This window comes from Muscardinus avellanarius (genome assembly GCF_963383645.1).
Source record: "Muscardinus avellanarius genome assembly, chromosome: 4".
NCBI lineage: Eukaryota > Metazoa > Chordata > Mammalia > Rodentia > Gliridae > Muscardinus > Muscardinus avellanarius.
This window is the reverse complement of record NC_137789.1, coordinates 56,743,054-56,804,946: the sequence shown is the minus strand read 5'-3', so window position 1 is coordinate 56,804,946 and position 61,893 is coordinate 56,743,054. Positions and strand designations below refer to the sequence as shown.

The following is a 61,893-nucleotide window of genomic DNA, read 5'->3' as shown; positions in this document are numbered from 1 at the left end:
AAGAGAAGATCCAGACTGAACAGACTTAAGATGGTAGTCACTCCCAGATGAGGAAGGCATGAAGAGCCTAGCAAGAAAGGGTGCATAAGAAACACCAGAACCACACTATAATTAGATGCACGTATCTAGACTTGAACTAATGTAAGTAAAATAGGTATATTTTGTCTACAATATGGCTTCAATCCTTCTCCTTTTAGCAATTTAATGCCCATGTAAACTCTCAAGATAAAGGAGAATATTTGAATTGTACATTGAAAAGAACATCCAGTGGTCCAAAGAAAATAGATAAGGAAAGCTTGTTATATATAATATGTCATGGAAATGGTATTTTTGTACTGTTTTCAAGCCACTTCCAATTGTATATTTGGGAAAGAGATGTGAAAATCAATTGTCAGATAACAAATGAACAAAAAATTCATGATCTTTCACTTGGATGTTAAAGATTCAACTCAATTTCTTTTATTCATTCAATTGAAAAAATATTTACCTACTAAGTACCTAGTACTGTTTAAAGTATTAGTTATAGATCATCGAACAAAACTTTCTACCCTCATGGAATTTACGCTTTACTTGTGATTTGATAAAGGCTTGAACCCAGAAATTTTAATTCTAGTGAAATTTGAGATTATTTGCAAAATAGAAATATTGTGATAATAATTGATGACATAAAAGGCATCCCATATGGTATTAGGAGGAACAACCATTTTCAAGCAATTGAGAAGAAAATAAAAATAGAATTAAAACTTTTACCTCCAGCAATGACCGATAAAACCATTAAACTAAGTTCCCAACTCTGACATCTAGAAAAGAGGGGAAACTTAAAAGGAAATATTCTTAAGCCATCAGAGAGACAAAAATTCAGAAAAATAAAGGATCTAGGATTTGAGAGACAAAGGAGACCTGTAAGAGATGAGCCTTGAGTATTTGGGGGCTACTGCTTCTCTAAGGATCTATCAATTCTGCGAGAGGCAGGAGAATCAGAGCCTCTGAGGAACATTTGTGACCACGTTGCAGCAAGCAAGCGTCCTACTTAACCATCACACATGGGCTTGGGACTTTGAAAGGCTGGAACATAGGTATAAGGATAGCTGGAAATAAACCTGTGCTGGTTCTCAGTGCAACCTTAAAAGATACATTATTATGAACTGGGTTAGGCAGAGAACTTAGCTACTAACTAGAAACAAACATAAAGCCTATAGAAAGAAAATTTTCCCAAGATCAACTGACTCTATATCATCTATCTATCTATCTATCTATCTATCTATCTATCTATCTATCTATCTTTCTATCTATCATCTATCATCTATTTTTTTCGGTACTAGGGATTAAACCCAGGGGCATTCTACCTCTGAGCTACTCCCCCAGCCCTATTTTATTCTTTATTTTTAGGGTCTCACTAAGTTGCTGAGGGCCTCACTAGTTGCTGAGGCTCGCTGAAAACTGGTGATCCTTCTGTCTCAGCCTCCCAAGTACAAGTACTGGGATTACAAGTATGTGCCACTATGCCCAGCTCTACCTACCTATCTATCATCTATCTATCTATCTATCTATCTATCTATCTATCTATCTATCTATCATCTATCTATCATCTATACACACACACACACACACACACACACACACACACACACACACACACACTTATACATCATATGCTGGGAATTGAACCCAGGGGCATTCTACCTCAGTAGCAACACTTCCAACCAGTTTTTATTTTTATTTTTTGGTCTTGAAACAGATTCTTATTAGGTTGCTGCGTCTGATCTTAAACCTGCTATCCTCCTCTCTCAGTCTTCCAAGATTACAGATGTGTGTCACCATGCCCAGTTTTATATATATTTAGTGGTACTGGTGATTGAACCCAGAGGCATTCAACCAGCCCTATTTTATTTTTTTCTATGAAACAGGGTTTCACAAGTTAAGGAAAGCCTAAATTATTGAAGCTGATCAGAAACCTGGAATCCTCCTGTCTCAGCCTTCCAAGTACTGGAATTACAGGCATATGCCACCACACCCAGCTTATTTACCTAATTTTAATAAAAATAAAATTTCTCAAAAAGGAGAAATATATGCCCATTGGCCACTTCTTTAATCAGGAATAAAAGTGATTTTTTTCTATGTCCAGGATGATATGATCTAATTATGACACTAGGAAAGTCATGTAAGATGATTCTAAAGTTTGGTGTGCATGATTTCACCTGCATGTAGACCACTGTTGAACATATATATTTTGAACTGCTATACTACTGGGATAATACGGTGAATGAAATAGCAACAATGCCTGTCCTCATGAGCCTTATTCTCTAATCAGGAAGACAGACATTACACAAACATTAAGAGACACATGATATCTAATTATTATTTTTGTATTGCTTACGAATGGAGGCAGACAGAATGCCATTAAGAGCCAGTTGACCACGACTACCTGGGACGAGATTATTCAATTCTTAGACACCCTCATAAGCCGATGATTGGATGTAACATCAGAACTCAGCCACCAGGGTATCTGGAACCCTTCCCAGACAGCACTTGGGTCCTGATATCCATATCTCTCTCTTTCATGTTTCAAATAAGTGTTTTTTCTTTAAACTTAATGATGCCAAGATTAAAATTGCTTTCTTTTTCTTTAGGATTTTATTGGTGCAATATGATTATATACTGTAGAGTGATTCAATGATTTGAATTGCTTTCTTAATGCACACCATTCCTGTGACTTCCTTAGCTACCAGTGGGTAGTTAGTCTCTTGGTTACTATGGTGATGATTGCATTTATGCTGCCCCAAAGGCAGTTAATAGCTCTTCTTTTGTTGAATGGCAATAAAAAGAGGGAAGAAGTAGTTTGTGATTCCTTGAAATGATGCAATTAACTTTGTTTTTTGCTAGCATCTAACATGCTTGGCCTCTTTCTCAAAGACTAGTCTATGATTTCACATCATTATTTCTAATAGAACACCTGAGAATTGAAGCTATTCACCGAGGAGGGAGTAAAGGACAGGATTTCTGCATTCCAGCCTCTCTGATCATTATAACATGTGCTGAGCTCCCCACACTTTTTATACTTCATTTACATTTGCTGTTGGAGATAAAGGGATATTGCTGTTGGAAGAAAAGCACCCCTTAAAAATAATCCACTTACCCAACGCAACACACCAAATGATGTATACATGTGTTCAAATAACATTTACCAGTAAAAAAAAAACGTGTCTGGGTAGCACGCCAGACCCCTGGAGAAACCAGGCCCAGCAAGACCCTGGGTTCTGGGCAGGGGTCACGCGGGGCATGCCAGCCGGGACCTGGGTCGCAGGACTCTGGGTCCCAGGCCAGACTGTGCATAGCATGCCAGACCCTTGGAGAAACTGGGCCCAGTAAGACCCTGGGTCCCAGGCAGGGGTCGTGTGGGGCACGCCAGTCAGGGCTCGGGTCACGGGACTCTGGGCCCCGGGCGGAGTAGTGTGGAGCACGCTGGACCCATGGGGAAACTGGGCCAGGTCACAGTGCTACTGAGTGCCTGATCCCACTACCTCCTCAAACCACACATACTGACTTCTATTATTAAAAAAAAAAGGAAAAGAAAAAGAAAAATATTGGAGAGGGGTTAAGAAGGCCGTGGAGGATGCCAGGATACTGGAGATGCAGACAAAACTTATCCAAATGCACTTGAACTTATGGAAAAATTCCCTGTGAAGGAGGACTGCTGTTTCTCTATATTGTTAAGAATCTTGGACATCACCTGTAAGGAGAAAGGTGGTGTTGAAAGCGGTCTCCACAATGGCGGTGGAGACTTGTATTCAGGAGAAGCAGAAATCAGATCCTACCAAACTTATTTGTTTGGAGAAATTACACCAAATGTCGAATGCTACCGTTGTGCATGCTTAGGAACACTGGACAACATTCAGAGTGGAAAAAGAGCTTGGGAAAGATTTGAAATGGTGGAGGCAGTGGCAATGGCAGTGGCCAGTACTCAGGGGAGGCAGAGAACTAATTCATTAGACCTGGAACCTTTGAAATAATATCCCCAGAGGCAGAATGCTCCCACCACGCACCCTCAAGAATGTGGGACAATTGGTTGGGCAAAGAGGGTGCTCGGATTGGAGCCGGCCGAGGGGTGAGGCCGGCGATGGCCACAGCAAAGCTGGGATTGGAGCCTGCCTTGAGGCAAGGCCGGTGCTGGAGCCTCCGAGGCCAGGATCGGAGCCTGCTGAGGGGTTAGGCCGGTGCCTGGGCCAGTGAAGCTGGGATTGGAGCCTGCCGTGAGGCAAGGCCAGTGCTGGGGCCTTTGAGGCAGCGACCGGAGCCTGCCGAGAGGTTAGGCTGGTGCTGGGGCCAATGGCCAACACTGGAGCCTGCCGTGAGGCAAGGCCACTACTGGGGCCTCCGAGGCTGAGATCGGAGCCTGCCGAGGGGTTAGGCCAATGCTGGGGCCAGTGAGGCCGGGATTGGAGCCTACCATGAGACAAGGCTGGTGCTGGGGCCTCCAAAGCCGGGATCGAAGCCTGCCGAGGAGTTAGGCTGGTGCCGGGGCCAGCAAGGCTGGGATTGGAGCTCACCATGAGGCAAGGTCGGTGCTGGGGCCTCCGAGGCCGGGATCGAAGCCTGCCGAGGGGTTAGGCCGGTGCTGGGTCCAGCAGCCAACATTGGAGCCTTCTGTGAGGCAAGGCTGGTGCTGGGGCCTCCAAGGCTGGGATAAGAGCCTGCTGAGGGGTTAGGCCGGTGCCGGGGCCAATGGCTGGCATCGGAGCCTGCCTTGAGGCAAGGCCAGTGCTGGGGCCTCTGAGGCTGGAATCGGAGCCTCCCGAGGGGTTAGGCCGGTGCCAGGGCCAGCAGTCGGCATCGGAGCCTTCCGTGAGGCAAGGCTGCTACTGAGGCCTCCATGGCCAGGATCAGAGCCTGCCGAGGGGTTAGACTGGTGCTGGGGCCAGCGAGGCCAGCATCAGAGCCTGCCATGAGGTAAGGCTGGTGCTGGGGCCTCTGTAGCCAAGATTGGAGCCTGCTGAGTGGTTAGGCCAGTGCCAGGGCCAGCAGCCAGCATCGGAGCCTTCCGTGAGGCAAGGCTGCTACTGAGACCTCCGAGGCCGGGATTGGAGCCTGCCAAGGGATTAGGATGGTGCTTGAGCCAGCGAGGCAGGCATTGGAACCTGCTGTGAGGCAAGGCTGGTGCTGGGGCCTCCGAGGCCAGGATAAGAGCCTGCTGAGGGGTTAGGCCAGTGTCGGGGCCAATGGCTGGCATCGGAGCCTTCCGTGAGGCAAGGCCGCTACTGGGGCTTTTGAGGCTGGGATCAGAGATTGCCAAGGGGTTAGGCTGATGCTGGGCCAGTGGCCAGCATCGGAGCCTGCCATGAGGCAAGGCCAGTGCATGGGCCTCCGAGGCCGGGATAAGAGCCTCCCGAGGGGTTAGGCTGGTGCAGGGGCCAATGGCTGGCATCGGAGCCTGCCGTGAGGCAAGGCCGGTGCTGGGGCCTCTGAGACCGAGATCGGAGCCTGCCGAGGGGTTAGGCTGGTGCCGGGGCCAATGGCTGGGATCGGAGCCTGCCATGAGGCAAGGCCAGTGCTGGGCCTCAGAGGCTGGGATCAGAGCCTGCCATGGGGTTAGGCTGGTGCCAGGGCCAATGACCAGCATCAGAGCCTTCCGTGAGGCAAGGCCGCTACTGAGGCCTCCGAGGCCGGATCGGAGCCTGCCGAGGTGTTAGGATGGTGCTGGGGCCAGTGAGGCCGGGATCGGAGTGCCATGAGGCTGGCCGGTGTTGGGGCCTCTGAGGCCGGGATTGGAGCCTTCCGAGGGGTTAGGCCGGTGCCGGGGCCAATGGCTGGCATCGGAGCCTGCTGTGAGGCAAGGCTGCTACTGGGGCTTCCGAGGCTGGGCTCAGAGCCAGCTGAGGGGTTAGGCTTGTGTTGGGGCCAGCGAGACCAGAATCGGGGCCTCCCATGAGGAAAGGCCGCTGCTTAAACCAGCGAGGTCTGGATCAGTCTACCGGGTAGCCAGGCCACTACTGGGGCCGTCAAGAGTGAGATCGGTACTTGCAACGCGGCATGCACAGAGAAATATTGCAGAAACTAAAAATCAGATGCTTCCCCTAATCAGCAAAAACTAAGAGGAAAGGGGCAACAGGAAGATTCGAGCTATAGAAAGGGCCCTATAATGAAGCAACTATGGTGATCAATCAGAGGGTATGGAATAGGGGAGGATGGAGCCTCTTTAAAACGCAGGAGGTACATAAACAAATGTGTCAAAGTTAATCACCAAACAAGCATGGGATCGAGGGAGGGGGAGGAAATGGGATGGGGGCTGGATGAGGGCTAATTAGATGATGTGTGCTTGTATATCCTCTCAAGTCTTATATTCCAATGTGATATATGATTACAATGCACCAATTAAAAAAAAAGTGTCTGTGTGTGTGTGTCCTTATATCCTACATGGACTCAGAGTAACACTAGCTTTTGCAATTAAATCCAAGATACCAAGCCGGGCATGGTGGTGCACACTTGGAATCCCAGCATTCGGGAGGCTGAGACCAGAGGATCGCAATTCAGTGAGACCCTGTTTCAAAATAAAGAATAAAAAATTGAGCAGGAGATGTAGTTCGGAGGTCAAATGCCCCTGGGTTCCATCCCCAGACCTGCCTAAATAAATAAATAAATAAATAAATAAATAAATAAGTAAATAAATAAGCAAATAATAAATAAATAAATAAATCCAAGATACCAGTGGCTTAATCCAGAAGTTTAACTGTTGTTTGATGTCCAGTTCCATGGAGAGGGCTCTGGTCTGCAGGGAGTTTTTTCCACAAAGTCATTGGGAGGCTTTAGATTTATTCGCCTTGTATTTATACTGTGCCCCAGGCTTTCAGAGTCTGCCTCCAAGCAGGAAGGCATGGATTTGCCTCTTAATTACGTTGACCCCAAAGCAGCACATATTAATTCCACTCAGATTCTAGTTCAAAAAGTAGTGGTAAGGTCCTATCAAGATAGGGTGGTGGTGTGGCTGGGCAGTACCCTGCTTGCAGACTCTTCCCTGTAGCAATGCCACACTATGCCAGCAATGCCCTACATTTTCATCTGTCTCTGTCACAGTGACATTCAAATCATGATACACAGAATAATAACATTCTTTCCTTTTTCTTTTTTTGTGGTGCTGGAGATTGAACTCAAGGCTTTGAGAGTATTAGATAAGCTCTCTACCACCCAGCTACCTCTCCATCCCCCTGACTTTATTTTTTAATGTAAAGAGATGAAATGCTATAGTGAATTTGGAGTAAGATCTCATCTAGCATTATGACTTTTCTAGACAGAATGCATTTAGGATGCAGTTTTATTATCTGTAAAATAGTGATTGATTTGAGGATCCAGGAAGACTTTTATAAAATTGTTTTGTAACTTACATCTTAAAGGGCTTTATTTTTAGCCAGGTGTGGTGGCACATGCTTGTAATCTCAGTACTTGAGAGGCTGAGACAGGAGGATCCGTGTTCACGGCCAGCCTCACCTACTTAGTGAGGCCCTCAGCAATTTAGCGAGACCCTGTTTCAAAATAAAGAGTAAAATATAGAGCTGAGGGTGTAGCTCAGAGGTAAAATGCCTCTGGGTTCAATCCTCAGCACCACATACACAAATAAAAAAGACTTTATTTTTAACAAGCACTCACTGAAATCTGAACTCTGTTTATAAACTAAGCCAGAATACATTTTCCCAGCTCGTTTTTTTCTCAAGGCTAATCGCTAATTAGTTGCTTCAAGGCCTCCCTGTAAGCTGCCTTCTGCTGAGGCTCCCTCCTTGCTCTCACTTTTTCTGCTCACTCTTTGGCACACATCCCCACCAATGGCGTTGTCTCTACTCTTCCCATTTTAATTGCTGAGAGGAGGGCTGGGGAAACTGAGATGACCTGAGGGATTTCTGTGCTAATCTTTCAGAAGATCTCCTTTGCTCTCACCATGACCCTGGGAAGTAAAGAAGTCTCTCTTTTGCAAATGAGAAAGCCACGGGAGCAAAAGCAGCTCTCCTGCAGCCCCGGGTGGCAGAAACAAGAGAAAGGGCCTTCCCTGATGTCCTTTGATGCCACTCCACCTCACTGCAGGCCCCTGGGGTAGCAGATAAGTCCCGTTCTATGGGAGGGCTTGGGGATCTATCCCACCTTCCTGGAAAAATGGACACAGGGCCTGGGCACCAAATTTCTAAAAAGATAAACCAGCTAGGTGTGGCGGCGCACGGTTGTAATCCCAGTATTTGGGAGGCTAAGAGAGGAGGATCACAGTTCGCGGACAGCCTCAGCTACATAATGAGGCCCTCTGCAACTCAGTGAGACCCTGTTTCAAAAATAAAGAATAAATAATAGGGCTGGTGTTGTAGCTTGAAGGTAGAATGCCCCTGGGTTCCATCCCCAGTATTGCAATAAATAAATAAATAAATAGGTAGACCATATTTTTCCCCTAAATATTCAAGATAAAAGTTGTAAGAGCGTATAACTTAGGGGCTAGGTTATGTTTTGATACTTTCTCCTAAGATTCCTTCTATTTTTGGTTACTACCACTGGGATAGTCAGTAGACTTTTTATGACCAGTGAAGAAAAACCATGTCTTTTTATGTCTTTTGCATTTTTGGTGTGAAAAGTGAACAAATAAATACTACTAAGTATGTTCAAAGCATATTACTTTTGTCAATGATTTACTAAATAGTATTGGATAGCAAAAAGAAATCTGGTAAATTATTCTTGGATAATAATATTAATAATGGAGTACGACTGATTTTTGGATAATTAATAATTTCCTACAAATGTCAGTGTAGATCTGGAGTATAAGGATTTACTACTAAGTTATTCGGGATAAAATATTTCTAAATAAAATATATTATTCTATATGGCTTATACAAGCTACACTCACTTTATATTTCAAGCTCTCTTAGGAAAATGAATAAATAATGTTTCTTTTTTATCAGTTTACCATAATGAAAGTTTTATTATCCTTCTATAAACTCAATGTAAAATAACAAACAAGTTATCATTTACTTAGCTCTAAGTAAATGAAGGCACATAAGATATGCCAAGAGGATCATCATATTGTTTTTACTAAAATCTATGATTCTCAATTTTAATATTTTTACAAAATTTTAACATGATTTGATTGAGAATAAAAATAAAATATTAGGGTTTCAGGATGCTTCTGCTTCATGATATATCCAAAGACAGTTGTGAACTCTGTCTAAATACCTAAAATCAGTGCTGTTTTCTAATACTTAAGACAGTGTCAGACATACAGTGTCACCAAATAAGAACTTGGATAAATGGGTGAATGAGTCCCAAAAAGCAGGAGATTGATGCTGCCTATAAAATGCTAAATATCAGAGTTTTTCATCTCACTCAGGTTCTATGTCCTTTAAGCTTTGATATTTATGGACAGATAAATGTCTTTAAAATTGAAAACTTTATTATTCTTTTCTTAATCAGGACTTTAGAAAGCTAAAAATATAAATGAGTAAGTGCCTAGTGACTTATAAAGTAATTCCTTTTTCCTAATGGCTATAGAAGAGGCTCTGACCCACCTTGGTGGTGTCATGAAGCATCTGTTACCTCCAGCTCCTTTGCAGAAACTGATTAAGGAGGTGATGCCCATATGACGCAGCTACACCACTCCTTGGTACTTTTCCAAAAGAATTAAAGTCATACATACATACCCATGTTTATAGCAGCATAATTCATAATAGCCAAGTTATGGACCAACCCAGGGGCCCATCAACAGATGAATAAAAAATTATATATATATATATATATATATATATATACACACACACACACACACACACACACACACACCACACCACACACACTAGGGAGTTTTACTCAGCCATAAAGAGGAAAGAAATTATGTCATGTGTAGAAAAATAGATGAAATTGGAGAACATCATTCTAAGTGAGATCAGCTAGACTCAGAAAATCAAAGGCTGCATGTTTTCTTTTATATGTAGAAGGCAGAGAGAAAATAGGAAAGAAAAAAGGACTTCATCACAGAGCATGAGGCACATGGGCCGCCCATACCTGTAATACCAGTCCTTAAGAGGTGGAGACAGGAGAATTGTGAGTTCAAGGTCAGACTTAGCAAGTTAGCGCCGAGACCCTCAGCAACTTAGCAAGACCCTGTTTCAAAATAATGAATAAAAAGGGCAGGGAGTGTAGCTTGGAGATAGAATGCCCTTGGGTTCAATCCCCAGTATCAAGAAAGAGAGAAGAAAAAGAACAGAAGAAAGAAGAAAGAGAAAGAGAGAAACAGGGAAAGAAAGAAAGAAAACAGGCGTAAAGAAAGAGAACAAGGAGGAGAGTAAGGAAGAAAAATGAGAGGAAAAGAAAAAGAACCTCATGAAAATAAGAGAAAGACCAATGGAGTAGTGAAAGGGAATGAAAGAGGGGGAAAGGAAAAGGGAGGCCGGGGGAGAAAACAGACCAAACAAAAGTGTGTGCTTATGTGAATACATCATTGTGAATCTCATGATAATATACAGCTTAATGCACCAATGAGAACTTTTGAAAAGGTATGATGCCTTGCTGCCTCCTGTTCAGGACACCGGCAGGGTTTGAAGGCCTCTTTGACCTCTGAAAAACACACATGTTGACATTTTGTACCAACTCGAGCTCCTTAAAGAGGACAGTTGTGTGGGGTAAACTTTCTGCTCAACGCCGGTGGTTCCACGGGCACCAGCCCAGCGGCCTTGCGGCTCTGGGGTACAACCCAGTGTGTAGAGGTCTTGGGCCTCAATCTTATCCTTCAGTCTTTTTGTTCACTTCTCTTCAATTTCCTCTTTCCAAGCTGACCACACCCCTTCATTTGCATAAGAGAGTTCCCATTTGTGCCTCCGGTCTATGTCTATGTGTAATTTTTAAAAGTAACACTTTTCACATTTAACTTCTCACCCAGTTTGCATGACAGATTTCACAGATATGCTACTCTAGTGCATATCAAATATGACTCTTAGGGCTCACATTTAACCAACTGCTACCCGTTTTTTAATTTAAGGCACACCATGATCACTTGCATAGTTTCTCCATTTTCTTCTTTTTCTTCTCCCACTGCCACAGAAGGCCGATGTTTTCCAGACATGACCCTTTCATTTTCCCTCCACTGTTTGGTTTTGCCCGGGGCTCTGAAGTTACTCATAGCTAACAATGGCATTTGGTGAAACTACTAAGGGACTTTGTATAGTTCCAATTATATTCTTGCCAGACATACAGAAATTTATGACTGGCAACTAATATGATACCATTTTGCACACGTTGAGTCATAAATGACAGTGATGGATAGATGACCTGAATTCTTATAAATGCAATTGTGGAGAAAGCAGACAACGGCTATTTCAAATACTTTTCTATCACAACTCAAACATGGGATATGAAGTATATTTTGTATTTGATCTATCAAGTGTTATCATCTAATCTATCATGTGTGTGTGTGTTCATGTATGTGTATGTGTGACTCTGTTGTGCTGTTGGGGGTTGGCTATCTTCCTCAAACAAAGCCAGACTTCCATAAATATTAAAAATCATCAATATTGCGTTTGTGCATCTACATTTCCTGAAGTAGGCTCTAGTGATGAACTAAAATCTTTCTTTTTGTCACCTCTGGACTTCCACATGGCTTTGATAGAATCTCTTATTCTAAATGAAATGACTTCATTAATTAGAGCGCGAGGACTTTGAAGTCAAGAGGGACAGAGGGACTTCAAGTGCTGTTACAGTCATGCCATAGGCAAGTAGCTTCTTGTCCCTCCAATTCATCAGACTATCTCTAACTCACAGCATCAAACAGCTTCAAAAGTACACTTATTGTAATGCTTTTATTGAGTAAATTTATATTGGTGATTTTTTTATTCACCGCCCCTGAGGCATACTTTCTTCAAGTACAGTTAGCAAGCAGTGCTCATTGATGTCCACCCCTTCTTCACACCTTTTCATAGATTCTAGTGCTGACAATATTATTCATGGTATACTCCTAAAAGCAAAGAGGGATCTATTAGAGTCCATAGTTGACAGGTTGAACTTGTGCTGCTCCTATCTTCCCAGACAGAATCAAGTCAAGATACAAAAACAATTGAGTAGCTTGACAGGCAGGCATGTATCAAATAAAGGACATGAAAATTTAAGTCTAGAGAAAACTCACCGCTATCATTTCTCCATCTACAATTTTTCTTTTGATTGTTGTCTCTTTGCCAAGCCATTTTTGGACCTGAATCATTGATCCTCTGTCTAATGTTACGATGCTCTGCAGATGCATAAAGAAATCAAAAGTAGCAAGTTACAACATTCTAATCTATGTAGAAATGGACAACTGCCTTTTGTTTTCTTTAAAATCCTCACATTGGTTCTTGTTATAACTTAATACTATCCAACTAGAAGTTCCAAGGGATTACTTAATGTTCTGTCCTAGGCAAACAATCCCTAAACTGCTTGTGTTCAATTGTTCTCTTCTCAATGATCTTTTATACAATAATAAAGTGATATCAGAAGTAAATAAGAATAATTTAAAACTTTTAGTTCCACTAAGTTATCAGAACAATTAGCAAAAAGGTTGGCTTTAGAGAGGTGCAGATTATCAATGAAACAATTCCAAATTAATTTGGTAATATATCGAATTCCATACCATAAACCATACCTCGTTACTTTCTAGTTTTTTTTTTTTTTTTTTCCCAATAGTTGAACAACAGAAAGAGTTAGTTCTGACTGACCTTTACTTTCCGGTTGTCTGCAGTGGTTTCATCGAATTCTTGCCCCAGCTTGAAGGCAATCTCAGTGTTCTTGAGAGAACTTTCTGTTTTGATGCTCACTGTTTCCCCATTGACACTAATAGTGACAGTTGGCTTCACTAACCCTGCCACATTCCGGGTTGCCAAATTCACTCCTATCAGGCAGAGAATGCAACACTCCTTATTCAGAGATTTAGGCAGATGTATTAACCATCCTTTGGAAAGCAACTTTCGAAGAACATATACTTTTACCATGAAAGTTTTGGATAATGTGTATGATCTTTTATGTTCTCTGTGATGATCGAATTGAGCCAAGTTCTCCCAGCTAGTAACTCTAGCTCACAATTTGAAGTCTCTGAGATTATATTCGCATGGTGCCTCTCAGGTGATCAAAAGCTGGCACTTGATCCGACAGAATGTTCCAACAGTGCGGGAGGTGTTTGGCTTAGTGCCTGGCCCTGCTGTTCAGGTTGGGGACTTTCCATTGTCAAACTTGACTCCTACCGTACGTGGACAGAAGCGCTGACTCTTTTCTCTGAATCAGTAACAGGCTCGATTTCCCATTCCAATTATGAACCCGGTGTCATGAAATCCACTAGAGAGCAGCAGTGTTGGACCGTCATGGATCACAAGGATGAGTGAGGTTATTAAAACCTGGGTTCCAACCTTGCCACCTGCTAGCTTGGGCATGTTATTACCGTCTTGACCCCAGAGCTTTCTTAGTAGTAAATGTGGATCATTAGTTATAACCTCACAGGTGTGTTGGAGATTAGATCAAATGACTTCGCTTGTCCCTGGCACAGAGGGGTGCTCAGCTGCTCTTCTTCCTTGCGCCACGTCTAACCAACCCCAGCTCCCAGTCAAAACCAAGGCTATTCTGGCCACAAGCCTCAAGTTTACTATACACCTCCCAATTTCAGTTCAGTGCAAATGAATCTATAAATCCATGAAGAGATAGGGGAACCCAGTAACTACTCCTTGAGCGAGTTAATACTGACTATGAAAGAGGAGGAACATATATTACATTTATAAACACACTGGCTTCTAATTATGTGAAATAAAGCTTTGCTGTTTCATTGCCTAGAATGAACAAACATATTTACAGTTGTTGGCATCCATTGATCATTTCAGGCAGGTTAAAAAAGTGAAGAAAGTTCTGGCTTTGTATATAATGTATTATTATAAAAAGTTTCTCTTAATTAAATATGAAAAATAAATGCTCTTCTAGCACTAGTAAAAACCAGGTTAGCTGTATAGACCCCAAGTCACTATAATGGATGTTTGGCCATTTAACTTGAATTAGAGATAAAGGGCAGTTAGGGTGTATACATCAGAGAAACATCCAACGGTGAGATAATCAATGAGTAAAAATGTTCTATTTCTCACTCTAGAATTATAAAGTTCTCAAAATAATGCTTTAAGATATCTCCCACATGAATGAGAACTCTACAAATTAACTAAAAATTTTGTATGTTGCTACTGCTCTTTTTTTTTTTTATGGTACTTGGGTGGAACCCAGGGGCTTTTCTACCTCCAGGCTATACTTCCAGACTTATTTTATATTTTATTTTGGAAACAGGGTCTCACTAAGTTGCTGAGAGCCTCACTAAATAGCTGAGGCTGGCTTCTAACCTGGGCGATCCTCCTGTCTCAGTCTCCCAAGCGCTGGGATTACGAGCGTGCGCCAGCACACCCGGCTGCTACTGCTCTTTTAATGGCATAATTTAAAGCAAACCCCGAAATGGGCAAATCCTGAAAAATTTACCTGTAGGTAATGATCACTGTCTATCAATTTAAATTTGGAAAAGGCTACTCAATGAAACAACCAAGATAAAGAGAGGCTCTCTCGAGGTCAGCATGGAGTATTTTCAAATAGGATAAATGGGCTTAAATATACAGAATGAAACTACAAAGAAGAAGCTGTGAAAGAGAAAATTATTGCTAATAATACAAAGGTAAAAGTAGAATCAATAATAAGAAATATGATTACAAACTATATTAGTCTTATAAACATGCCCCAGAATCACAGGAGAAATAGAATTATAGGAAAAATCTTTGTACATTACAAACACAACTAAACCACAAAATGCTTCACCAGTTTCCAAATCTTGTAATGGCATTTCTCACCCAGTTCTTTCATGTAATCCTCAAAGTTTTCACTGGAGACCAGTTTCCAGGTTCCTAAGAAGGGCTCAACCATCGTGGAAAGCTGGCAGAGAAAAGCTGCACACCTGAAAATCAAGAACGCACAGGTATCACAGTGCTGGAGGAGCTTGATTTAAAGGATGTCCTCATCATGTGATGCTTCTGAAGGGGCCAATAGGCAGCAGCAAGACTGAGGTTCTAGGCATTTGACTCACTTTATTTACCTCCAAATTAAGAGGCAGAAAATTAATATGTAAAGTTTAATTCAGGTCAATGATTATAACTTCTAACAAAAAGATTTACACCAAGAGTTACCTGATAAATACTACTTATGGAATGGAGACAGTTTTTCAACAGAGATCAGCCTTTTGGACAATAAACACTGAGTAAGCCTGAAGGAATATCCCAATGATGTCTGATGAACAACTGACTGGGATGTTTTTCAATCCAAGACAAGGACATCCTTGTTTGTTCTAGCTCAGCTTTTTTGTGTTTGGGCAAGGCACAGTGCTGGGACATCCTCTTCATTAAAATGATATATTCCCTTCCCTTCCTTGCAGGGTTGATGTATTGATACTAGTTAATGTAACTGAAATGCCTACAGTTGCTTGGAGTGATGGGTAGGGCATTATTAATATTATCATTGTTATTAATCAAGGGTAATTGAGGACAGAGAAGAAAGGCGTCAATTATCATTGAGTCGTAAATCATGATTTAAGCTTTAAAAAGGTGGTAGGACCAATGCCTGGAAAATTCACATTTTAGGTTTACAAAGTAATCTCTATTTTAAAAGAAAATATTTTAAATCATGATGGTAAATTTGGGAAAGTGTTTGGGAGAAAAAAATAATGTTTGATATCTACATTTGAAAATAAAGTGAGCAGTCCATGGTGGTACATGCTTGTGATCTCAGTACTTGGGAGGCTAAGACAGAAGGATAATAGGTTCAAGGCCAGCTTCAGCAATTTAGCAAGACTCTCAGCAACTTAGTGAGACCCTGTTTCAAAACAAACAAACAAAAATAAATAAATAAAAATGCAAAGGGCTTGGGGTATTGTTTGGAGGTAGAACATCCGTTGGTTCAGTTCCCATTATCAAAAGCAAAACAAAACAAAACAAATAAACAAACAAGAAAAACAAAGGAAGAAAATCAATTCAATCTCTGTGCAATTACTTCTAAAGTAATCTTTGAGAATCCAAGTGTAGAAATGGACTTTGTAGGTACTGAATTTACAAAGAAGAATTAGATTCAAGGACTGTGGATTTATATGCTACAATTTTGAACTCCTGCTGTTTTGAAAAAAACCAGAAATTTAGAAATCAGAAACCAGAGAAGAATATTCATCTGCTTTATGCCAAATATTTCTTTAACTCAGAGAAATACCTACTTAAGCCAATAATTTAGGGACAAAGCACCACAAAGTAACAACTTAAGTAGAAGAAAGAATTTATATCGAGCCAGGCATGGTGGCACATGCCTGTAATCCTAGTCCTTGGGAGGCTGAGATAAAAGGCCAACCTAGCAAGTTAGTGAGTCGCATAGCAACTTAGTGAGCCCCTGTTAATAAAATAAAAAATAAAATGGACTAACAATACCGGATTCAGTTCTCAGTACCAAAAAATTTTTATTTGGGGGAAAACATATAAAAAAGGAAATTTATCATATTATGCTTTTATGGGTGGAACAGTTACTAAGATATCTGAAGAGAAACATGGGGTAAACAAAAACCCTAGAGTCAATTTCAGGAAAGAGACCCACACTCAAAATAGGTTCCTCAGCACTTGAAGGTGTAGTGTATTCAAAGGTGATATTCAAGTAGTGAACAAGTTACTAGAGCTTGCTTCCCTGGTTCTAGGTGTGTATCCACTCTCGGAAAGGCAAGAAACACCCATGATTTGCACCTAGGCCAGAAGAATGGTGTGACAAAGGTCTCCTGTGTGTGTAACCATTCCTGTGGTTCTGATTTTGCTGCCATTAACTAATTCAGAAATCCACATGATGGGTGGTCCATTTGAAAACTCAGTTGAGCCAGGCGTGGCGGTGCACGCTTGTAATCCCCACACTTAGGAGGCTGAGACAGGAGGATTGCACAGGTTCGAAGCCAGCCTCAGCTACTTAGTGAGGCTCTCAGCAACTTAGTGAGACCCTGTTTCCAAATAAAATATAAAATAGGTCTGGGAATATAGTCCCGAGGTAGAAAGGCCCGGGTTTCACCCCCAGTACCCCCCCCACACACACACACAAAGAAAACTCAGCTGGCCCATGTAACAGAAGGAAAGTCAGATTTCCAGCTTCTGTAAAATTCCTCTTTCATCTTCCTTGCATCTTTCACTCTCGAATTTGATATTTATACTGCTCTATCCATTATGATACTACCTGGAAGATGGAGCCAGAAACAAGGAGAGTAGAGAAGAAAAGTGGAAGAAACTGAGGGTTGCCTTAATTCTAAAAGTTTTGTTATGTGAGTTCATGAATTCCATTATTATTTAACAACTCTGTGTCTGAGTTTTTGTTACTTGCAGATTAAGCCTCATAATTTATAGGCCTTTGTTGATAGCTCCACCAAATGGTTCATCTGGACGTCACGGCAACCGATTAAATGCATCATGCGCTGCTGGTTTTGTTCACAGCACCTCTCAGTCTTCTCAGATCCAACTTTAACATCTCCTTTGAGAAACCGGTCCAGAGCTGGCCTATCCCTATTATATACTACAATTATACCTTTAGCAAATGTGTATTAGGGAATATATCTTAGAGTCACAACTGGTCATCCCTCTGCTCTCTCAAAAGCTATTCTCTGAGTACATCAAGAAAGAACACTATTTCTTATTCACCTGTGTATCCCTGAGATAGTTCCTGGAATATCTAATTGCTCGATAAATGTTTTATCATGAAAGAAATAAAGCAGTGTTTATTTCTTTTTAACTAGCAGTTCTCCTGATGAGTGTTTTTTATTTCTCTAGCAGTGACTAAAGACAGGGTTTACTGCATTATCCTCTCTTGACCTGTTTCTCTGACAAGTCCTTTATTTTGGTCATTGATGGCAGAGAGATTCTCTGACTCTCTTCATCTTTTTTGGTGTCTCATCATTACCATATGTGTCTTCCCTTCTCAACTAGAGAGTTTTCTGCTTATCCATTGATACCTCTTCAATATCACATTTTTACTGTTTTCATTATTCAATTCCAATTTTCTGTTTTTATAAAGGTAGTGGTTAATATTCACAATAATTTTTCAAAATGTATCTCGAGATATAAAAGGTGATTCAGTATTATAAATTTTTATTTTTGAGATGTATAATATTATTTAATATAGAAAATAATTACTTTGAAATTGGATTTTGTTAGTAACTGGTTGAATGTAAGATTTTGAGTTGAAATCTTCAGTCTTCCATGGGCTGGTGGTTTTTTTTGTTTGTTTTTTTTTTTTTTTTTTTTTTTGGTGAGCCTGGGGGTGGAACCCACAGGCTTTCTATCTCTGGGCTATACTTCCAGATCTATTTTATATGTTATTTGGAAACAGGGTCTCACCAAGTTGCTGAGAGCCTCACTAAGTAGCTGAGGCTGGCTTTGAACATGTGTGATCCTCCTGTCTCAGCCTCCCAAGCTCGGGGATTACAAGGGTGTGCCACCATGCCCGGCTGGGCTGGTATTTTTTACACTTGAAAACTTGGTGTTATTTTTCAGAAACTATTTGCTTAATATGTATGATATGCATTTTGGAAAATCACTCTTTTATAAATTTTTATACATTTGAAGGCTTTGAAGATAATTCTTAATTAGGTTCTAATTTCTGCATCATTCTACTTATAATATAAATTTTACTTAAAATAATTATGCAAAATTAATACTTAAATATAATTTTAATATGAAAATGCCTAGTTTATTTCTTCTACTTTATAAAGTAAGTCCATCTCACATATATTGTTTGCTGTTTAAAATGTATATAAAATAGCAACTTCTCTCTAGGAATATAAGTATAAAAATATATTAATTTATAGGCTGGGCATGGTGGTACACGCTTGTAATCCCAGCATTTGGAAGGCTAAGACACTATGATCCCAGTTCTTAGACAGCCTCAGCTACTTGGTGAGGCCCTTTGCAACTCAGTGAAACTCTGTTTCAAAATAAAGAATAAAATATAGGACTAGGGGTATAGCTCAGAGGTAGAATGCTCCTGGGTTCCATCCACAGTACCACAAAAAATATTAATCTATAAGGGTGTTTTGAATGAACGCATTTCTTAGTAATTTATACTTCCTATTGTTCTATACCTCCCCCTATTATACATTTGTTTTTGTTTTGTTGGTATTTATGTTTTTTATTTACCTTCAATTTGGAAATCGTTTCAAAGTTACAAAAAATTTGAAGATACTCTCACTCTTTTTGCTTTTGCTCAGTTTTTTTTTCTTTTTCTTTTTTTTTTTTTTTTTTTTTTGGTGGTACTGGGGTTCCTGGAAGCCCTTCTGCCTCGGGCTACACTCCCAGACCTATTTTTTATTTTTGGAAACAGGGTCTCTTAAGCCAGCTTCGAACCTGCGCGATCCGAACCTGCACGATCCGAACCTGTGCGATCCTCCTGTCTCCACCTCCCAAGCGTGGGGATTACAAGCATGCGCCACCACGCTAGGCTTGCTCAGTTCTTAATTGTCAATATTCTAGTGCATTTACCCCAACGCCTTGTCTCTGTCTCTTCCTCTTTGTCTCTCTGTCTCAGTCTCTTGTCTCCGTATATGTATAACATTCTTTCTGAGAGCCATTTTCACTGAAAAATTGGGAATAAGTTTAGAAAGTTACTCCACTCATCTCCAAATAAGAATATTTCCTATATTTCCATGATATATTCATAAAAATCAGGAAACTAACATCAGTAACAATATTACCATCTAAGCCATACACTACTCCAACCTTACTAATAGTCTAACATTTTTCCTAGTCCTACCCCAAACCTCCAACTTTCTCTTCTCATTCCTCTGTGACCCAGGATCCTGTCCATAGAACATGTGATCAGTGCATTGATGGAAAACTGATCTTTAGCCTTGTTCTTTCAGTACTTGAGACATTGGGAGAAAATAAGTATTCTTAGCAATAGGCTGGGTCACTAGCTCAAAATATATGGGTAGTTTTCATTTAAAAGCTAAATCAGCAATGCTTTAGATTTGAAAGAAGTATTTCTAGCCCAGACATTAGAGTTCAATGGTGGTAGCCCATTACTTCACCTGGTCTTCAGTGGCTCTGAAAAGGGAGGGACAGACTCTTTAGTCACTCATATGTGCTACAAGACACAGATGGACTCTGCCTGCACTGTCCTCCTGCTTTGGCCTCTCCTTCCAGAGTAATATTTCCTCTGTATTTCTGCATGTGTGCTGGTAGAAGCAATGCCAAACAATAAAAAATGATGCCTACTGCAAAAGAATCCCAGGCAATATTCATGAGGGAACAGTTACTGACCTTAGTTTGAGATGAAAATATAGGAACATGAAATTGACTTATCTATCAAATTAACATTGGGCCCCATCTTGTTACTCTATGATTCACATCAACTAAAAAATAAGAATGAAACTTGAAGAGTACATTTTCAAAAATATTAAGTTTACAAATTCACACACATAAAATTGGCACCTAGTCTGACTTTATAAAGGATTAGCACAGCAGCACCATTAAGGGATGAGGCAGGCTCAAGATTAAGGGAATGGGAAAGAATGAATTTATGAAGGAGCATAAGGCAAAACAAGGGCAAGGAAGGACATGCAAATTGGTATAAGTGGAGCAATGAGTGTGAAGAGAGCAGGCTAAAGCTACAAACGGGTGAGTTGGGTTGAAACAAGCAGAGGGCGTCTTACATACCATGCTAACAGGACTGAATCTTCTCTGGAAACAATGGGAGCTACTAAGAGGTTTTAAGTAAAGTTCCCAATCAGATTTTTATCATGTAAATGTCATTCATGAAGTCTTCAGGGCTTGGATAAAAGGGAAGATGAGAAAAACAAAGAGGGTAACTTGTTACGGGGTCCCTAACAAGTATTGATTTTGTAAATGAATATAAAAGATAAATTGCTGTGGTATTTTAGTAAAATTGAGATACTCAAATGTATTAAAAGTGTTAAAAGTTTATAGAGTCAACTTGAGTTTTTATAAAGTAAATATTGTGGCTTGAGTAAAGAGTGTTCAAGGTTGAGTTGGGTTTTTTTGTGGTATTGGGGTTCCTGGAAACCTTTCTACCTCTGGGCTACACTCCCAGACACCTATTATATACTGTAAAACTGGGTAATATTACTGCCTTCTTTCCCTGGGGTTTGGTCATTTTTGTCTTTGTTTAGCTTCATTTTTTTTTATTGCTCTCTACTGTCTCTGTGCAAAGGATCAGCCTGAGGAGTAAACATAAGGCATCCACAGGTCTTTTCTGGGTCCTCCCTGAGTATGTACAATGACTATCAAAATTTCCATGTATGTGATGAATACCTTTAATGGTCGGCTCCCAACCCAAAAAACAAAATAGAAAATAATTTTGAAAGAAGTTAGTGTGTGTGTGTGTGTGTGTGTGTGTGTGTGTGTGAGAGAGAGAGAGAGAGAGAGAGAGAGAGAGAGAGAGAGAGAGAGAGAGAGAAAGAAACAATGGCTGCTGGTCTCTGTGAATGCACCTCTGTGTTCATATGCAGCAATCATCAATCAAAACAGATCTACATATTTGGAAAGCAGGATTCTTATTGCTCTTCCTGATTCTTTCTAGCTGTTTGAGAAACATGTTCATGACTATCTGCAATGGGGTTGGGAAGGGAGTGGGTATCTGCCTCTGTGTGGGAGTTGAAATTGAAAACTTTAACCTTAATTTATCATCCAAGATTTTTCCAAATATTTCAAGAATTCAGTCGACCCTAGAGTTTCAAAATAGTTATATGAGATTCTGCCAGTATAGTTGTGTAGGTGAGGAAACATATTCTCACTGCTTCCTACTCCCCCATCTTCCTAGAAACCTCAGAAAATCATCTCATCACACTGTATGAAGCAAGTCACCACTTGGACATTAATGATTTCCAGATTTCTATTCCAGCCAGGATGGCTCCCTTGAATTTCAGATTCCTATATGTATTCTCTACTTAGTTTTATGGTCTTAAATCTGGGCCACAGTCATCTCATTTATAAGTAGAAATTCTAATTCCTCATCAGTATTTATAACAAATGTCATAAATTATGCAAAGTGTCTAATACAGTCTTTAATGCATAATAAATATTGGTTTACCAAGAATCATCCTAATCAATCTCTAAAAGTTTCCCATCTTTTTTTTCTTTTTTTGAAACAGGGTCTCACTAAGTTGCAGAGGGCCTCACTAAGTAGCTGAGACTGTCCACGAACCGTGATCCTCCCGAATGCTGGGATTACAAGCGTGCACCACCATGCCTGGCAAAGTTTCCCTTCTTCACTGAGCCCAAATTGAAATAATTACTCTCTGTTTTTGCAAAGACAGCAAATTTTTATGGTCAGGAACCTTATGACCACAAGGCTTACTTCTTTGGCCTCTCCAAGTCATGGTGTTACACACAGGACTAGATACTCAGAAAAGTATATATTTTATTTATTTTTACTTTTATTAACCTGTATTAATTATACATATCAATTGGGGTCAGTGTGATATTTCAACACATGCATATAGTGTCAGTTGACTAAATACAGCCTCCCTTTCTCCACACACCCCAACCTCTACTAGCCACTATTTTGTCTTCAACTTTCACATTTGAGACAGAATGTGTGATACTCGCCTTTTAGTATCTGACTTATTTCACCTAATATGATATCATCTTATAGTATACACTCTAACTGAATTTTGTCTTAATATAAATGTAATTATCTGATTTTAAAAATTTGTGCTATATACATGAAACCCTAATAATCTGTAGAGGTGCTTCATAGCTCACACAAAAGGCAGGTGAACCATACACACACATGTGCTCATGCATGCAGACTCTACTTGGGGAACAGTGTGAATTTTTTGTGTTTTATTTATTGGAATTTCATGGATTTTATATGAATAAAAAGATATGCTTTTAAGAAAAAAATAAATATTGGGGAACTACTACAATAATATTTGGATCTTTACTCCTGAACAAGACTGTCACCACTTTTCTGAAACAAATATTATAACATTATTTTCAATGAATTCTGGGAAGGTTTCGAGATAGACTGCAGCTATGGTTTGATGTGGTTTTGCCCCAAAAGGTTTATGTACAGAAGAAGCTTGGTCCTGGTGGTGTTAAGGTGGTAGAAACTTTAAGAGGTTCAGCCTACTATGAGATGACTAATTTAGTAGGGGACACAGAAGTCAGAAGGTATTAAGGGTCCATAGATAGATCTCACAAGAATGGGTTAAAATAGGTGAGTAAAACTGACCCTCACTACTCTTTGGTTTCCTGTCTCTCTACGTAATCTCTCCTTCTCATAGGCACTTTCCCACCATGATGCCATCTACCCTGAAGCCCTCACCAGAGGCTGAATCAATGGGGCCGCCCAATGTTGGACTTTCAGCCTCCAAAACTGTGAGTTAAATAAATTCCTCTCTCTTTCTTTCTTTCTTTCTTTCTTTCTTTCTTTCTTTCTTCCTTCCTTCCTTCCTTCCTTCCTTCCTTCCTTTTTTCTTTCTTTCTTTTTTTCTCCTTTCTTCCTTTCTTCCCCCCCTCTCTCCTTCTCCCCCTCTTCTTGTCTTTTTTCTTTCTTACTAGGAATTGAATCCAGAGTCATTCTACCTCTAGGCTCATCCTCAGCCCATTTTTATTCTTTATTTTGAAACAGGTTATCTGCTACAGCTTCTCATGCAGATCTTGAGAAAGCTCGATCAGGGGACCCGCAAAGGCGTAGATCCCCCATGAAGTACGTCTAGCATTCCCTTCTTCAAAAAATTATTTTATGATTATTTGGATCAATCTGTATAATTGGAATTTTATGTATAAGCATTATAACTAAAACTGATGGGCAGCGGCTTATGAGAGACTCAGGCAGCAAAGATTTTTTCCCCCAAGGATAAAGTTTGGGCCAAAGATAAGTTCAAACTGACCTCAGTATAGACCAATATATAAGATTAAGTTCAAGTTGGCCTTGCGAAGTGAGACAAAGCATACTTTCTATGATTATTTAAATGTCTGACACCCTGCCCTGAAGTCTGTAAAAAACTTTTCCTATCCTTGAAGTTCCTGCTTTCATGGCTATGCCTCGCTTTTTCGACCAAAAAAGAAAGTATAAAAATTGTAACAAATCCTGAATAAGGTTGGAGAAGCTTGTAGCTGGTCTCGTGTGACAGCGTCTTCTCTCACTTGATCTCGACTCTCCTCTCACCAACACACGAAACTCGACTCTTGCTAGGGCTGGACCCCCAGCAGTTATCGCTGAGTTGCTGAAGTTGACTTCAAACCTGTGATCTTCCTGTTTCAGGCTCCAAAGTACTGAGATTACAGGCTCTTTTCTTTCTAATACCAGCTTCGGGTATTTTGTTAGAGAAAAATGATGAAGATACATAGTTAACCAATACTTTTTTTTTTAAGATTTAAAGAAGTTTATTAAAAAGATAGAAATACAGAAGATAGTTACAGCATATGGGCCCGACTTTTTATACCCATGATCTCCATCTTATTTATGTAATTCTGACATAGTGAATGTCCCTGTAAGGTACCTCCCTTTACCCTGTAAGGTACCTCCCCCAGCAAGGTGTGGCAAGGTGTCTCCTTTCCTGAGCTAAGGATAAGTATACATAGCTCGAACACTTGCTGAATTCACCCCCCCCCCACCAATACTTTTTTAGACTAAAAATTATAGAGATTTTTTTCTACAATATGCATTTATGTAATATTCTCTCATGAGGTTCTAGGGCAGGGCAAAAGTGACACATAACCACTTGGACCACCTGGTGGTAGACTTTGACTATATTTAAAACTACCTAAGTTCTCTAAGATATAGTTTCTTAATCATAGATATGCTAAAGAGGGACTTGATATTTAATCATGATATGTATTTATTATCTCCTATCTGGGAAAACAGAAAAAGTTTATGAGTATTCATTTTTTTACCTGCCATTAATTATGAAAGATCTCATTAATTATACCAAAAACAAAGCAATAATTCAAAAATAAATTTCTATTTTCCTTAATTATCAGTGTGAAATTATCCAACACAATAAGTATAACATCTTCCAAATCTAAAAAGGTTTTATTTATCCAACATGACCATATTCAATAAAATCCAGCTTAGGGGGAAATTAGTTGTTTGCTTATTAGTGGAAAATAATATTTTTTTTGAAAAATTCATCCAACAGAATGTAGTAGAGTTTGATGCAAACTTCAGTTCAGGCATGTATCCCTGGCTTATGCTCGCTCATAGACTCTGGTAGAAGTGACGCCTTTCATGACACATTCCTAGACACACGTGCAAAAGAAAAAAAAGTTGGTTAATAACTAGGACTACATCATGGGTTTATTGCTGTACTTCTCAGTGTTGGAAAGGAAGCAATATTCATTCAGAGGACATTAGTTGTGGTGGGTACACTGCTGGAGATAGATTAATTATGGTGGGGACACTACATTGAGAAAAGACAGGGAATGCTTTCTGGAAGATAACCTGCCTGGGCTGAGCTTGAAAGCATGAAGAAAGTGTGGTATAGAGTATGTGCTTAGCAAGCACTAGACCGCAGGTTCAATCTCCAGAACCAAAAAAGAAACAATCAAAAGCATGAAGGGCAGCTGTCAGAGTGGAAACATAATCCCAATACACTATATAAAAAGATATTTATATATCTATTTAAACATATATATATGTTATATATATGTTTAAAAATTATAAAAATTATAAAAAACAATAGCATGCATGAATCTCACTATCATGTACAATTATAATGCCCCAATAAAAATTATAAATGATATATACATTATATATATATGCTATATATATATATATGATATATATTTCATTAAGAGGAACAATGACCATGAAATGACCTAGTGGTAGGATTCAGAGTTACGTAAGTAGAAGATACTCACCACCACCAGTTTATCATCCTCTCGTTTTCTCTTTATGGTGGTTGATTTTCCATCCCACTTCTGCACCTGAACCAGAGCACCTCCATCTAGGGTTATGATACTCTGCAAGCACAACAAGAAGTTATTATAGTTTGTATACAAAGGCAGAAAATAAAATTTCAAACACAGTGCCCGGTTTCAAGAAATGCTTTGAGATCATTAGTAATTTTAAATGACAAAAATATATTGCAGCAGGCAAAAAAAAAGAATTTCAAAAACAACAACGTGCATGATTCTCACTATCATGTACAATTATATTGCCCCAATAAAAATTATAAACAATAGCATAGAACATATAATGTATGTATATGTATACTAGGATATAAAAGTTGTGCTTGAAAAAATACTGTGAGAAAATAGAGATCATAAATTTACATTGAGATAGTATATTATAGATTTTTATTCCATTCTTTTATAAACCTTTCCTCACATGTTTTATTTTTTAGTTTCAAATGTTATATGTATTATATGATACAAAAATTATGTCATTTTTTAAAATATAAGGCCAACTTAATAAAAGGGGGAAAATTCACCAGCTGCATATTAAAGGCAACATGGTTTAGATGTAGGCGTTCAGCAGTCTTTGGCCTATGACAGACTAGATTTTCCTCTAGTTAGTATAACATTGTTCTATTACAAACAGTACAACCAGGTGTTTGCTCTGTGCCAAACCTTTATTCCTCACCTTGACTTTCCTGTCATCTGCAGTGACTTCTTCAAATTCCTGGCCCAGTTTGAAGGAAATTTCAGTATTTTTAAAGGTACTTTCTGATCTGATAGTGATCACATCTCCATTCACACTGATGATCATGTTGGGTTTGGCCATGCCGGCCACTTTCCTGGTGGCAAAGCCCACTCCTGTAGTTAGGAAAAGAAAAAACTGTCAGGTTTGCATTTTCTCTCACATTTTTACCAAATCAGAGAATGCTGGTGTGTGTGTGAGAAAGAACAGACACCAGAGAGCCTCTCATGGCCTCAAGTAAACAGTTCCTGCAGATATATGCACTAGACTAACACTTGAAGGACTCTGAGGTGCAGCGGCTCCACACGGGCTTATTCTTTAAACTTCCTCTTCTCTATTTCTGGCTATTGCTCCTCAACACACCCAGTCCTAATTCTCAGTAAGAATATGTACAGAGATTCGGTCTTCTCCGCCAACAGTTTTCTGTATTTGTGAAATACTTGAGGCATGCTGACCGTGTCATTCTTTCTTAGATATTAAAATTTATATTTAAAAATCCACAGTCAGAGACAGAGTTTTCAAAAGGATGGTTTGAAATAATGTAGAATCATTTAGATAAAAAGTCATCTATTTTGAGTGCACAAAAATCAAAATTCATAGCATTTTCTACAAAGTTTTGTTTTGGGGGGACTTCTTTCCTAAATTACCCTACCATAAAATAAAGATTTCACTTAAAATTTTAAAAGGAAAAATGTTTCTACGTTCATATCATTTTTTAATGGTAATATCACTTTGAATATTTTTATAGGAAATATTAAAGAAGGTCTAGATATCAATGGTGAAGCTTCAAATGTTAAAAAAAAAAAAATCACTGTTTCTGGGGCCAAGGATGTAGCTCGATGGTGGACTGCTTATTTGCTAGGCCTGAAGGAAAAAGGAAAGAAGGAAAAGAAAAGGAAAGGAAGGAAATAATAGAAAAGGAAAGGAACCATTATTTCTTAGTTTGGACTTTTTGGAAACCAATACTTTGATTCTGCTACCTAGGTTATGAATGCTTGCTTTTTTTTAAAAAAATGTATTTTTTTGTATAAAGTGTGGTATGAGCAATTTGCAACCTAGTATGAGGAGTAGTATCTTGCCATAACCGCACGTTATACAGGATTTATGACAGCCATAGTTGTGTTGAATTTTTTGACACATTTACATAAATCTAGGCTTCTTTGACTAAAGGTGACCAAAGGTTAGAAATAAGGAGGAACTAGAGAGAGATGATGCAAAATAAGTAATGCTGAGTCTCTGATTTAACTCGCTGTCCAAAAAGTGGCCCCAAGTGGAAAGATGATCTATTGCCTCATCAAGTCCCAGCTGTTACAACATACAACATTAAGTATCTGTACTTAATCAGCACAGTGAACGGACAAAATATGGAATGAGATTCCAGATGGCTGACCTTGGGGAAAATCATCTCCTCCACCAGCCTAATTCTGTCTTTCTTCAACTGCTGCAGGCAAAATCTGCCCACTCGTTCTCAATTAGAGCAGCCAATTTCATACAGGAATCTCTTAATGACTTTAACTATCAGTCTTATAGTGTAAACAGCGTTGTAAGAATTTAAATATAAATATTGAAAGTGTAAAATGTTTTAAAAATCAATAGTTAAGCGGCCCCAAATCCTGGCACTTCAATATTAGTGCATATTAATTAGTATATTAAATAGAAACTAATTGATATTTTATGAAGTTAGGTCTTTCTCATGCTGAATTTCCTGATTTCCCCCTCTTCTATACAAAAGAAAAAAAAGTAGTTAGTTGTGGACAAGCAAAAAATATGTACTGTATAAATGGTGGGAAAAGTAAGTCTTTTGATATTTAGAGGCTTTAAGTCCTAAAGCCTAAGAAAGATACTGTGCAAATTTTCTCTCCAGTTTGCTAGCCCTGCTTGCTTTATAGTGTATGATGGTTGGGACAGAAAGGGCTTTCAAAGTAGAAGTAACTTGTCAAGTTACCTCCCTAATTTACCTCTTTTGATTTACTGCTGTAATTAATCTAGTGAACATTCATACAATGAATACACTGGCAACATTAACAGTCTAAAAAACGGAAAATCTTTGTTATCAAAAAGGAGGTAGGCTTATATGTTACTCAATAATTTTAAGATATTCCATGTTATTTCTAGTCAAAATATTCAAACCCCTTAAGAAACATATTTTTAAAACAAAACAAACACATTAATGAATTGACACTGAGACAAGAAAATCATTTAACATATATTTACTTAAAGAAAATTTTTATGAGAAATACAGTGACTTCAGTTTCAAATGGAAATTACTACATGCTATGAAATAAATCTGCTTTTATTTCCAAGTCATTGCATATTTTATATAGAAAGGGAAATGGAGGTAAAACAGGCAAAGATTCCAGTAATTTAAAGATGCCCAAATTTTACAATTACAGTAAAATCTTATTCTATAGTGCATAAAAATTTCATTTAGACCCTGTTCACATTAGTGCACCTTTAGGAGGCATTAGCTGTAGCTTTGATTCTGAATGCTTCTAAAATAGACTCCCACTTGCTGCTCATACAGCCTCTGCATAGAAAATATAATTTTTATTTCTGACCAGTAATTCCAGGGGGAAGCCCCAGCTAAATGTCCCTTACCACCAGAGAAAAAGTCACAGATCCAGTCATCTCACATTTCCTTACCCACTTCTTTCATGTAGTCATCAAAGTTTTCACTGGAGACAAGTTTCCAGGTACCTACAAAAGCATCACACATCTTGTGAGCGCTCAAGATTGTTCTTCCAAGTGAGAAAGAGGACGCAGGTGTCAGGAAGGTGCCGTGGCCCTCTCCAGTCCAGTCTTTTAAAGATGCCCAGAACATGTGATCTGAAGAGTAACCAATTGGAAAGGATAGCAGATCATTTCCTTCATTACTAGCCTCTGTATTTTTTCCTCTGAGTCATGTTTTTAATAGAAATTTCTCAACTTTGGTTCCCCCTGGCAAATGGTCACTGGACTTAGAGTACAAATTATTTTTAACCACAATCAGAATATTTTAAATGTTTCTGCTTCGACTGTGTAATGCTCAGTACATTGAACTTCCCCCTGTTATTTCCATACATAATTATCCCATTGTGGAGTGAAACAATTATCTTGGTATGAACTTTAGCCCTCTTTTCTTGAGTTTCTATCTTATTAATACTGCAGTCTGTGCTTTTTTGAATTGAGGAGTGTAACAACTATCTTCGAGATTCTTAAATAATTGCAAACACTTTTTGACTCTGTACTGTCTCAGGAATTATCTGTCAATTAAAACAAAATATAAAATGCCTCAGATTTCTAATTTCAAATGTTTTATATTAATAGAAAAAAAGGTGCATTCAGTTCATCCACTAGGAATCTACTGTAGACTTAAATTATAATATGATTTAACTTCATTATTTCTATCTCCTAAATGACAACATGGTATTGATTCCTATGAAACCCTAAAAATGAATTCCAAATCTAAAATATACACCTCATTCAGTTCATGAACTATGCTAATAAGTTCTAAACTTTTCCAGATCTATATGGCATTGCTTTACTTGAAAAATCAGAAACGATATGGTCACAGGCTATCAAAACCCATTTTCTTTTTTTTCATAGTGACTAATTGACTTATCTGTGAGATTACTTTCCTAAAGTAATCATGGTTTTCCCACTCCCCACCCCATACCAGAATGCTGGGAGATGGTCTCATGCACAAAAAACTCCCTTGAACAGATCTGGATTTTAGGATGTTGTGAAATGATGAATCTGTGCTGTCTACTCCACTGAGCAGTGCCTGCTGAGCACATGACTGACTCGCAACCCCAAGTCAGTATCCCAAGGGCTTCTCAAAAATGTTTGAGACAAAGAATTCTGTAAACAACAAGTTTTTCTGTAGAAAATTAAGTGGCTAAAAAACCTCATAAAGTTGGACCACAACTGTGGATTGCTGCATATTAATGGCATGGTAATAATGTTCATCCATTATGGGTGTTTGCATAGATGCATGGACAGTGGTGCAATACAGTCCGTGATAGCCTTGCAACTAAGAGATTCATCTGTTGAAAAAGGTCTTTCATATGGAAAGTAAATAAACATGACTAATCCTAATAGAGGAATAATTTTGATAATATTCTAAGTGTGAAATAGTTTTCATTTTAGAATGTATGTTGTTTCCTAATTTTTAGTAGCAAATTGCTTCAGATAGATTTACAAATGATTATCATGTATGAATGTATGCTAATGTTTGTGTAGCTACAATTAATTAATTTATTTATTAATTTATTTATTTTGTGGTACTGGGAGTGGAACTCAGGGGCTTTTCTTCCCACCTCTGGGCTATACTCCCAGACCTATTTTTTTTAATTTTATTTGGAAACAGGGTCTCACGAAGTTGCTGAGAGCCTCACTAAGTAGCTGAGGTTGGCTTCGAACCTGTGTGATCCTCCAGTCTCAGCCTCCCAAGTGCTGGAATTAAAAGCATGTGCCACAACGCTTGGCATGTAGCTACAACTTTAACACATTATCTTAGAGATGAACTATTTAGTACATATGTCTCTAGTCACATGTGGCTGTTAAGAATACTTGCCGTGTGGCTGGTGTGACTGTGAAACTGAATTTTTAATTTTACTTAATTTTAATAAAATTAAGTAAAATAGAAAAATTATAAAAAATAAATTATAAAAATAGAAAAAAATGAAACTCAGTTTGATTATTGAAATACTTTTAGATATGTCTGGAACTGGATATAAAAATCTACTTTTTCAACTGTAAATTTCATGAAATTTAAATTTTGATCAAGTATTTCAGACAAACTTTTTTGGGGGTGGGGGGCAGGGCTAGAGATTGAACCTAAGGCTTTAGGCATGCTAGGCAAGCATTCTGCCACTGAGCTATCATTTCAGCCCTTGACCAAGTGTTTAAAAAAATTTAGAGTATGGATTGAAATGTACTGTTATTATAAAACACAACATATTTTTTTTTACACTGGAAATGAACCCCAGAGATATTCTACCTCCAAGCTACACCCCTAGCCTTTTTTTTTTTAATTTTCTTATTTGGAAACAGGGTCTCACTAGTTGATGAGAATCTTGCCAAGTTCCCAAGACTAGCTTTGTACCTGGGATCCTCCTGCCTCTGCCTTCCAAGTACTGAGATTACAAGCATGTGCCACCACACCCAACAACACACCAGATTTTGAAGTCAATACAGAAATATAATATACAACATACAAAATTTCTTATATTGATTATATAGTAGAATTAGAGCAGTTTAGACATTTGGGGTTAAAAGAAATATATTATTAAAATTGGCTTAACCTGTTTCTTACTTTCTTAACATGACTACTAGAATATCTTAGCTACATTTGCTGCTCATACTGTATTTCTCTTGAACAAGGCTGTTTTAGAGTCCTGCAGCAATCCCAAACTTTATTTCCCACACATAAATTAGGCGCTGAGCTAGTCACTGAGTATTCAACAGTGAGCAAGCCACACAAGCCCTGCTCTCTCTCCTCCAGCTAACATTATAGAGAAGATAATACACACACAGGCAAAGAAAGACATGATTGCAGGTAGTGTCCTATAGCAGAAGAAGCAGAGTCATCTAGTTATAACTGCTGTTTGCAAAACTAAACATGTCAGTCCAGGAAGGAAGGCCCATCAAAGGAGGTGGACAACTGACCTACCACCCAAGCGAGGAGAAGACAGCCACAGGGAACCAGGGAAAGAGTGTTCAGGCCTTTGTGGAACAGCAGGACTTCCAGGTTTGATCCCCTTTTGAGAAAATTTCACCCAAATGTGGTCACCGAGAGTGACCATAAACCATGACAAACAAACATACATATGCTGGTGAACAAAGACCAAGGTGCATTAAGGTAAGGACTTTTGTCCGGATTGATCCCATGTTAGATACCAAGTAGTTAAATATCTAATAAAATACATGAAGGAAACCCCAATTAGGTAGTCTAGCTAGTAAGAGTTCATCTGTATGCCTGCAAATGTCTTCATTTCATCTGTGGGTCAGAAGCTTGTTTAGGACATGATCAGTTTTGGAGAAATCATGTAGTTGAGTTTTTCTAGAACTAATACTAGCCTCTTTTAATGATGTCATGTAAACGATAACGATAAATCCTGTCATGGTGGTGCATGCCTGTAATCTCCGTACTTGGGAGACTGAGTCAGGAAGATCGCAGGTTTGAAGACCGCCTCAACAAATAGTGAGACTCTCATCAATCCAGTGAGACTCTGTCTCAAAAATAAAAACAGCTGGGCGTGGTGGCACTCGCTTGTAATGCCCATGCTTGGGAGGCGGAGACAGGAGTATCGCTCAGGTTCAAAGCCAGCCGCGCTGGCTTAAGAGACCCTGTTTCTAAATTCAAAAAAGTATAAAATAGGTCTCGGAGTGTAGCCCAGAGGTAGAAGGGTTTCCAGGAACCTCAGTACCACCTAAATAAATAAATAGAGTTCTTACCTGAAGGGATGTTTTTAGGAGAAGATCAATTTATGTTCCAAGCATATGGCCCATTCTCTGGAATACCAGTATAACTATTATGCACAAAAACTATTAAGTTATACCTCACGTAAGGTATAGAATTCTTTTAAGGCAATAAACTGTCCAGAAATTTAATACAGAGGCCATACCTCATGCTTTGCAGAATAAATAGAAATAGGACCAGCTGCTTAGTTCTTCCAGAAATTACCTTTCTATCCACCCTTCAGACTTAACCTTGCTGACATGGGTAAGATGGAATGCTCTCTCATCAGATTACTACCATCTTGCACCACAGTGTTAATGGACTGCTATGTGAGTGAGGTAGTATAAAATAAAGAGAATCATGCTTTTTTTAAAAAAAGTTCAGTATTATACAGTCTTGAGTACAATGTTCTTTGAAGAATATTCTCTCTCAGCATTAATTAAGATCGTTCAAGGAGCCAGGCGTGATAGCACATGCTTGTATTCCCAGCATTCAGGAGGCTGAAACTGGAGGATCACAGTTCGCAGACAGCCTCAGCTACTTAGTGAGGCCCTCCACAATTTAGTGAGACCCTGTTTCAAAATAAAGAATAAAGCTGGGCGTGATGGCACACACTTGTAATCCCCGCGCTTGGGAGGCGGAGATAGGAGGATCCCGCAGGTTTGAAGCCAGCCTTGCTGGCTTAAGAGACCCTGTTTCCAAATTTAGAAAATATATAAAAATAAGTCTGTGAGTGTAACCCAGAGGTAGAAGGGTTTCCAGGAACCCCAGTACCACGAAAAAAAAAAAAAAAAAAGAATAAAAATAGGGCAGGGGGTGTGGCTTGGAGGTCAAATGCCCCTGGATTCCACCCACAGACCAGAAGAAAAAGAAAAAAAAGATAGTTCAAGTTTAGCCAAAATGTTATTTTTTACCTTTCTTGAAAACTAATAGAAATCATACTTCACACATCTTTTAAACTATATAAAATTTACACTGTCAAATAATTTTCAAAATACCTTTTTTGTAAGCCTGCTATATCTAAGGCACTATGTTGTATGGGGTAAGGAAATACAATAATAAGTAGGGCATTATTTCTGTTTTTTTTTTTATCCAAGTTTCCATTTTACTTACCACTTGGAACCAAAGTAAAATATATAGATATTTTTTGGTCCTGGGTATAGAACCCAGGGGCGTTTTACTTCCAAGCTATACCTCCAGCCCGATTTTTCATTCTTTATTTTGAAACAGGGTCTCATTAAGTTGCAGAGGGCCTCACTAAGTAGCTGAGGCTGGCCATGAACCTGTGATCCTCTGGTCTCAGCCTCTCAAATGCTGGTATTACAAGTGTGCACCTCCAAGCCTGGCTCTCAGATACTTTTCTTAAGTGTTTTACTTTGATAGTTATCTCAAGATGGGTAATTTGTTATTTTTATACAAAAGGCACTTGCTGATCTTCTATGTATATTTTTCAGCATATTTTCATAGCACAGAATGTATGTAAGAGACAAATCCAGCCCATGCTTATTCTCCTCTCATTCTTGACTTTCCTTTTCCATCCTGAACTTTATCCTATCCATGATTTGAGATTCCTGGCACCTTGCTCATTCACTGAGCATTTAGATTAATGAATTAATTAATCAATGACATAGGAATTTTGGCTACATAATCACGTTTCATATTTGTGTATATTTTTTAAGCCAAGAAAGCAACGGATTCCTATCTGAATTTTAGAAACATGAACACTGTGGCCCTAGAAAGAGTGGATTATTAAGGATAGATGAGAATCTGCTCATGAGGCTAGCGTTAAGAGCCGATGAGAGGCTGAGCGAGGGAGACAGCAAGAATAAGTGGAAAAGCAGTGAAAGAAAGTGAGCTTTGACAGAAAGGGTATGGAACGCTCTCTACTTCTGGAGATGTCCAATACTCACAGAAAAGCTACATGGAGACAGTTTGCCTTGGATTATATCCAAATACAGCATAAAAATGCACACACCAAGCCAGGGTGTTTCCTGGGATCCATGGGGCTGCCGGGCAAAAGTGTCATGTACTTTGCTTTGGGGGCGCAGAGCCTGGGGACCTGACCACAGATGCTCGATGCCATTGGGCCAGGCCCTCTCTGGTCTGGACTCCTGGCCTTGCACTTTGCTTTCCTATGGACAGCGTCCATGGAATGCATCCCTCTGACCTTTGCCTGTGTTTATTTCTTTTGGAGGAAATGAGGGTATTTTTTCTGACAATTTTTTAAGCCAGAAGAGGAAACATACCCTGTCTGGATAATCAGGATGTGGACACAAAGCTGAAAGGAGAGAGGGTTTTCAGCTCAGGTATGTAGTAGGTTATGTAAGGGTTCATCTCCTTTTATTTGAAAGAAAATTTCTTCATGAAAACTTTACTATTGTCTATGTTTGGGTGATTTAATTCGAGTTTTAAGATGAAACCTTAACAGGAAAATTAGGCGTGTTTTATTTGACTGTCTTTCTCCATGGAGAGGGAGTGAAACATTTAATATGAGCGTCGTTTTCCATGTCTAGTTCTAGGTTTAAGAGGCAAAGTCAAAGGTAGTCCTGCCTACATTTATGTATCATTCTTTGCACATGCATTCACCGTGACTGGTCATTGACTTTTGACTCTTTGACTTCAAAATGTCGGCAGTTTTGGAAAAAGTGAAGAGGCCATAAGCTATACATCAGTTTAAAGGTGGCGCTAATTATAGGCTGCGCTATGCCTTGAAGCCTGTTGTGTAACTTCTTCGCTTGCCCTCTTACTCATGAAAGAGACTCTTCATACCTAGTGCAGTGAGTGCGAGTAGAAACCAACCAAAGAGTTAGCACAACACTTGCTGAACATAAACTATTACCCACTTTGTCTTTATTTGATAAACTGACTCAAGGCAAATGGGGAAAAAAAAACATCAACTAGGAAAACCAGAAAGGAAAGTACAGACAAACCAGTTGTGATATCAGAAGATGTCACCAAAAAAATGTCCAGAAACAACACACACACACACACACACAGACACACACACACACACACACACACACACAGACACACACACACACACACACACCAAATTCATGTTCATGTAACCTTAAGTGATTCATGTTCTAATTCCTGGCTATGAGCTCTTTGGGAGCAGGGTTGTATGTTGTATCCACCCCGTGTACCTCAGGCTTAGTATTATATATGACTCCTGGTGCTACTGCATAGTTTCTTATTGAATTAGAAGAAAGTCAATCAGATTAATTTAGATCATATTAAGGTATAAGTGGCAGATAGCATCACAATATTACTAGAAGTATTTAAATTATAAAAAAGAAGTTGATTGGTCCCCCCCTGAATTGTTTGTGACACAGTCAACGGACGCCTTTTAGGTGTGGCCCAGAAGAACCAAAGTGATTCCCCTGAAGTTGCAGTCCTGTGCAAATGGCTTCTTGTGTTTTAAGAGCTCTTTCCCATCCACAAAGAATAAGGACACTCTGTTTCTTCTATTCATGACCTTACTTTTGCTAATCTCAGCCTGCTTGTATTTTATACACTTTTTAAAAATGTACATATAAGCCAGCATGGTGGCGCACGCTTGTAATCCCAGCGCTTGGGAGGCTGAGACAGGAGAATCTAACAGGTTCGAAGCCAGCCTCAACTACTGAGTGAGGCTCTCAGCAACTTAATGAGACCCTGTTTCCAAATAAAGTATAAAATAGGTCTGGGAGTGTAGCCCCAAGGTAGAAAAGCCTCTGGATTCCACCCCCAGTACCACACACACAATAAATAAATAAATAAATAAATAAATAAATAAATAAATAAATAAATAAACAAACATATATTGTGTAATTTAAATTACATGACTACGGCCGGGCGTGGTGGCGCACGCTTGTAATCCCCGCTCTTGGGAGGCGGAGACAGGGGGATCGCGCAGGTTCGAAGCCAGCCGCGCTGGTTTAAGAGACCCTGTTTCCAAAAATAAAACAGGTCTGGGAGTGTAGTCCAGAGATAGAAGGGCTTCCAGGAACCCCAGTACCACCAAAATAATAATAATAATAATAATAATAATAATAATAATAACTTACATGACTAGAATTCAATGCAAAGAAGATAATCAGCCATGCATTAAGTGTCTAATAAATGCAAAATCACCATGCTTGATGTTCTGGTATAAAGTGAATAAAACAAGTGGGAGAAGACACAGGAGGATCAGTATGGTATCAGATAATTATAAGAATCACAGAGTGCTATGAGAATAAGATACCTTATGCAGCCACGATCAGGGGGAAAGGGGACTGGCAAAGATTTCCCAAAAGCCTGCCATGCAAAACAAGGCCAAAGGATGCCTTCAAGTGTTGGGCCAAGTTGCCTGCATGAGTTACTATTCTAGTCAGAAGACAACAGCTTGCTCGGATGCCCAGAGGGAGCCCAGAAGCAGCCCGTGGTGGCAGAACCACAACTCATCTCCAGGTTTTCTGAGTCCATTACTCTTTCCGTTAACCTGTGCTCCTTTGTCCAGAAAGCCACAAATATTTAAATTAATAACCAAAGCAGACTTTAATCACTAACTTTGTAAAGGTATAATGTGGAGCTGAACTTAGGGAACATTCCATTTTAATTCTTCTCCAGGGCCATAAGCCTTCTATAATCCCATGTCCAACATTACCATACGTGACTGTTTCTGGCTCTAGACTGTGAACTTCTTGAAGGAGAAGCTGCACATTCATAGTGTTTCTGGCAAACTAAGGGCACAGTTTCTGGACCACAGTAGACAAATAATGCTTGAGATAGAGGGGGAAAAAAGAAGAGGTTAGGGAAGAGAAGGAATAAAAAAGGAAAAGAAGATGCTGTAGGAAAGCAGGAGGAGGGAGATCTAGGATGCACACCTAGGATGGACACCCTCGTACCTGAGGTTGCAGGAAATGTGAACCACATGCTAGACTTTAAAGACCAGATGGCGGCAGATGCCACAATGGGCACTACCTGTGGCTCGGTGCTGATAAAGGGACAGAACAGGAGCCGTTCATCGTGGGACGATTTTGATGACAAGGAGGCACTAAGCATTCTTTCTGGGAGGCACTTTTGCTTTGACACTTCTACCAGTGAACTCTGTTCGAGTAAGAAAGCACAAACGTCAGGCATTTGTGAACTATATTTGCCATCTGGGTGTTAACTTCCCTCTTGACGACAATCCTTTCTCACTGGGTGAAATGTGCATTTCTGTGTTTAGCATGCGGCTTGCCAAGATCCTCCACGTCCAGATATTATTTCCCTGCCTACAAGACTTTCGATGGTGATTCTGTTCTCTAAAGATATTATCATATTTTGTAATTTCTCATTGTGTTACAATTCTTATTCAATGGCCACTAATAGATCTGTGACATTTTGTGGCTGCCTTATAAACTGTGTTTCACAGTAGAAAGATCCATGAGCTCTAGAATTAGATACAGTGGAATATTATTTCCACTGTTCATTAGTGGAATATATAGCAAGGGTATGGAGCACTCTCCTAGACATGTCTAGTAAGATAGCTTCCTTGTCTCCGTTTCTATGATACTCGGCTTTCTCAATTGAGTTTCGGTGACACTCAGCAAAACCGGAAAACAATATATTATGGCTGCTTAAATTAGCAATCTTGAGTGTCAAGTTCTACACGTTGCCTAGCATATACCTCACTTAACATGTGGATACTAGTTATAGTAGTGGTAGTAATTATAATATAGTCACAAAAGAAAAATCACAAACTTGGGAATGTGAATTTGGGGCCGGTAAGAATTGGAAATTTTTTTCTGATGCAGAATAGACTTACTCAGAAACATCTTTGGCTTTAGAACTCTCCAAAGATTGTGTTTTCTTCAGCAATGATTCTGGAGCAAAAAAGTGTTTTTGAGACCTATTTCAGCTATGAACATTCACGAAATTAAAAAATGACTTTTCTTGATATCCATAATTCCAAACAATTTTTTTCCTCAAGAAATCATCCGCTGCTAATATTATCTTCCTTTCATGGTGGAAAATTTTCTTCCCTAAACAAGAATATTTTAATGCTTAAAAAATCAATAATACTTGATATAAAAATTAAAACACATAGGTACATAAGAAAATAATTGTTCTACTCTGCAGTAATTTTTAATAATTCCATAAACATCCTTTCAGTCTTTTCCTACACATATGCAAACATACATATATCATAGGAAAATGCATTTTATTGAAGCATTGGATAATATGGCAAGACTATGTACATGCATACTCTTCCATGACCGCATAGTATTTCAATTTTTGAAATTGCTGCCAAACATTTATTTTTATATGTGCCACATTTTAACCAATACATCTACTTTTTGTTACTTAAAATGGTTAGAAAATATTTTATATGTCTAGATATTATATTATATATGCCTATATATTATATGTTACATAATATATATTACATGCCTATATATAGATTTTATATATAGGCATATATAATATTTATTCACTAGACGAACATATCTTTGTCTAGTGCAAAAATATTTTGAATGATAAGTGACAACAGGTAGAATTGATGGTCTAATAGTTATATACATTACTGAATTGTCTTCCAAAAAGGTTATGGTCTTAAAACTCTCAACAATAGTGAAAAAGATAACCTGTTTTCTCAGTGAACTGACTTAACCTGAGACTTACTTCCAATGGTGCTTATCTGTGTGTGTGTGTGTGTGTGTGTGTGTGTGTGTGTGTGTGTGTATGTTACTGGGGCTTGAACCCCCGGTCATTCTGCATCTTAGCTACACCTCCAGCCGTACGTATTTTATTCTTCTATTCTGAAACAGGGCCTTTCGCTAAGTTGTGGAGGGCCTCACTAGGTTATTGAGGCTAGCCATGAACTTGTGATCCTCCTATCTCAGCCTCCCAAGTACTTAGATTACAAGTGTGTGCCACCACGCCTGGCTCAATGGTGCTTATCGTTTGAAATAGTCAATGTGGGCACAGGGCAAGTACTAGATTTTAAAAAATACAAACTTGAGTACTAGACCAACAGCCAGAAGCCTGCAAGGGAGAAGTTTATAGAAATTAATAGACAGTCATCACATTATTTCAGTATCTAGCTGTCCAGCCAAAAACAAGAGCTGATTTGGGAAAGGTAAAATAATTGAGTGAGAAAATAAATAATAATATGTACAAATAAGTAATATGTACAAAATAGATGAATTAAGAAATAGTGTTCTGTTCATGATCCTCCATTTAAAAAAAATCATGAGTATGGAGATTGTACCAACTTCTCTTGAGAAGATTTAGAATGAATTGGCTGGACTTTTTTGATTCCAGTCATCAAAGGGACTTAAGACCTTCAATTGTATGTTTTCATCTACTTTCCAAATAATAAACATAAAGATTGCATTAACTATACTAGGGTCATTAGTACTTTTGCAAAACCAATCAGGATTTTACAAGTATGGTTATTTTTTTCTTTCTTCCTTCTGGACAGTTGGAAATGTGCAGTTACAATTCCCAAGGGAGATGGTGTTTTTCACTGATAAGTATAGGAAACAAGCTTGAAATATTTTATTTTCTGAGATGATAAGATTTATGATTCTTATTCTCTCAGAATGTTTTTTCTCATGAGTATACAAATATTAGACAGAACTTTATATATATTAAATCCTGTGTTATGATGATGAGCTTAAATTAAGTGAGTTTAAAGTGCAAAGATGCATTTAAATAGTGCAGGTGTCCTTTTAACATGGAAATGGACATTGAAAAAAACAGCATATAATCTGATTTAACAATCAGGAAACTGGATTGTGTTTCCTAACATTGTGATTTTCATGCCAAAAAGTGCACCACTGGGACCATTTGCCTATTTCATAACCCTCCCAATGGTGGGTACACCATGAAGCTGCCTCCTAGTCATTAGTAGAGCATAGAGCAAGGAGTTCTACCAAAAATAATGTGTTTTATTACATAGAGATATCAGTCATTTTCCAAAGGCATATCAGTGAAGGAAAATTCTAAAAAACTTTTTTGAGCCCTCTATTAAAAAGTTTAGATTACAGGTTGAGGATCCCTAATCTAAAAATCTGAAATTAAAAAATGCTTTAAAATCTAAAACTCTTAGTGCTAGTATGATGGCCGCAGTTGGAAAATTCCATCCCTGACCTCATGTGACTGGTCACAGTCAAAATGCAAGTGCACTAAAAGTATTGCATAAAAGTACCTTCATGCTATTCATATGTGGAAAAATGAAACTTAAGTGAATTTCCTGTTGAGACTTGCGTCCCATTCCTAAAATATATCATTAGGCATACTATGCACATATCCAAAAATCTGAAAAAATTCAAAAGCTGAAACTCTTCTGGTCCCAAGCGTAAGAGAAACTCAACCTCTCGTGTTAAATATTGGTAATTTAAAAACCCATTTAGCAAGCTGGGCGTGGGGGCGCACGCTTGTAATCCCCGCGCTTGGGAGGCGGAGACAGGAGGATTGCGCAGGTTCGAAGCCAGCCGTGCTGGCTTAAGAGACCCTGTTTCCAAATAAAAAAGTATAAAAAATAGGTCTGGGAGGGTAGCCCGGAGGTAGAAGGGTTTCCAGGAACCCCAGGGCCACCAATAAATAAATAAATAAATATCCATTTAGCAACAGTGTCTTCTAATAAGATAAAGTTATACCCTTATTTATTTCTGTGTAGATTTGCCTTTGTGTATGTGTGTTAAAAAATCATTTATTATTTTGACATGAGTTTATTTTTTCAAGGATTTTCTTTATCTTCTTTTATCCTGGGGAAATATTAATGTTTTGGCAAAAAATCTGTGGAGAGCTGGGCATGGTGGCACACACTTGTAATCCCAGTACTTGGGAGGCTGAGACAGGAGGATTACAGGTTCGCAGCCAGCCTCAGCTACTTAGTGAGGCCCTCTGCAACTTAGTGAGACCCTGTTTCAAAATAAAGAATAAAACATAAAGCCAGAGATGTAGCTCAGAGGTAGAATACTCCTGGGTTCAATCCCCAGTCCTGAAAAAAATTTTTTTTTTGTAGAGGCTTTAAGTTCATTTGTACCTTGAAGCCTGTGCTTTTTCATTCAATGAGATTTAACTCTCTATTTTTAAGTTTTTGTTGTTGCTACAAGATACTCACTGAAATAAATTCCTTAGAATTTTCTTATTTATTTCTTAAGTCTGCAACAAAAAGAGTTCCGGCCTAAGGAAAAAAGTCTAATGTAGTTTGCTTTTTTTTCTTTTACTTTGCTGTAATGTGTCTAAATTTTATAAAATGTGTTTCTTTTCCTGATTTGGCCAAAGGAAGAAATCAGCATCCTTTCTATAATAGCAGGCAGGATTATGAGCTTTAGCATTCCCAGTGAGTCAAAGTGGAATTTCCTTCATCCAGGTTGCTCTGGAGTTTTGATTGCTGATTGCCTTCAAACTTGGAAGCAGTTATCCCAGCCCTTGCTCTTTCCCCTAGTCGTCTTGCCAAACTATGCAAATGTAATTCTTGCTTTCTCACAAACCAGACCCAGGGGACATTGTCCTCACTTCTTTCTAGATGACTTTTCCCCCCCTTGTCCTTTGGCACACATCTATGTTCCTCTGAACTACAGAACATGGACTATTTTAAACCAAAGCAATGAGACATTCTCAGTTCCCATATTCATATTTTTATTCATAAGCATGTATTGTTTTTATTTAAAAATAAGATTTGTTGCAGGATTGTAGTCTGAGGCACAACTCAACTATTTCATAGCTGCAAAAATGCATAAAATATAAAATCTTGACAAACAAATATTTTTAAGGTCTATTACTCTATTTAATTGTTGGGTACTTGCCCACGATTTGAAAATGCAAATGAAAAAATCTCAGTAGTATACAGAAGACACATGATAATTGTATGTATAATATACTGGCTCTACTTTTTTATGTTTCTAGTTGTTTTTTTTAATGGCTATTCTTTCTTTATACAATATAAAGTATATTACTATTTATATAGTTACTATTTATTCCTAAATTCCTTCAATTACTGAAGTTTTATCAAGGCAAGAAAATAATTGGAAAAATATATATTATACTGCTGTCATTGACCTTTAATGAGTTCTCCTTATTTTCTTGATGAGGAAACAGGGCACAAGAAGATATACGGCTTGTCCAAAGTTACATAAATACCAATTTCAAACTGCATCATATAGATACCAACTTAACCAGAGCTCCCTTTTGTTTTACATTTAAATTTTATTTTCTCTGTGTTATCTATTTTTCCTAAGTTATAGTCCAATGGACATTGTTAGTTTCCATGGGTTCAACCAACTGAATATTAAAAAATATTCAGAAAAAACTTGTGTCTTTGGTTAACATGTACAGACTTTTGAGGGGGTCATTATTCCCTCAGCAAAACAGTATGATAGTAATTTATTCCATTTTTACACTGTATTAGGTATCATAAGTAACCTTGCAATGACCTAAAGTATATTGAAGGATGCATTTAGGTTATATTTAAGTACTGTGCCATTTTTGTATAAGACACTTGAGCATCTGGAGATTTTGGTAACCACAATGTGTGTGTGTGTGTGTGTGTGTGTGTGTGTGTGTGTGTGTGTGTGTGATGGAGCTAATCCCCCACAGATCCCAAGGAGCAACCATAGTTATAATTCACACCAGCTATATTGGTCACTTTTCAGCATCTCCTTAGGTTTTTGTGATATGCCTCTTGGACCAACTATTCCCTCTGCCACAGCCTCCATAAAAGTCAAGACAGTAAATCTCAAGTAACACTGCATTTCTAGAAAGTTTTATAGGTATTAGTGTCACCATCAAAGACTTCAAAAATGTAAAATTGTAGTCCTTAACCATATCCCTTTTTGGTTTACCTCTCTAGCCCCTGCAAAACCTAGTTGGATCATGGCAAATACTAATGGACTACCATCAACTTAACCAGGTGATATTCCTAATCAAAGCTGATGTGCCAAATATGGTGCCTTGGCTGCAGCAGATGAGTCTGTTCAGAGGTTCAGTATGCAGCTCTGTCAGGTGGAGCTGACAGGCAGGGAGCAGGGTTCTAATAACAGGACACTACTTGGGAACTAGCCAGGAGCTGACTAAGTAAGCTCCAGACAGCAAGAAATATGAAGAAAGCCCAACTCCAGAACAGGGCTGTGAAGTCTAGGTTGCAAGATCAGAGGCCAAGGGGACGCCATCCCCAAACAAGGACCCAGACCCAGCTGTCCTTCCTTAGGGCAAGACTTGTTTCAGAGGTGGAGGGAAGTTTCAGAGGTGGAGGGAAAGCTGGGGCTCTGGGAAAGACACAATATCTTTAACCACATGAACAGGAGAATTCTTAGTAACCAGGTCATAAAAAGGTCAAAATAGCCATGCATAGTTCCAACCCTCACACTTCTGTGTATCTTTTCAAATATGTATTTTTAATATCTATCTTCTAGATTTCCCACTGAGGGTCATCATTGAAGAAGTGATTTTCAGGAATAAAAGTAGCCACTTCTATCACCTCCTTTTTTCCTCTTTCCTTAAATAGGAACACTGCCCAGAAATTCCTGCAGGCCACTTTGTAAGGAGCCACAGACATAGCTTTTTAACTAGCAACTTTTCTGAGAACTTGGCAAATGTATTCATTCACTTATTTGTACATCAATTATTTATGCATTAAAATATTTAATATTGGTTATAGTAGTGCATGTCTATTATTCTAGCACTTGGAGGGTTGAGACAGAAGGATAGCAAGTTTGAAGCCAGCCTCAGCAACTAGAGAGATTCTGTTTCAAATTAAAAAAATTTTGAAAAGGGTTGGGATCAAACTCTGGGTCTCAGATATATATGTATATACATATTTAATAGTGCAAGGCCTGTCTTCTAACACTGATTTCTGTTTTCTTTAAAAGCCCAGCCCTGCCACTCTGAAGTTTTTCCCTCCCCCCCTCTCTCTTTCTCCCTCTCTCTCTCTCCCCCCCTCTCTCTCAATCCTCTCTCTCCTCTCTCCCTCTCTCTCTCTCTCTCTCTCTCCCCCTCTCCCTCCCTCTCTCTCTCTTCCTCTCTCTCTCCTCTCTCTCTTCCTCTCTTTCTCTTCCTCTCTCTCTCTTCCTCTCTCTCTCTTCCTCTCTCTCCCCCCTCTCTCTCTTCTCTCTCTCTTTCTCTCCCCCTCTCCCTCTCCCTCTCCCTCCCTCCCTCTCTCTCTCTGTTTTTGTCTCTCTGTCTCTGTCTTTCTGTTTGTCTCTCAGGTGCCTCTCTTCTCTCTCTCTCTCTGTCTCTCTCTCTTCCTCTCTCTCTCTCTCTCTCTTCCTCTCCCTCTCTCTGTCTCTCTCTCTCTTCCCCTCTCTCTCTCTCTCTTCCTCTCTCTCTCTCTTTCTCTCTCTCTCTTCCTCTCTCTCTCTCTCTCTCTCTCTCTCTCTCTCTCTCTCTCTCTCTCTCTCTCTCTCTCTCTCCTCTCTAAGGACCTTTGCAATTGGCCCTGGGCAGGCAACTACTGAGCCATGTAAATGTGCCACATTCTTCCTCCCTCATGCCCCCCCTTTTTTTTTACCAAACCATAACTAGAGCAGTGAGGCACAGTGGTCACCTGTTTCAGAAGCACTTTGGGGGCTCATTAAAAATACCTATACCTAGACTGTGCCTTGTAATCGAAATCTCTGGAAGTTGGATATAAAGACTGCACTTTTCTACAATCTCCCTAAGGGATGACTCTTGTGGGAGTCCACTAAAAAAAAAAAAAAAAAAAAAAAAAAAAAGTGCTTTTTATATTGAACTAGTCACCTCACTTGCTTAGGGAACTTTAAAAAATAGCCCTGGAGGCTCCATCCCTCTAAAGTCAAGCAAGGAGTGCTGACTCAGCAAGGGCATCACCAGGGACTGGACATTTGGATATAGAAACCATTTCCCAGTATTGTCTTCCTAGTAAACGATCTTTCTGCTGCTTGGAGAAATGAAATAATTAGTCCTCAAACCTTTCCTGGTATAATTATGAAGGGATGGCTAGGTTGCAATTTATTTATTTATTTATTTATTTATTTATTTATTTATTTATTATTTTTGTGGTACTGGGGATTGAACCCAGGGTCATTCTACCTCCAAGCTACACCCCCAGCCCTATTATTTTTATTTTTTTATTTTGAAACAGTGTCTTGCTAAGTTGCAGAGGGCCTCACTAAGTAGCTGAGGCTGTTGGCGAACCTGCAATCTTCCAGTTTGAGCCTCTCAAGTACTGGGATGATAAGTGTGTGTCACCACAGCCGGCCCACATTGCAACTTTATTGACTTAACCACAAAAAGATTATGAAAAACAAAAAGGCTGAAATGAAAAAAAAAGGTCCCTCTCACAACATATTGCGATTAAAAGATGGCCTTGAGAAGCAGTAGCCACAGATGACCATAGCACTTGTTAACTTTGTGTGCGGCAGGGGGCGTGTTCAGCAGAACACCTCTGGACAGGGCTCAGAACCATCTTTGATCTCGTCCACTGCAACAGAGCCCATTGCTAGCTCCTTCCTCACTGGCTGCAGACATCTGGGGGAAATTCCTCTGACCACATAATGCCTGTGTTTCCAGTTCAGAAAGCAAAGATCATCATTTCCCCTGGTTCACCTGTCAAGGTGTATGGGGTTTGAGTTGGAAAAGGATCTATTCCAGTACTAGACCTGCTTGAGAAATGCGGCCTGTATTTGGGACGATGATGCTTCAACAGATGAGCGCTAGTTCCATGGCTCCACATCTACATTTGGGAAGCTTAAAAACAACAAGGACAACAAAGATTCCTAAGCCTTGTTCACCATATTAGAATCTATTGAGTCCAGTAGAAATGTTCAAGTGACTTAAAATGTGAAATTAAGGTGTCAGTGTGAGAAATCCTACAGAAATAGAACACTAGGTACCTAGCTAACACTTAACACAAATCTGGCTCCAGTCTCTCTCTCTCTCTCTCTCTCTCTCTCTCTCTCTCTCTCTCTCTCTCTCGAACACACACACACACACACACACACACACACACACACACGCTCTGGATTAATGAATCCCTCATGCTCTATTAAAGCTCTTTGATCCATAGGAACATTTTGACATTTTGGATATTGGAGGGAGATTTTTACTGATTCCTAAGTGAAGATGATGAAAGAAACTTATTTTTTTTCTCTTGAAATATTTTCAAGGGACTGGTGGGAACAGCTCAAATTGTTTGCTGTAATCACCACAGTGGAACAAGCAGGCTTTCAGCAAAAGATTTTTAAGGACTTGCAAGTAGGAAGGAGGATGATTCCTCCTCTAGTAAAGCATGCGCCTTCTTACAATTTCTATTGCTTAAACATCTTAAACATCCATGGAAAGAGAGTAGTACAAGAGTGCAAGTGAACTCTCCTGTCTCCCTACCAGGAGAACAGCAGAAGGTTTATTTGAAGCACAGTCCTACCAGCAACAGGACTGGCTGCTCACTCATTTGACTGGGAAATTCCAGAAAGTTCTTCAAAAGAAAAATACCACTGTAACTCAGAACCATTTATTGAGGAATTTTTAGGGAAGGATGAATTCTATCCAGAGAAAGACTAAACTGAGAAATTGTCATGTAAGCTGAGTGTTGAAAGATTATCACACGTTTGCAGGTAGAGGAAGAGAGCCAGGCCAGAGAGAAGGAGAAAAAATAAAAGAATGAGGAGAAAGAAGAAGAGGAGGAAGAGGGCAAACGATGGTGTGGCACCCACCGAATGCACACAAGAAAAATCAGCACGTTCCAGTGCTGACTGGGATCTGAAGGGTCGGGGGCAGTGTGTTAGGTGTCTGTTTGGAGAAGGGCTGTGTGAGAGGCTGGCTGTGGAGCTGCAGGTCCTGTAGTGGTGCTTGTCAGCAACAAAAAAGTCATCAGATTTTTCCAGCAGGGGAGTTTATATTAAAAAAAAAAAAAAAGGTTAAAGTTTCAACAGGTGATTCTTGTGGTAGAGTAGCTTGGCCTAAGGAGTTTGTGGCAGTGTGACTAGGACCAACTTAGAAATGATTGCAATTGTCTAAAGCAAGCCAACAAACCATAAAAGGGAAGAAAGGGTAAATAGGGTGAGGATGAAGGGAGCCCCAGAAGTTAGAGCAACTTGACCAGGATCACAAGGAGCAGCTCTGGGGGTGACTCATAATCCTGTGGCTTTTCATATTGGGCTCTTTTTTTTTTTTTACCACATATGTACATTTTTTGCCTTCCTTTTCTTTTTTCAAGAATATATACACTTTTATCTCCTGTTCCCACATGGCTGATGCAGTCTTGCTTCTCTGAAATACCATCAGGGTGTTGCATATTCTGATGTGCACTGCTTATAAAATTGTTTTAGATGGGTTTACTTCCTCTGCTTTGCTGAGGATCCCCAAAAATATATCAAATGAGGTACTCAGGCCAAACATACATTTTCCTCATCTACATCTGGGAATGTTGTTCTGGTGACATAAACTATGGAGAATGCAGAAACTTTCAAAAGACCCTTTAGCTCTTCTCCAAAAGAGCCTGATCCCAAGCTAGGTATGCCAGCAATTCCATGTTTTGTTTCCTAGGCCCCTACTAAGACGTTTTTAAAACTTTTTCAGTGTAGTACTTCCCAGGAAGACACACAAGTCCCTAAACCTTATCAGCCTGCAGATGAAAAAGGAAAAAAAAAATAAAGAGAGAGAGAACCAAAGGGAAAAAATGATACCGCCTCCCATTAATTGCTCCATTTCTTAGCCTTGGAGAAGAGAACAGTTGAGACATTGCTTGTTGGTAGCTCCATTCTCGGATTAATGTCAGAGACCAAATCAGGGTGGATATGAAGAAGGAGGGGAAGATATAGTTTCCCTGTGGTATTTTTCCTCCTGGAGAGCAGGACTAAGGATCCAATTTCTCTGTAACTGCTACAGTGGCTTGCTTACTAGAGGTGCTTAGTAGTTCTTGAATAAAGTATGTCTAATTGAATCCTCTGTTAATTTTTTTTTTGAAGTTTGTGTTGGTCTTCATAGTTCTAGAGTATTTCTGATATTGTCTTTTTCTGCCCATTATCCTGTTATGTCATTAGTAAAAGTCTTTCTGGCTCCATTATGTAATCTAAAGTACGGATTAAGATACTCAACCCAGCAGCCATGCCACCGAGTGACAAGGGCAGGACACACACCCAGGACTTCAGCTCAGTATCCTGTTCTCTCCAGCACTCCCAGGTCTTCTGTGGGACCATTATCATGAGCGCTGTGTCTGAGGACCCTGGACTCAGATATGTGCAGGCCTTTCCAAATCCCAGTGATGGCGGACTCCGTTTTTCTGGGCAGTGATGGCAGACTTCCATTTTCTGGCTATGAAGTAAGTTTCAAAACTAGAAAAACGGACAAAAATAATCAGGGATGAGGTAAACCAAATATTTGTCCATCTACTTCAGGTTGAAGAAAACTTGATAGGATTATTCTTAGCCTGGGAATATGGAACAGGTTGTTCCCTGATTATCTCTTGTACCAAAGAACCATCTCCCAAATGAGGCTTTCCCATTTGGGGAACATCTGAGGATATTCTACCAAATGGAAATCCCAGGCTCCACCCCCATCTACTGAGTCAACTGTCCTAGGGTTTTAGTCATGATATCTACATGTTTAGAATCTTATGGGAGCACATAAGGGAATAGATGAGATTTAGGGCTAAATACAGAACCAAGCTATCAGTCATTAAAAGCATAATTATAATTTTGTTGAGAAACTATCTAAGCAACATAAAAGCCCTAAAATTTTTTTATTTTAAAATTTGCCAGAAAGCAACATGCAAAAAAATAGCAATGGTTGTTTATTGGTTTTGTTTAATATAGTTATATATAATTAAATGTGAAAAGTTCAAAATGTGTGTTATATATGTTAACTAGATTATCTATGATGCCATAAATTGTTACCAAAATTTTCTATTAACAATATAATTTGAATAAATGAAAGTCCCAGTGGAGGGAAATTTTTCTTATGCAATAAAGTTTGAAAAATCACTGGATTAAGGACTTGGTCACCTCATTTAACCTCTCCAGATATTTTGGCCTCAGTCATTTTATCTGCAAAACAAGATAATAAGAACTTACCTCCCTAGAGCCAGGAGGCTAGATTTAATTATCTTTTCCTGTACCTCAGGACTGTGAAAATTACCATTCAATTATTTGTTTTTCTGCATCAATCATTGATGATGATTCATTCCTAATTCTCTGTGTTCATATAACTCCCTTCCCCCAAATCCTCTCACTTAGTATCTCTCTCCTCTCTGAAAGTGTACCCAACTACTCCTACTTAAAATTTACTCCTCTAAGGTACATAAACATATGTATCAAAGTTAATCACCAAACAAGCATGGGATCGAGGGAGGGGGAGGGAATGGGATGGGGACTGGATGAGGGCTAATTGGATGATGTGTGCTGTATATCCTCTCAAGTCTTGTATTCCAATGTGATGTATGATTACAATGCACCAATAAAAATAAATTAAAAAAAATAAAATAAATTACAGTTGCATACAATAAAATAAAAAATAAATTAAAAAAAATTTTTCCTCTATTTTCTGAACTCTGGAATCTTGTATGGGCCCATAGTTGGGATGGCCTGAGACAGCTCCTGCTTTGTGGTGATAATCTTGATTAAATCTATATTACAACTCAACATCTCTCTTTGAAGTCAGAGACTGTTCTTCTTGCTGTTGACCGGTACCATGTAAACTATCATTTCAAAATAGTTTTATGGTCACTTTACATGCATTTCTAGTCATCATGAAATAGACCCTCTGAAAAGTCTGCGTACACAAAGACTTCAAGCTTAATTTTGAATAGATTTTTACATATAGAAATTTGCCTCTCATTAGCTAAATGCAGTTAGCCCTTCAATATCTACATATTCAGACTCTTAAATTCAAGATAACTGTCTTCAGTGGTCCACCTTCACCTTAACGTTCCTTTTTTCTAGAATTGCCCAGATGTCTGAGTACTAATAAAACTTGAGATTAAGCCGGGCATAGTGGCGCGTGCTTGTAATTCCCGCACTTGGGAGGCAGAGACAGGAAGATCGCACTGGTTCGAAGCCAGCCGTGCTGGCTTAAGAGACCCTGTTTCCAAATAGAAAGTATAAAATAGATCTGGGAGTGTATCCCGGAGGTAGAAGGGCTTCCAGGAACCCCAGTACCACCAAAAAAAAAAAAAAAAAAAAATTTGAGATTTTAAATTTGATCCCATAACCAGTTTTCTTGACCATTTACATGACATTGTTTAAAGAGTTCAGAGTGTGCTCAGTAGAAAGGAAAGCAGGAAAGGGTGGAGATTGGGGAACAAAGAGAGAGCTAAGAAAGCAAGGGACAAAAAAATATTCAATTGGCTATGATTGAGAAAACCATTAGAATACATCCAGAAGATTACGTCCAGTGGCCTGGTTCCTCCAGGGAGTTTACTAGAACTCATCATCTTAAAGGCATTGGAACCAAAAGTTTAGTGATGTGTGAGTCCATCAAGCAATAAATATACTGAAAGTTAATGGATCAATCCAGGAAAGCATTCTGACTTTCAGAGGACCTGTACTTTTTAATTCCAAAAATTTCTTCTATTATAATAATATATCATCTCTGCCCCCTTTTTGCAAAGGGGTTGTTTTGGGTTGTGTTCTTAAAGAGGATTTACAGCTAGGATTTTGAATGCCAAAGTTCTATTTATTAAACTAAAAAAAAATGTTTTAACTGGAATATTATTTGTTGTTAGAATTTGTATTTGAAGAGAAATAATTTTTTTATAAAAAAGAGTTGATTTGGTATAACATTAACTATTTAAACATTTTAAAATATTTTAGTATTTTAAATTTATTTTTTCATTTTAAGCAAAATGTAATGGATTTTTTGTCCCCCAAATTTTTACATTTTTCTGTATGATGAAAAAAACATCCTTTGACCCCCTGAAAGTACTTTTTTTTTTTTTTTTTTTGGTGTGACACCTGGCATTGAATCCAGGCATGTTTTACCCCTGAGTTATACCCTCAGCCCTATTTTTATTTTTCATTTTGAAGCAGAATATCATTAAGTTGCTGAGACTGGCTTTGAACCACGATCCTCCTGTCTCAGATTCAAAACCACTAGTAATAAAGTCCCGTGCCACCATGCCCAGATTATCTTTCCTCCTCTTCCTCCTCCTCCTCCTCCTCCTCCTCCTCCTCTACTTGCTCCTCCTCCTCTTCTTCCTCCAAGAATCTGAGTTTTAACAATTTTCCACATTTAGAAATGGACCATTCCAGACCATTTCTCTGGAATGTACCCCTTTTTCATGGCCTTCTCTTAAACTATACCCCTACTTCCCTAAGTTAACATATTGCCTTTAAAAAAATTCCAAGTTTTTATGAGTCCCTAAAACTATTGTGAGCCATTCGCACTGTGCTATTGTGATTAATGGAAGCTGGGCCTGCATCAGTGAAGTAAGATCATAATTAGTATGAAATAAAATAGATCCTTTCTATTCTGAGCCCTGAATTTTACCTGGTAACAGACCTATCCACAGTAGATGATTGGTGGCAGGTCAAATTAAAAGGAGTCTGAGATAATAGCTTCTCTACAAATCTCCCTTTCTTAAAGTGCTAGTCCTTCTAGCTGAAAGAAAGTCTTAAATCTACTTACTAACTTAACTCATTTGCCTGCTAGGCAAGTTCTTTACCACTGAACTACACCCTCACCCTCATTTGCTAACTTTAAGTAATAGACTAAACTGGGAAATTATATGTATAGTGCTAGACTAAGATTGTTTTCCAGTGTTCTGTGATAACACACACACACACACACACACACACACACACACACACACACACACATGCACACACACACACACACACATATTTTTGTGGGAATGATACTGGGATTGAAGCTGGGGAATTCAAATGTGTGTGTGTGTGTGTGTGTGTGTGTGTGTGTGTGTGTGTTAGTAGGGATTGAATTTAGGGGTATTCTTCCTCTGAGTTCCACCTCAGCCCCTACTTTTTGGAAACAAGATCGTGTTTAGTTGCAGAGGATCTCACTAAGTTGCTGAGATTGTCCTCAAACCTACGAGCCTCCTGTCTCAGACTCCCAAGTACTGAGGTTATGGGTATGTACCACCACACCCAGATATTCTTGTGATATTGAACAAACAATTATATTTCAAATAGATTTTAGGGAACTACTGAAATTTTTAAGGGTTGGAATTAATGAAATAGGTGACTAAACATTGATGATGACTATGATGATGATAACTGCCATAATCATGATGTTCTCTTAGATATGTTCATTCACTCAATATTCTGAGAGCTTTGTGTAGACTAAAATATTTTTTTTAATTTTTTAATTTTTTTATTGGTGCACTGTATTCATACATCATAGTGGGATACAAACTTTTGTAGACATATATGCACACATCGCCCAGTCAGCCCCCACCAGAACCCCACCCCATTCTCTCCCCATCCCTCCCTCCCATGCTTGGCTTAGTGGTTGACATCTAGTATTATAGCAATTTATCCAAAATTAAAAATGATAATCTCACATAACAGTTTCATTTGTCTGATACCAAGCTTTTGATGACTTAAAGATAACATTTCAATATTTCTTTTTGCTTTCTTTCTTACCAGAGAATATTTTTTTTCTATTTTTTTAGGTAAAACTATCATATATTTATATATTTATTTTTCAGAAAAAAAATCTATCCTAATATGGAAAATGGACTCTAGATACCCAAAACGATCTTGAAAGAGAACAAAGCTAGAAGATATATATTTTCTGATTTCAAACCATATAAAGCTACAATAACTGAAACAGTGTAGTACTATTCTAAAGGCAGATATATAAACCATTGGAGTTAAATAAAAGCCTAGAGCTAAATTCTTCCCTATATTGTCAACTTATTTTTGACAAGGTTTCCACAAACATTTGGTGGTGGAAATAATAATCTTTTAACTAAATATTGTTGAAACATAATAATTACACGGAAAAGAATAAAGTTGGACCCTTACCTAATCCCATATACAAATATTAACTCAAAATAGATAAAAGACCTAAATATAAATCTTAAGACTATAAACTTTTAAGAGAAAATCTGGTTCATAAAACCTCACAACATTGAAATTGGCAGTGATTTCTTGGATATGATTTCAATGGCACAGGCAACAGAAGAGTATACAAACTCCCTAAAAAATAAAAAAAAATATTGTATATCCAAAGACAATGTAAACAGAGTTAACAGTTACTAATAGAATGGGATAAAATATTTCCAAATGCTATATCTGAAGGTATATTAATATTCCAACTAGAAATCCTAAAAATTAACAACAATAAAGGCAAACAATACCATTTAGAGATAGGTAAAAGACTAACATAAATAATGAATCTCCACAGATAACCAGTCTTAGTTGTCTGTTGGATGGAAACTCTTGTTTCTCTGGTTCTGGTGTGTGTTACCTATTTCTTCTTTGTAGTTAATCTCTTTGAGTATTTTCTCTAGCGCTGGTTTTGAAGACATAAATTCCTTCAGTTTCTGTTTGTCATGGAAGCTTCTTATTTCTCCATCTAATTTGATAGAAAGTTTTGCTGGGTAGGAAATTTTTGGCTGGAAGTTGTTTTCTTTCAGAATTGGGAATATGTTACTCCAAGCTCTTCTGGCTCTCATGACTTGGTTTGGGAAGTCTGGAGTGATTCTAATTGGTTTGCCTCTGAATGTCACTTGGCCCTTTGTTTTTGTTGCCTTTAAGATTCTCTGCTTGGCTTCCACATTGGTCATTTTGACAATTATGTGGCGTGGGGATCCTCTTCTCCGATCCTGTCTAAAGGGAGTTCTATAAGTTTCTTGGATCTGTGTATCAACCTCTTGCTCTATGTTTGGAAAATTTTCTGCTATTACTTCCTTGAAGAGATTGTTGATCCCTTTGGTTTCACTTTCTTTTCCCTCCTCTATTCCAATTATTCTTAGGTTAGCTCTCTTAAAATGGGCCCATATTTCTTCAATATCAGATTCCTGCTGTCGGATATTTTTTCCTAGATTAGAAACTATGTGTTCATATTTGGAATTATCATCTTCTAAGAGTGAGATTCTGTTCTCCATGTGGTCTAATCGGTTGTTTGTGCTTTGAATTGAGGCCTTTACTTCATTAATTGCATCCTTTATCTCTTTTTGGCTCTGAGTTCTTTTCGAAGCACCTCTATTATTTCTACAGTTATTTTCCTGATTTGATCTTCTAGAGATTTCTGATTTTCTGTTTTATCGGGTTCTGATGTTGTGGGGTTGTGGGCATTCATTGCTCCAGTATTATTCCTCTTTCCCATGATTTCGGAAGTTTGTGCCTTCTCTGGGTTCTTCCCTTGGGTCACTATGACTTCACTTAAGGTGTTCTGGATCTCGAGTCTGTAGTATCTCAGACCCCACTACTCCTTTACTGGGGGTTTTAGCACAGAGTCTCCAACCCAGGGAGTCGATAGAGGCTGCTTTAGACTGTGGGGGGTGCCAGATTGCACGTTCTCCTGTGGTGTGATATCTCTGCCACCGCCCCTCCCCAACTGGATCAAGTCCCAGAGAGTACAGTACTGGGATTTCTCCTCTGTGGCCCGCAATTTGACTCACTGTTCTTGAGTACGCAGATGTAGCTGTACTGGATTTGGTGAATTCTCTGCTGCTGCTGCCGGTGGCAATATGGCGCCACTGTTACGCCCTCGGCCGTGAGGCTGGCGTATTTCTTCTTGGTTTTGATTTCCACTCTGAATTCCTGCAGCGTGTGCTGAGCTCAGCCACTGGGAGCTTTAGATGCTCTCTGCACCGAGAAATCCCACCTGGCTGTTCCGCAGCGGCTCACCTCGGCTTTCTGTAGCTGTCCGGTGAAGTTGCCGCCGCTGCCGCCGGCAGTATGGCGCTGCTGCCGCGGTCTCGGGCGTGAGGCCGGTGTATCTCCTCTGTGGCTCTGTGCTCTGTTCTCAGTTCGCTTTCTCTCTGGAGCCTGGTGATTTTTTTTGTTTCTCTGGTGATGGTGTTTTCTGGCTATGAAAGGCGCTGATTTTGTGGTAATGGAGATTAGTTGTTAGCGGGGCTCTTAAGCCCCGCTTTTCTCGGTCGCCATCTTCCTGGAAGTCCCCTAGACTAAAATATTTAATCTTCACAGCCCTACAATGTGGGCACAATTATAATCCCATTTTTACAGTGGGGTAGACTAAGGTATAGAAATGTTTGGTAATTTGATCAAGGTGACCCAGGTGGTATAGCAAGAGTCCCTATATTTAACCCTGAGTGCCAGTGGCAAATACTATTATTGCTTCTAAAGGGCAGAAGGGCAGAGAATACTGACTTATTGGCTGACTAAATGGAACATTGACCCATGGGAGGCTGCACAGAAGATCTTGTGGCCAGGAGAGATCGTGCCAATGACCCTTCTTCCAGGCCCAAGCTCTGTAAAATGTTCCCATTTCAGAGTTCCATCAACATCCTTACCAGGACTGTCAGGAGACAATTTACCCAGTGGCTCTCCCAAGGAAAATGAAGGTTATAGCCTTGAAGGATGAAAACTTTCTTGTCTACTTGTATTCTTCTGATAGAGTTCAATAACTTTGTTCCCCACAGAAAGTTTTAATATCATCCTACTTCTTATTAGCATTTATTTATGCATGTTCCATCTTTTTTTTTTTTTTTTTTTTTTTTTTTTTGCATGTGTGGTACTGGGGGTGGAACTCATGGGCATTGTACCTCCGAGCTACACCCACAGCCCTATTTTTTAGTCTTTATTTTGAAACAGGGTCTTGCTGAGTTGTGAAGGGCCTCTCTAAGTAGCTGAGGCTGTAAGTGAACTGCGATCCTTTGGTCTCCGCCTCCCAAATGCTGGGATTAAAAGGATTACAAGCATGCGCCACTGTGCCGGGCTTGCATGTTCTATCTTTATGTACCTGAGTGTTCTATCTTTATGAGTCTGAGTGTATCTTCTGAATTTGAATATTAGCCAAATAGATAATATAAGAATTATATTTACAGTCTGAAATGAAACGTCTCTCAGGAATCAGTTAAAGAGGCTTTTTCCCCCTTTAAAAAAGATATATTATCTGTGCTCGTGGAGTTGACAAATACTGGCTTACATTTGTTATGATTACCTTAGTTGTGTCACATTCACATCAATCTATGCTTTGATTATACATTTGCCTGGACACTGGGAGAGAATGCACAATGTCTCCGATAAGACAGTGTATCTGCAGAGGCAACGTAAGTGGTCATGGTGCAATTTCAAGTGCTGCAGCACTCCCTTGTCGCGTCCCTCGACCAGCGATTAAGACACGACACGAAGCTCTTCTTGCAAGCCGTTTATTCAGGATACTAGTAATGGCGGAATGGCAGAATGGCATGGCCTGGCAAAGATCTGCCTTGCGCAGGGGATTATAAACATTAACCCTCCCAATCACTCCCTGCCACGTCTCACTCACTCATTGGCTCATGCTCGTCAGGCCACCACCACGTCATGCGTTACATAACCTTAGCCTCCAAATATGGAGTTGCTTCCTGCACAGCCATGTGTCAATCAAGCTCAGAGGCAAGAGGCAGGAAGCCGGCGCCATTTTCTAGTTCAGAGGCAGGAAGCCGGCGCCATCTTCTAATGGCGGCTCGCCACACTCCCTCAGGTATCTTCAGTCTTGTAGGAGTGTGGAGAGAGACTGCCCTGAGGTGGGAGTTCCATCAGTAGCCTGCACCCCCAGACAGCTCTGCTTCCCTGATGAATCTTCTTCATTCCATCCCCAAAAGATCTGGCAAGGTTTGAGCTCATCCAGTGTTAGGAAATAGCTGAGATTAGCACAATCCTTTCTTCAGCAATACTTGGCTTTAAACAGGGATTTTTTTTTTTTCTTTTTTGGTACTGGGAATTGAATTCAGAGGTATTCTACCTCTAAGATATACTCCCAGCCATATTCTATTTATTTATTTATTTATTTATTTATTTATTTGCAGGTTTTGAGGATTGAACCCAGAGGCATTTGACCTCCAAGCTACACCCCTGCCCAATTTTTTATTCTTTATTCTGAAACAGGGTCTCACTGAGTTGCAGAGGGCCTCACTAAGTAACTGAGGCTGTCCGCGAACCGTGATACTCCGGTCTCAGCCTCCCGAATGCTGGGATTACAAGCGTGCGCCACCACGCCCGGCTCTCTATTTTTATTTTGAAACATGATCCTGCTAGGATGATGAAAGTCTCACTAATTGCTGAAGTTGTCCTCAAACCTGCAATCATCCTGTCTCAGCCTCCCAAGTACTAGGACTATAGGCATGTGCCACCACACCTAACTAAAAGGGAACTCTTAAACGTAGAAAAAAATTGAAGATCCAAAGAAAATAAATGGTGTCATTTGAGGAATCCTGAAAGGAGGTATCAGAAAGGCAGAAGGAAAATGAGACAAGGGTTTCATGATACCCCTCAAATTATTCCTCCTAGACTTGCACTAGTCCTTCCTAAATGAAGGTAATACTAACTAGATGGATTTTGTTTATAGTCAATCTATTTGTTTTTGTACTTGAGATCATACTTTTTTTGTACTTGGAAGTATTCTACTTCCAAGCTACACTCTAAGTCTGATTTTATTTGGAAACAGAGTCTTACTAGGTTACTAAGAACCTTGCTCAGTTGCCACTGCTGGTTTTGAACCTCAAATCCTCCTGTCTCGGCCTCCCAAGTACTGGGATTACAATCGTGCACTACCATGCCAGGCATAATCAATTTTTTTTTAAGAAAAACTAATCATAATTTTATTTTTTCCATTTTTGTTCTTCTTTCTTTCTTTCTTTCTTTCTTTCTTTCTCTTTCTTTCTTTCCTTCTTTCTGTAGTACTGAGTATTGAACCCAGGGGCATTCTACATTTGAAATATATTTCTTAGACCTTTTTAAAACAGAGTCTCACTAGATTGCTGAGGCTAGCTTTGAACCTGTGATCTTCTTGTTCAGCCTCCCAAGTACTGGGATTATAAGCATGTGTATAACCACAGCTGGCTACTTTCTCCACTTCTTAAAAAACTTGTCTTCACCTACAAATAACTTCATTTTTACCTTTGTAGCTAAACCTAAGAGATTTTTTTAAACTCTCACAAAAAAAGAAAATATATCTAAACATAAGGAATTAATTTTTTAAGCCAGTCATGACTATACCTGTTAGAATAGCTAAAATTTACTATAAGTTACAATAAAGACTGACTAGAGTGTTGACAAATATGTGAAGAAACTGAAAATCTCATATACTGCCATGGGAATGACCAATTGAATATCCACTTTGGAAAATTCACCATTTTTTTTAAATTAAGTATGCATTTTCCATATGGTTCAGCATTCCATTCTTGGATATTTACACAAGAAAAATTAGAATATCCGTATAAAGGTCTATGCACAAATGTTCATGGCAGTTTTATTTATGAGAGCCCTGAGTTCTAAAGTATTTCAATAAGTGTACCAATTAGAAAATCATGATATATCCATACAATGAAATGAAATAAAACAAAATAAAACTTAGCATTCATTGTATCTAATCTGTCAGATAAATCTTTCCACCATCAATAACAAATACAGTAGTTGAAGGTTAAACAATAGATGCAATATCTTTTAAGAAATGTTAAAACTTCCATGTATAATTAGGGAGGTACAAGTGGAAAGAAGATACCAGAAGCCAGAAGCACTGCCAGTCTTGTAAGTCTCTTAAGGGAAAGAACATCGACATACTCTCTCCATCTTTTTTTTTGGACTAAGAGCCCACAGCAGTGACCACATCCAGGGATAACTTTCATAACAGTCATTGGGTCAGGAAGCCAGGGAGGTGGGGAGGTTATAAAAAGAGAAAAGAAGGAAAGAAAGAAGGAAGGGAGGGAGGGAGGGAGGGAGGAGGGAAGGGAAGGGAAAGGAAGGGAAGGGGAGGGGAGGGGAGGGAAGAGAAGAGGAGAGGAAGGAACAATGAAAGAAAGGAATGAAAGACTAACATAACAGAAAAAAATTGATCAGCTGTCAAGGTGATCTTGGTGGGGAGACACTTTTCTTAGGTGACCTTTTCTACCGTACATAGCACCACCTTGAGGAAAACAATGGGAAATTCCATTTCACATTTTAAAAAGCCCAGTTCACGCCCTGGTTTATTCACTCAGTATTTACCTAGAACTTGTATGTGTACCAAGCACTCTTGTGGGTGCTTGGAATACAACAATGATCCAGAAACCAAACAAAAAATAAGCCCTGTCTTCTTGGAGCTTAGTTATCAAGAAAAGCAGTTTTTTAAAGTAATGTGTGGTTATGTTAAATTAATGTTAAAATTTCTTTGAAAATGAGGTAAGATTTAAAGGAAGATTTTGAATCAAAAATAGTCAAACAAGACTATTGCAAATTTTTCTTTTTAAATGAATTCCACAGAAGATATTTGCATAAATTAGGGTTAATTTGTGCCATTACATAGTCGACCCTAAAACTTCAAAAAACAGTGTCTTGGATGCCGTGACATACTCTCTCAATCTTTCTTCTGGGCTGAGAGCCCACAGCAGTGACCACATCCAGGGATGATCACGCTTTCTTAACAGGCTTTGGGCGATGGCTGCTTCCATCTACAGAACATGTTAGGAACTTTTTTTAGCCAAAAACATTTTTCAGTCTTCTTTTCAACCTGGATGGGTTCTATTGCTATGTCTTCAGTTTCGCTTATTTTTTCTTCCATCCTAATTGTTCTTCATCCTTTCTAAGCATAAGCATGTTTTATGTCAGATATTCTTTTTAATTCTCAAATTTTAATTGTAATTCTAAAAATTTTTTTCTATTTATCTCATTATGCCTAAATTCATTCAATTCCTCAGCATTTGAACACGAGTTATAAACTCATTAAAATAACTTAAAGTGAAAACATAGATGGAAATAATCCTGGCTTTAGCCGTGATTCCTAGGAGTAATGCTGAAAGCCTTCCTTTCAAAGTCCTTTGTCCGGCTACAATGTTACCCAGTGCTAGAAAGTAAAGCCTTTATATTGGGATATATTTACATCCTAGAGGTGCCATGAGCATCTCTATAATCTTAGACAAAATTACTTAACTTCTCTAAGGCTTAAATATCTTGGTCATAAAATAAGGGTGGTTTTTGTTTTATCAAAGACACTAGGTTTTATTTAAAAAAATTAAAATAGTAAAAGTAACCCTAGTACATTGATTGACACATAACATAGACACTGTGTATCAGAAAAGTAGAAACCAGCTGGGCATGGTGGCACATGCTTGTAATCCTAGCACTTGGGAAGCTGAAAGCGGAGGATCCCTGTTTGCAGACAGCCTCAGCTACTTAGTGAGGCCCTCTGCAACTCAGTGAGACCCAGTTTCAAAATAAAGAATAAAAACTAAGGCAAGGGGGTATGGCTCAGAGGCCGAATGCCCCTGGGTTCCATCCCCAGACCCACAAAAAAATTTTTTTTAATTTAAAATTAAAATTAAAATAAAGAAAAGTAGAAACCACATATCAGAGAGATTTTTATAGAACAAATTGTTGAAGCTGGTATTGGAAAACAAAAACTTACCCAGGGGTAAAAGAAACAGCAGAACTCAGACACCCCTTGTGGCTATAGAAGCAGAGGAAAGAGTTGGAATTTTACAAAATAAGAGGTTAGAGGAAGGGAACCAGGAACCCCAGAGGAGAGAGTGTGCTGCTTGGGCTGGTGTTGGTGCCCTAAGACTCGGGGCAGTAGTTGTATTTCTCCTCTCTCAGGAATCTTGTTCTTTTTGCCTGATATCCTGTCTTGAAAGCCATTTCATGTAACTTGTTTATTGTTGCTTGTTAGAAGAGTATTCTTGCTCTTGTTCAGAACAGAAAGTACATGAATCTTTCTAAATAAATAAAATATCCCCCTTTGGAGGGATAATTTTAATGAATTCTGTCTTG

At 39.0% G+C, this 61,893-nt stretch overlaps 2 protein-coding genes across 2 annotated transcripts; both read right to left on the bottom strand.

The window, feature by feature from the left end:
- Positions 1–11,914: 11,914 nt before the first annotated feature.
- FABP9 (fatty acid binding protein 9) lies at positions 11,915–14,919 on the bottom strand (the record flags this gene model as incomplete). The annotated part of the gene is made up of 4 exons (XM_080693841.1): positions 14,844–14,919; positions 12,699–12,871; positions 12,134–12,235; positions 11,915–11,965 (listed from the first exon to the last, which is right to left on the bottom strand). The coding sequence occupies exons 1-4, from the start codon at positions 14,914–14,916 to the stop codon at positions 11,915–11,917; spliced, it is 399 nt and encodes a 132-aa protein (XP_080549967.1). The 5' UTR covers positions 14,917–14,919.
- Positions 14,920–24,453: 9,534 nt separating this feature from the next.
- On the bottom strand, positions 24,454–29,419 carry FABP4 (fatty acid binding protein 4). Its single transcript, XM_080693839.1, has 4 exons — positions 29,305–29,419; positions 26,605–26,777; positions 25,881–25,982; positions 24,454–25,259 (listed from the first exon to the last, which is right to left on the bottom strand). Exons 1-4 carry the CDS (start codon positions 29,375–29,377, stop codon positions 25,209–25,211), a joined length of 399 nt encoding a protein of 132 aa, XP_080549965.1. The 5' UTR covers positions 29,378–29,419; the 3' UTR covers positions 24,454–25,208.
- Between the last annotated feature and the right edge of the window lie 32,474 nt (positions 29,420–61,893).

Coding starts and splice junctions, on each gene's coding strand:
- FABP4 (XM_080693839.1), bottom strand. CDS start 29,377: ATGTGTGATGCTTTTGTAGGTACCTGGAAACTTGTCTCCAGTGAAAAC. Junction 26,778..29,304: donor TGACTACATGAAAGAAGTGG/GTAAGGAAATGT, acceptor TCCTAACTACAG/GAGTGGGCTTTGCCACCAGG. Junction 25,260..25,880: donor AGGATGATAAACTGGTGGTG/GTGAGTATCTTC, acceptor ACGTGTGTCTAG/GAATGTGTCATGAAAGGCGT.